Consider the following 65,516-nt stretch of genomic DNA (forward strand, 5'->3'; position numbering starts at 1 on the left):
TAGAAGCTCACCAGACTTGATGAGCATATCCTTATTCTTGTCCATCATTGTTTACCATGGTTTCTCTTGTAAAGATAGCATTTGGCTTCTGTCTTGAGATAGAAAGGATGGAGATGGCGCGACGGCAGAGATGGGTCTCACTCTCCAGTGTCCCATAACTTTGGAGAGTTAAATCTCAATTTGACGCCTGAAATTTGGCCTAATGCTCAGAATGACTCCTACAATTTCATTGGCCCCAATTAGAACCCTCAAATTTACAATTGTGGCTCTAACATGCCCCTGCGATCATCTCTGTCACCGGAATGCTGATCTAGCGCAATTACATGACATGGTGGACACTACTTAAATGACGGCGCATTGGTTTCGCGCGCAAACCTTTTGGAAACCAACGTAATGTAAGGGTTTTCTTGATGTTTGGCAACTTATGATCGTCGTAGTGGAAAGAAAGAGGGTTTTAACCCACAAAAAACTGAAACGACGTAGTTTCCAAAGGGTTTGGGGCCGAAACCAATGCGCCGTCGTTTAAGTAGTATCCACCGTGTCATGCAATTGCATCAAATCAGCATTCTGGTGACGGAAATGATCGCAGGGGCAAGTTGGAGCCACAATAGCAAATTTGGGGGTTCTAATTGGGACCAACAAAATTATGAGGATCATTCTGAATATCGGGTTAAATTTCAGAAGCCAAATTGAGATTTAACTCAATTTTGGAGGTATAGAAAGTTGCTTAAATATTGTGTCGGAGACATCTCGTGTCTCTAATTCAAGAACTACAAAAATTATCTTAAAATTTGTCTTGGAAAAGAAACGTTTTGCCTCCAACATCTCTGTCCTCTCTTTGTCAAGACAACAACCAAATGACACCTGAAGTATTCAACTCTGGACAATGAAGGACTACGTTCCATCTTGTGTTTTATAGATGCGGGAACTAGGCCTTTTGCTATGTAACTTGGTCACTGGTTCCTGAAGGAATCGTAGTCTTCTTTGAGAGGATTACTAGGAGGAAGCGTATCTTTAGAGAGCCTAGGAATAATATGGAAGTTGAATCTGTTCTAAAGGAATATAAAGATGCCATTTGTGCATTATCTCAACTTAAGTGATGGAATGGGTCGGTGTGTCGTCATGGTTGGACTGCAATATGCTAGTTCAATAAAATGGTTAAAGAAACGATTTGATTATTCAAAGAAGTAAATCAGTTTAAGCAAATAAATAGATCTCTATATACATGCCGATGAGTATCAACTACTAGACAAACATCCACATTGTACAAAATTAGAGTCCCCCAAAAGCATGTAACACGATCATGTTTCCCCACAAAAGCAAATAACTAACCACAAGGAGGGCTTAGTATGGCACATATATAAACCCTAATTAGTAATCAGGGAACAAAAATTCCCTGTTCTTTACTGCTATGAATGTTTCCTTTCCCACTTTCCTTCACGTCTGTTATCCCTTTCTCTTCGTTCACCAAGTTGCCTTGACTTGCTTCCCCTTGAACCATGCCTTTGGGAACCATATGCACTAGATTGGCCATCAAAAGCTGACACTAGTTCTGGATCTCCAATGCTGCCGGTATCCCCTGAATCCCGGCTTCCATCAGCATTTTCTTCGTATAAGCTACTGCTGTCATCCTGGCTATCACGAGATCGTAAGATGGTAGGCTGGATGGGAAATGACCGGGACCCGGAAACAACAATTGATGGTGAGCCTCCTATTGATGAACTCGTGGAGGGAATTTCCGGCTGTAAGCTCCCAGATCCAGCTCTGGTGCTGCCTTCGATAGCAGACCTTCCGTTTTCCCTCTCACGAAATCTTTCCCGGGGTCTACTGCAAGATCAAGACAAAACAAAATTTGAACCAATTTACCATGCAAATCCCAAAACAACAAAGATAATATCACTGGAGTGAAGATTGTGCTCTACTATGGACACCATCAACTTTGAACATACGAGAAACTATTTCAGGCAACAATTTTAGCACACAATTGAACTAAGATTTTGCCTCTACATGGTTTCCATTCTCTCCCTATCTCTTACATCCTTTTTCTCTCTAAAGCTTTTCCAAACCTAGATCTTTTCTTCCATCCACAACAATCAAACTCGAGCTTATGGGGACTAGGCGCTAAATCACTCAGAGCCAACAAGCATTGGCATGGACCTTCCTCTTTTATCTGTTTATTTATTTATCTATTTATTTATTTTTTACTCTTTTTTCCTTATGAGAATTAATTGTCTACCTCAAGTTTTGCAGTCTTTCATTTTTCATCATAATTTCCTTTTTTCCGCCAAGTATTCATGTGTGTGTATGCGCACGCATGTGTATCACTTAAAATATGAAAACCTAATGAACCTCAAGTATGACCATCCAAGGTAACATCAACATAAAAAAAAAAAAAAGTAAAAAGGACTACTGGAAAAATTGATCAATCAAATTTTAATGAGAAGTCCAGAAACCACATTGACCTCTAAACACTGTAGATCAGAACTTTATCCAAATTTGATCAATGTAAATATAAGAAAGAGGAGTAGAATCAGTCCTTAATGGTTAGACATACAACATTGTACCTATGCAACACAAAATAACGATTAACAAACCTTGAGCCACTAACTGCAACCAATTACATGGATTAAATGTTGTAGCATCGTATTACTTATTTATTTTTTCAATAAAAAGAAGAATATCATTAAGAAGGAAACAAGAATGATACAAGAAATTGGGAGCATAAGTGATCCACCTTTAGAAGAGCCAAAGGCAAACAAAAGAAAAGCCATCTATAAGTATTTAGCGCCATATTGTAACTTACATATAAAGATAGAGAAATCACTACTGAGTAACTTTCTTAGCGGGAAGCCTATAGTTTTCTTGGATTCCCTATTCCCTATTCAATTTATTGAACTATCGTCCATTTGATCTACTCTCTCGTTAACTATCTAATGTGTTCATTCCTACGACACAATATTCTGGATATTAAGCTTATTCTTGTTGGCTTTCATCATCCATTAATTTCCATATGATGTCTTTTCTGATTTTTTTTATTCTGTAAGAAAACCTAAAAAGAATGTAACTTGATATAATAGCTTACCTGCTGTGAGTGGAGGAAGGATAGTCCCGTCGAGATGTTCGAAGTCCTGATTCGGCTTGCTCTATTTCACGCTGGAGTTCTCTCTGCATACAATCGGAAGGTATTATTATTTTGAGGACCTGAACCAAACCACCATAACGATATTCTCGAAGCCTCAATCAAGAAAGTCTGACAAATGGACATGTCAATAAAATATAAAATAATGCATCCTCCTGGGAAATAGTTAGCAACAAGACAATACAACAAAGTCAAAATGGCACTGCAGGTGTAGGATACCAGCTTAAATTACACAAACAGAACCCGTCATGATTACTGAACTGATAACCCGGAAGTAAAATTATGAAGAAAATAATTCCTCAGAAGAAAATTGCTCCAACAAATGTATCACACACAAGAAGCACTGTAAAAATAGGTGTGCTTGATATCTGGAAGGCCTCTTCATCCATCAAAAAATCATAATTCCATAGTAATTTACAGGATAAACATGATCTCATGGCTAAGGCAGTTGCTAAGGAGCTGAACATTTGTTGAATTACCACATTTAAGCAAAAATGTGATAAACATGCAATTGTATATATGTCCTATATATAGTCTTCCATGATAGGTCCAACCACACAGATTGTCAGTTACTTTGTGAAGGAGAAGATTCAGTTTGTAGAATAGGTTGCTACAACTTTAGTGTTCTAATGACATATTGGAAAATATGTCTACTAAGATAGCATTTGGTAAGTGTTTTGAGACAGAGGAGCTAGAGACCTTGGGGACAAAAACTATTTTGAGAAGGGGCAGAACAAAAACTTAAAAATATCCATGTCTATGGACAAATTTCAAAAAGTAATTTATGTGCTTCTAAAATAGAGACACACAAAAGACATGTCTCCAGGAGGATTTTTAAACCAACTTATACCTTTGAAGAATGGACACGGTAGATGGTATCTATTGTCCCACTGTTTCTGCCCTTTTTGTCTCAAAACAGAAAACAAAGACTACCTAACTGCCTTAGAGATCAAAACCTGGATTACATACATGATTACACCTAAACTTAAGCATTACAAGGGGTAATGCTTGACTAACAGATTTAGTAAGACTTAATGGACAGGGCTAGTACATGAAGTAATGCTAACATAATTCAGGACGGAAAATCATGTTGATAAAGTGAAATTACTTGTGTGTTCCTCTCCTTCTCCATATCAAGATTGTGACGCAGTTCCCTTGTTTTAGCACGCTCTATTTCCAGCAACCTCTGTCTCTCTAGCTCTTTTTCCATTTCAGCTGCTCTCTCCCTGTTGAACATTTTCAAAAAGATCAGATTTCACTACCATCAAGAGCCAAAAGCAGTATAATTCTCAATAATGGGTAAGAACCTATCAAGTTCTTGAAGAAGTTCTGCCTCCCGTAGAGTTGCTTCTTCTAAATACTTTTGGCGGGCATGTCTTATAAGTAGTTTCTTTTGCCTACGAGCTAGAATATCTTCTTTGAGCTTGGACTTTTCTCTGGTAAAATCATAAGAATAGGTTTCCAAACACTTAGCCACAGAACTCACTAGCAAACACAGCCAAAGGAAGTAAATGCTGTTTTATTAACACGGTTTCTCCCATTTGCATTCTCTTTCTAGTGGAGTCCTATCATTGCTTCAGAAAAGAAACATATGATCACTATGGTAAAAAAATAAAGAATCTTATAATCACTTACAGGGAACGAATGCACTCTCTGATTTGCTGAAGCCGTGAAACATCCTTTTCCAAGGCTGTAAAATGATTAAATTTTGCAAAATCGACAACAGTAGCCGCAATGACAAAAAGTTACAGGGGAAGTTTAGTTTTGGTTACATGAACCTTTATACGCTGGAGTTAAAAGTACTTACCGGGTAGACTTTGAATCTGATTACCATCTTTGGCATCCTTAGTCTGTTTTGGTAGTGTATTTTCCTTCTGTATAATGTCTAGTTCAAGCTCCGCCTCCTCTACCTCCTAGAAAATGGTCAATTACATGTAACAGGTTGAAATTTTTAAAATAATAAATGGATTCAATTGACCATGCTTACCATATCATCTTGGTCAATTTTATTTGAAAATATATCAAAGTATGAGTGAACGGCTGTTAGGTTGGAAAGGACCTGTTCAAGTCAGCAAAGTTTAGAAGGTAACCATGGATCAGAAGTGAAAGTACGCAATGATATGCAAAATCTAACCATGTATCTAAATGACCATCCTTTAAAACTGTTGCCTAATGTAAGCAGTCATAAATTGCAATTTGCTAAATATTGCAAGGGCATGTGGGATTAGGACAGAATGATGCTGGTTTGACTTTAGCAACTTACCCTACTAAATAACTTAAAGTGACAGAATTTTTACTGATACCAACCACTAAATTAAAACTATCTGATATAGATTTTGAATGCAAACACTTCATGTGTCAATGAATACAAACGTGAACAAATAACTTATTTGTATAGATTTTGAATATATTATGCAAACGTAGATTTCAGTTTATTAAAAACATTACATTAAATTATTTTAAGATAGTTGCCAGAATTTGACTGAATTGCTTGAGAAAAGTCATTATCAGCACTAATAGTTTATACAGACAATGTACAAGGAGAATCCCTGTAAGACCCCATTATTAATCGAAAGAATAAACACAAAAGATAAAAAGGAATGTCTGGGAAAAGTTAGTAACCCCCAACAATATACCATCCAGTTTGTCAAAAGCAATTGTCATAAGGCAACACTCTAGGTCCATGCAGTACCCCAAAGTTTTGTTACTCAATATTGGCATCAGTCATGAAACAGACACATCAAACATATGGTGTATCTATAAAAGGAATGAATCTGGTTAAAATTTAGATTTTCATCAAAAGGATGACATGATGATTAATTGTTAACCTGGAGAATAGATTCACGGGTGTTCGCAAATTCTGGATCACAATACTTTGGAGAACTTGACGAAATTACTTCTTTCAGGGCCTAACATAAGGATAATTATGAAAATCAGCATGGGGTAAGAAAAACGTAAATATAAAATTTCTGCATTGATCAAGATACCATTTTGGCCTCATCTCCCTCGTCTCTAAATCTACACAGAACCTGACAAGTCCTTTTCTCTATGTCCCCAAGCTTGCCATCTAGAAAAAAATATAGGGCATAGAACTTATGGTTATAAGCAAGCATAAATTATCCAAATTACAATATGCCAATTCCACATGGTAAAGATTATTTAGCATAATAGAAAGGCTAAAGATCCATACCATGTTTTGTTGAGCCTAACTCCTCAATACTTCTCCATACATTTTCAGGAATTAAAGAAATATCTTCAACTGGTGAGTACAAGCAAGCACAAGCAATAAGTGCCAATGAAAGTTGTAGGACAGGACCATCATGCACTTGTTGCGTGTTATGCAAACAACAAATAGTATCTGCTGCCATAAGAAAAGATTGAAGCTTTTGACGCTCAGCAAATGGAATGTAATTTGAAAGAAGTGCCATTGCATGAACCCTTATTTGTAATGAGGAATCAGATGATGCCAGCACAACGACCTCATCCCATGTATTGGAAACCAGATGAGAGAGAACATGATCTGGAACAGATACAGAAACCTTATTTGGAACCAAGTCACTGCAAATTTTAGAATATATAACTGCTCTTTCTCCATTGGTGTACTGGCCAACAAGTTTTCCCAAATGTTTAATAGCTATAATTCGTTGCTCAGGCTCAGCATGGCCCAGCAATATACAGAATAGTTCTTTTAGAGGAAGTTCAGTTTCTTGACTGTAATAGATACCTCTCGCAATCAAAGAAGATAGCCATTTATCACTCTGCAATCGCCATGAGATTTTCGGGGCACTATAACACACTTTCTTGATTGCAGAGCAAATTGTGCCTATCACATTATCCAGGCAAAAGCCACTGGGAATTCCAAGTAGACAATCAACTATCAAGGAAGAAACTTCCCAGCAATGGTTTTCTTGGAGCATTAAGATCAATTCAGAAAGGCCTTCAAGACCTGTTGTCCAATGATGTGTGGACAGTTCAGATGATTTAACAGGGGAAGAATTTTCATAATCTTCAGTACTCTTAAACTTTTGAGAAACTGATGTCAAAGATTTTAAATAGACAACACACTCCGCTGCACTTATTGTCAGTTTTCTGGTTAGCTGATGATGAAGATTCCAGCAGCGCTCAATAGCTGGATTAAGCTCATTAATGAGACCCTCTATGTCTTTGGAAAAGCTCTCTAGATCATCAGAATGCAAATGGCACTGATCAACATCATCAATAGCATTATTCATTTCAATCTTATGAGCATCATTCTCAATTATAGTGTTACAGACATCACTAAGAAACCATGACTTTGGCTTTGAGTTATCATCAGAAATGTCCCCATCATTCGCATGGTGGAAAGGAGGCAGCTGAGGAGGAATAAGACCAAAGGCTTTTAATGTATTCACTAACAGGACTTTGCAGTTATCCATAACACATTGAAATGCACTTAGATAATCATAGAAAGAAGTGGTTGGCTCGATATCAGGAAAGTTTGCCCAATTTAATAAACACTGCAAAAAGTCTCTCTTGTAATGAATAGATAAGTCAGGAAAAATTGATGCCAAAATAAATATAGCCAGTGCTACATTGTACCCATTATCATCAGAATTTCCTTCTATCTCATTCTTCTGCTTAATTTTATCAAATAGAACATTGAAGCATAATTCCTCAAAGTTAAGACAGGAATCACCATCCGACAACCTTTCATCATGTGAGATCTTGGACAAAGAATATGAAATGATAGGCCTCAATATACGCAATACAGATTCAAGAAATGAAACGTCACAGTATGTAGAACTTGAGAGTGAAACCAACACTTGCACCAATTTAGGTGTCTCGGGAACCATGGCTTCCATGTGCTCAACTATAATAGACTCAAGTATATAGAGGATTATAGCTCTTGCATTCTTTGCATTATAGCCCTTTAAATTTTCATTACCAATTGAAGAAGCAAATGAAAATGGCCACGAGCACAACTCAGAAAACCAACACAGAACATCAGGCACAAGAGCAGAAGAAACAGATCTCAGTTGCAAACCAACAGCTTCCAAAATAGCTTCCCCAAAAGTTTCAAATTGCTTTTTCACACTAGGAAAGAACTTCCAGAGCTCAGGATAGATTGCGCGGAAAGAGTTGTCCTTACGGTTTTGATTACACTGTTCAAACTCTCTTTTAGCTGAAGAATCATGTTCACCCCTGGAATCTTCAAGTTTAACATCTTTATACTTTCCATCGACAACACTATCGACGACAGCAAGATCATCAGCAAAAATCGAAAGTAAGTGTGATAGCTGAGACAGATCTGATGCAAGGAACATTCTGTCCTTCATATACTGTTTTGCATTGCGAGATACTGCCATCCAACCCAAAAATCGAACCAAAGGGTATGGTGAACAAGAGAACTGAGAAATTCTCTGCATCCATGCAGAAAAGGGAATTAAGTTTCCAGACAGGCAATTATTCTGGATTTTTGTTATTAATTTTTCCTTGTCATCTCCACCACTTGAAGCAATTACAAGTTGTTGCAGCAGCAACCAACGTCGCTCTACCCCTTGTGTTCTTTCTTGTGCCAAATGCAAACTGCCTTCCTTTAGCTGCTGATGGAAACATGACACCATCTTGTTCAGGTCTTCAGCATATTTTAAAATGATATCTATCACATGCTCTGGAGGACAATATAGTTTGGTGCCAGAGTGCAAAAAATACAAAAGACTCTGCAGAAGAATCTCATGCATAGAGATTTGATCTCGCCGCAGTCGTTGGATTAGGAAGCTACATAGCAAAGCTTGGTTTTGTCGAACCAATGTAAGAGCATCAGCATATTGTATATCATGTGGAGACAGCTTGATAACCTGCTCATCAAATCCCTCAGTAAAATAAGGACAATCTTCACCATCAGATTTTGTTGAATGATATTTTCTATCTAATTCAGCAGCCTCAAGCAGTATTTGAAAAACAAGTTTATCTCTTTTTCCTTCTAAATTTGCTACTGTTTCCAAATTAGCTTTATTCGTTCCAGAAGCCTTATTTAACTGCTTAATATTGTGAAACTGCAATGTTTTCCTTGCATTGATGTTGAAAAGGTCCACAAGTTTCGAAGAGGCTCCTATAGACAACATGAAATAAGGATTTACATAGCATTCTGCAGCCAATAACAATGCATCAATTGCAGCATCATGGCTTTCAATAGTAATATCACTTCGAGAATGAAAATCTAAAGCCAAGCGTTTAAACTCAGAAGCACGAAGCTCACAATCATGGTAGTTCAAAAGTTGAAAATAATCTGCTTGCAAGTTTAAATAGTCAAAACCCCGACCATCATTCAAGAGAACATCAGTGGAGTGTTTTTCAACCATTTGACTTGATTCGGCGCTCATATCCCCAAAGTTTGCGACAGAATTATTTTGACTAGGAATGCTAGAAAACTTGGTCAAGGCAATATTCTGCAATTCTGGTGGGGCAAAAAGTAGATTGCGGTCTTCAATGGAATCAGATTTTCCTGCTGTTTCTGAAACATCTGATTTTCCATCAGATTCATCTTGCCCATTTGGCTTAGAGAAACCACTACTACCATTAAAAACAGATGAGAGTGGTGACAATACAGTTTCTGGTTCTGCTGGTTTGGAGGCAGACTTACAGAGGTCAACATCAGGTGGCAATGGCATGTGCGGTTCCAATATGGAGAGAAGCACACTACAAAAGGAAGTAAAAGAGTAACATAATATCAGAATTAATAGATCCTAACAAGTTTCTTCATCTTAAAATAAAAGTTTTATTCACCCCTAAACATTAACAACAATAGCCACACACAAAGTCAACTGCATTTTATGTGGCTGCCAAAGAATTTTGCTAAAATATAATTCATTCACAACGTGGTTGTTAGAACGGGAAGATCAACAACATACAATATGATTATATGAACAGAAAAACACCGCATTGAAAGAGTTGATAAATCCCTAAGCTACAGCACAAGAAAACCATGCATTACCTAGGAGCCACAGATCCGTGCCTCCACTCTGATTCCAAAGAAGGTAGTACAGCTGGCTTTCGTACTGCAATATGGATGATATTTAGAGCAATCATGCAGTTGTGTTCCTGTTTTTCTTGAAAGGAAGCTGGAAGATTCCCAAAAGCTATTTTGCTTTTCGATACAGCAATGGCAGGATCAAGAAAAGGCTCCAGCATCTCCACAAGAAAGAGGATTCTGTGTTTAACTTCCTGGAATTGGCACATGTAGGAGTAAATATTAACAAACCTCATCCACCTTCTTCAAACATCATTCTTGACAAAAAATATCATCACTCCAAATAAAAACCTAGAACTAGTAAATATTACCTCATAAAATATCAATTCCAACTTTTTTTTTTTCGAAAAAAAAAGAAAGAAAGAATAAAAACAGAAAAGAGATACATTGACAAAGGGAAAGAACAATGGAGAGGGTGAGAGAGGTGGCGGCAGCGGTGACAGCAAGGAGGAGGCGGCAACAAATCGATATGGACCAAAACTAACTGCCTGGATGAGCTATAAACAACAAGTGAGCTGACACATGATTATATGTCCAGGTTACCAGTGAGTTATTTCAGCTCGCTCTAACATCCTCCCTGAACGTTAGGGATCTCACATTGAATTCTGGGAGTCCTATGCATAGAAATTCGCTTTATCTGAACCTCAGCATGTCTGTAATGCATTTCTTCTTAGAATAGTTATATTTTTTTACTTCTTAGCATAGTTCTAATTTTGTGTGTCCAAGAATCCCTTTTTTTTTTCCCTCGATGGAGTTATCACTATAAACATATAGAATATTCAAACATACAGAATATTCTGATTTTGGATCCCATCACAGCCACCTTGACACAGTTTATATGGATTCCCTTGATTTTGTCACTTAGCAGAGTACTTTTGAGAAATATTTGTATAGATTTTAAACTTGAGTTACTCTTCTTTCACATGATAGTACTTTTCCTAGATAAACCATTGTGAAAATCCAAGGTATTTATTTGAATATAGGTGCTTAACTAATGCCAATGACATTTTTTAGTGGTCAGGCCAATTAAGGCACTTTATCCTGATGTGTCCAATGTACCATGCTTGCACATATTGTGTACTTCACTTGTTATTACATAATTGTCCAAATAGTCGTTCCAAATAGTCGTTTCTATACAACACTCCCTCTGTGTGTGAAATGTCTTGAGCACAGTGCAACAACTTCATCACTATTCATAGGCCTCCAAGTTCTAGCTTAAACTTCAAGGTTAGTTAGTATGGCACTGAAACGTCTTGATACAATGTACCAACAATAATGGAAAGGGAAGCAACAATTTTAATTCTCATTTATAGTGAAGTACCTTATACTTCCCCAAAATGTCATCCATGTGCCCGGACAGAGCAAGCAAGATATACTTCAAGGCAGCACGAGCACGAACAAGTGAATTGTGGGCATCCTGAAAAACATGCTAATCTTAGCTAGAGACCATAACATTAAGCTTAGCAAAGAACAGTTATCACCAGAAAAAATGGGAGTATGGAACGAACTTTCAGGCACAGCAACTTAATTCATTCAACAAATGCATTGCACAAGATGCCAAAGCAAAACTACCTAAAGGTAGTTTGAATGTCATAATGCAAGAAATAACGATCAGCACCCAAGAAGAACATGATGTATTGAAGATTGACAAACAAACCTGTATTACACCCAAAAGATCCTCCATCAGCTCCAAAGCAAGATCAACCTATGCAAAGCAATCCCATAGATAAGGAAACAAACAATATTTAATACCAACACTTAAATCTTGGCATATGTCCATAACACAGAATACAAAATCGAACATTTACTCCACAAGAATTTCCTACATATATTTATATATACTATTAAGTTAGAAATTCATTCAAATAGCAGAAAATTCCTTTTAAAAAAAATCTAATATGTATATATATGCTAATGCTAAGGGGTGAGACTAGCATTCCCCAAACATATAAGTCCATCTTTTTAACAATAACTGGTACCCCAACTACTTCCACTAACACATTGGTTCCAATTGTCCAATTCATCCTCATCATTGCAACGTTAAGCTTCCTTGTTTATCTTTATCATCCGGCATCCAGTCTCATACAACTAGGTAATAAAAAACTAAAAATTCAAAAATCAGTGTTGACCTTTGACTTTAACACACCCTCCTCTTTTATCCAGAATCAGTACCGGTTGTGTAAGGGAGCATGTGAAGTTACAAAGCCTACATCATAAAATCACTTTTCTTTGTTTAAAAAGAAAGGGAAAAAGAAATGCAAGCATCACCCTCACCGGAGGAGGAAGTGAAGACGGAGAGATGGAGAACTAGAAGAAGATGAGGATGAGGCAATGGCGGTGGAAATTGGAGCTGTAATGGTGGTGGGTTTGTGGGTAAGGGGAAAATGATGATGATGGCCACAACAGTAAGGGGTGACAGTGGTGGAGTGGGGTTAAGGTTTGTGGTGTTGTTGATAACGATGATAATGATGGTGATGATATTGGTGGTGGTCAGTGAGGGGTGATGGTAGTGGGTGGGGAGGGGCAATGGCAGGGTGAAATGGTGGCAGTGAGAGTGAGTGAAGAGCAATGGCAATGGGGTGGTGGCAGTGGGATGGGTTGAGGCAAATGGTGGTGAGGTGGGGGTGATGGCAATGATAATAGAGAGAGAAAGTGAGGGTAGATTAGTAATTTCATAAAAAAGCTAACAGTTAACTGAGTAAGTTAACCCTTGACTAAACATTTGATAATTTTGACAGAATATATCTTTTAGGGTCCTTTTGTCAAACTTGAATCTTTTAGGGATCAAAATAGCTATTTACTATTTAGGTAATATAAAGCCTATATGAAAATCAGCAATTAAGTGAAAGAAACCAACCCTAAAACTCAATCAAAGAGTAGCATAGATAGCGCAATACAATAAAATCCCAACCTCCTAACTCCCTAACTCCAAACAAAAGCATTAGATAAAACATAGAAATTTGAACATGATACGGAGCGAGCATAGATAAAACATAAAACCAGGTTTGGTATTTATGGGTGGCGGTGACTGGTGAACTTTTAATAAGATGAGGATGATTATGATAACAAATAATGATAATGACAAGTACATATAAAAACAAAACAAGGAACATAACATCCCTAGAGTATTTCTTAAATCATATGGAATCAGGTTGAACCTACCTTCGCAATCACCTGAGTCATCCATGGTGCTAGCACACCAGAGCACAAATCAATCAGCACACATGCAGCCCTAGCCTACAAAATAGTTTATTTGAAGTAAGTGGCTAACCCAGAAGAGAGTAGGTGTACAATTTATTACAGAATACTTCTATTCTATCTACTTTATAATTAATTATAGCAAACTATAGTAAATGAGGATTAAACTTTAGACCACTTGGTCATAGATGCAACGTATACGATATAATGAACTATCAAAATAATCAAAATAAATGAATAAAATAATAAAATAGATGACTTGTCTCCTGAAAGTTTAAACTGTTGGAAAGAAATACACGACTCATTCAATATATAAGAACATTATTAATGTATTTATTCTTTTAATAATAGAAACATCAATCCAACCTCTGATAAACTTTCTACACCAGCCTAGAGGAAAATAATAGCAAGAATGACAGAAGATGTGATCCACATAGCTAGAGTGACTGAAGATGTGATCCAATCAAGCAGAAGACCACAGAATATAGATGATTCAAGAACAAAATTAACCATTAAGAAATAGCAGTTGACGTACATGAGATGGTGAATATGAAGAGAGATAACCAGCACATGCATGAAGAAGTGGTCGATATGCATCTGATGTTGCTGTAGCAACAATCTGCATACATGGCCCACATCAGGAGAACAAAGTCTAAGAAAATCATCAAAAATAGATTTTAAAAAGAACATGTATAAAACATCCAGAAAATAGAATCAATAAAAAGGGATGGAATCCTCTCAATTTTTTTTCACTTGATAGGATAAAGTGTGATCTCTCACCATTAATTTTATAAGTGGGACCAAGAGAAAACATGAAAGAGAAATCATTGAAGGGTTAGAGATCACACTTTACTCTCTCAATTGAAAAAAAAATTGAGAAGATCCATTCCCCAATAAAAAAGCTTTTTAAGCATAACCTGGGATAAGGCCTGTTGTACAATAGGCTGCTTCCATAGCGAAAAAGTCTCATCAACAATTTCAAAAGGATTGCTCACCAATGGGCGCAGAGCTATCAAGGAGAAATAAAATGATGAGAAATTAGCACATCATTTTTTACTAGGGTAGCATTCCATTTCAAAAGTCTTCGTTATTTCAATGACCCAAAATGGCTTCATTATGCTGTAAACCTGATTTTAACCACAACATCAACTCATTATTAACACTCAACCTGGAAGCAGAGCTTGTACAAGTGGCAGCACAGCCCAAAAGTCTGAAGCTCTCTCTGCCAGCTTGCTGCAAAGGACAGGCTGCAAACAACAATGTATCAAACAGGGTGCAAAATAAAAAGAAATTTGAGAAAAAGATAGGCTCAAGGAATGATATATCATTTTACTGTAACAAACCTGTGACGCACAAGAAAATAAAACATTTAAGATTCCTTCTTCCAGTGCTGCAATATCCAATATATTAAGATAACTGCAATCCCAAGGCTCATCTGGCATCCGGAACTCCTCACCGAAGAGGCTTGAATAGTCAAATAAGGTGAAAGAACTCGACAGTTCAAGTTTTGATTTTTCTTCCGAAATAGATAATATATCATTTTGAGGGTTAGATACATTTTGATCGGTATCAGGGTTTATGAACTTCTGCATAATTCTAGCTGCCTGAAACAAGAGAAATAATATACCCAGAAATAAAAATGAAAATGAACATTTGGAATGGATTGAGCAGGGGAAAAAAAGGAGGATAAATTCACAAGTCAATGTAAAACAAGAATTTATTCAGGCAAGTACATGACTAATACCGTTCTACAAACACATCCAAGATCAGAATCTTTATATGCCTTCCTCAGTAGCACAAAAATTGCATCTGGCCTAAAAACTATGGCTCGATGCGCAGACAAGATAAGAGGTGATGTACTTCGTGATCTCCTAGGCTGCATTGAAAAAAAACAGTAGAGGAGTGAGAAACGTCATACAAGTGTAACCCTCAATAATTAAGAATAAGTAGATGGAGGGAAAATAATATAAAGGTTTTGCTCATGATTATCCTTGAGAAAAGTAGAATGTTTTATATAAAAGGAAATGTTTTAAGTTTCAAATCCATTGAATACATCAAACACTTCAAAAATTTTCCACTTTTGTCTCCTTAACAAATGCCCTTAGGAACTCACTAGCAAATCCCATAATTAAAGAGGCCATTTTGTAATGAAGTTTTCAATTGTTTTTCTCTTTTAAGCTCTACTTTTGGTTAAGGAGATTTCCTTATCTTCTTTTTTGGATTAAAAAAATATTATTTTAATCAAAGAATTATTTTGGTTGAGGTCTTGAGGTGAATTACTTTTTTGGTTGCATTATTCAAAACCATGGAAAAAAAGATGATGTAAAACCATATGATTCAAGTTGGTTGGTCAAAATGGAGGAGTGTTTTGAGCTACAAATAAAATACCTTTAAAACACACCGCCATTAGACCAGCTATGTTGTTTGGAACAGAATGTTGGATGGTAAATGGAGAACATGAACATAAGCTTGGTGTGGCCGAAATGAGGATACTTAGATGAATGAATGACTATATAGGAATAGATAGAATTAGGAAAGAGGACGTGCGAGAAAGTCAGAGTGGCACCTATGTTGAAAAGATGATGGAATCCTGTCTCATGTGGTTTGAACATGTTGAGAGAAGACTACCAGAGCATGTAACGAGGGTAGATTAGAGTGAAGATACACCAAAGGTTAGAAGCAGAGGGAAAAGTAAGACTTTGAATGAGAAGATCTAGAGACATCTAACCATACATCATACCTTACAAGACCGAATAGCATCATTGATCCGTGTAGCCAACCCCACCTAGTGGGATAAGGCTCTGTTGTTCTTGTTAATTAAAAAATAAATATTGGGAGAAAGCATGTTACAAGAGATTGTGAAACTTCTTCACAAAGATAAAAATAAAAGACAGTGAAAACCTAATGGACTAGATCCTGTAATAAATAATGAGAAATTGAGAATCTCATTAAATGTCAACTAAAGTAACATTCTGTGTTGTTATTTGGTGGAAAAAAAGAGGCACTGTTTTTTCTATTTCCTCTTCGTTTATTGGTGTTGAATCCTAAAGAAGAATATCTTATCTAATGCTCCAAACACATTGTTTCACTTCTCTAATGAAGATGTCTTTTCTTATTAAGAAAATAAATAAAGAAATATTGAACCCTGGATCGTAGTGAGATTAAGGGATCAGGCAGTATATTCATGAATATGAATTTTAAAGTTGAAACAGACAAACTCATCCCATGAAAGCCAAGAACAGCGCATACAGAGTGGCAGAAAAAGACAAAAATACAATTGAAAAGCAAAAGTTTGCTAATAAAGGCAAGTGGACAAGATATCAGACAAATGATTCTAGAAGCTACCTCAAAGTTAGAGGAAACAGTTAAAGCCGTCGAGGGTTGACTACTTTTGGAGATATCAAGATCTGTGATATTTCCTGAAGGCTTTGAAGAAGTCCTGCAATTACAGAATAATCAATATGGATACAGATGCATTTGAGATTTATACTTCAGGAGATACAGTTTTAGAAGTGATAGAGTGTATATTAGTACAGATTAGGTATGTACAATAAAACCACATCAAAATTCTTACAAATTGAGTGCATGTTAATTTAAGCCAGAAGCACCAAAATGAGCAAAATAGCTGGCATTTTCCCAGCAGGTAGGGTGGGCTATACAACAATTTGTACCATTGGATTCTCTATAAGACTAACATATAACAACACTTCGTTTCCAAAATTTCGAATATGACATTAGTCAAGAAAACCCAACCAAGACAAGGAACTATAAACAAATAAAACCAGTACCAAACAAAACTTGCACTGGCAACAAACAAGAAAAAGCAATCTAACCGTTCATTCACCACATGAAGAATGGGATAAAGAGGACCCGCAAGCATGGATATAAAGCGTAGGCTAGACTCTGGACTATCTGGAAAGGTTGTAAGGTCTGCCTGAAGTTCATAAACATTGCACAATCAATACTTAAGAAGGATAGGGAAAAAATGGAATTGTGATAAAATCATGAAAGAAGAATCCCGAATTTCACCTCTAGTTGTGGAAGAAATACAAGTAACCGACTCGTCAAGTCTCGCAATAACTACAAAACTATGAAGCATCAGAAATAGAAACAAATAATAATAATAATAATAATAATAATAATAATAATAATAGACAAAATAAATTACACAATAACCATATTTATGGAACCAAAAATTCAATCAACCTGGAGATGCATGTCATGAGGATCCTGTTTGTGTGATATAATATGTGGTAACAAGTAATTAACAACTGGTTGAAACTCGGGCTCAAGACCAACCACAGAAACTCCAATCAGCTGCAAGAGATAGATTGTTAAAAACAAGTTTAGTAACGCCAAATGACAATCATTTGAAATTTAAACCTTCTTTTTTATAGAAAAGCATTTCGTTAAGATGAGAAGAAGGATGATACAAATTGGGGATAAGGGTTCCCCTATACAAAACAAAAGGTTTATCTATAAACATAGCTTTTTTTTTCCAATCTCTCAACATGTCTGAGAGGGAAAGTCCCCTATAGAGATAAGCTTACAAACACTTATAATATAATAAGTGTAAGAATACGAACCTAAAATGCTTAATAAATCATTAATTCGCCTCAGAAGCTCAAAAAGTAACTGAAGAAACAATTTGTGTGTTTGAAAAAAGGAAAGAGTCTAAAACTTAGTCTAGATGTATTGTATAACAAGGGCTGAGCTTTGCATTACTTTTCTATGAATCATTTTCTTTTTCCCAAAAAGATAAGGTACTTTCATATATGCAATAAGGAAGTACACAAGGTCATAAAAGACCAACAGTAACAAAGAAGTGGGCATTCCCAATACATTAGAAACAAGGAACAAATAAAGATTTCTAGAGAGATTGCTGAAAAAAAAAAAAAAGATAAGTTAGTAGAACTTTAGAGCTCCTTCTCTGCCTCGTTAATTTTATGTGAATCTGCTTGCATTTTAGTTTATCTTCCTGATATAACACATTATGCCTTGTACTGTGCGTTACCCTCTTTCAAAAATATAGAGGAAGGGGAAGGTTCAATTAACATCTGCATAATGCATTGACATATTTCCACCACCTTATAATTTTCATCGATATAACAACTGACTCAAAGTTATCTAACGTCTTGATCATTTATGTTAGCATTTCGATAAATTGAACAAAAATATGCAATAAAGAAGCTCTTTGAGGCCAAATGTCTCTTATTTATTTATGTCTGTCTAAAATCCCCATATAGCTTCACTTTCTCTCCCTTTTCAGAACAATGGAGAAATTTATGCAGAACTTTCTTTTGTGAAAGGTACATAGTTGTAGAAGAGACCACCTTGTTAGTTGGGAGGTATTTGTGAACCATGAAAGCAAAGGGACTTGGGCTTTGCTGATTTGGAGTCCACGAACAAAGCATTGACAACTAAGGGCTTTAGCATTTTCTCCACAACCTACACCGTAATGTCATCAAGTCAACTGGGCTTGCATCTGAATGGGTGGAACACCAATTGTGCAAGTTAATCATATTAGTGCCTTGAAATTTATTTATCAGGATTTATTGTCGTTCCGTTCTATATTCTCCTCACATTTGAGAAGGGTTCCCACATTACGTTTTCGGAAGATATTTGAATTGGTATTATTTTGTTTTGAGGCAGTTCCACAGCTTTTTTCCTATCCTCTATAAATAATGCCACCTATTTAATGCATTTCTTTCCCTCTACCCTTCACTTTCAATTTTACCAACTCAAGAACCTGAACTTTTGATTCCTTAGTGTTTTTTGTTGTAAATCTTGTTTTTCATTTATTGACTTCGCCTCCAAATAGACAAAAACTTCCAATTGCATAACTCCCTCCACCATTATCTCTGATTTTGTTAAGGAAATAATGATAATATGAAGCTTAGGTTACCAACAAAAGTGGCATAGAGAAATCAACTGCACCACGCAAACAAGATATCCTCACATATCGACATGGAATATAGTTTGTAGGGTAGATCATGTCACGTCTAGGTGCTTCACAACGTGGTCGAACTTTCTGAAACGTCTCTGGCTGGCAAGCAAATATAATCAGTAATATAATCAGTAAGGATTACATAATGACACTTTTCATCTTGGAAAACAATAGTTAAATCATAAGTCACATAGGTAATTCAAATATTGAACAAACACAAGTGCATCTCTCTCCAAATGAGGGTAAGTTTCCAATTATCATTGTCTAAGAATTTTCCACTAACCTTGTAACGCAATCCAACTGCAATTTCCCACTCAAGTACAGACTTGTTGTAAATCCGTATGTGTGACAATAGGCAAGGCTCCTGCAACATGAGCATACAAATACCACTTAGAGATGTGAAGAGATGCACAATGATAAATTTGTACAACAACTTTAATCCCACACGAAAAGATTTATCTAGCATTTTGACACCAATTCGAAAGGAATCAACACGAAACATCCTATTCACAACACTCGATCTTTAAATTGATTAATGCTCAAACCATGCTACATGACCAGAATTTCTCCTGCCAGAAGAAGTTGGCAATCTTTTGCGGTTGGAGGAAATCATGGGTTAACAAATCTAAAGAGTTCAAATCATAGTCTGCCACATAATTCTGGCAAATTTTAAACCTAACAAGTATTTTTTTTCCTATTTTTGAAGCATGAAAACCTCAATACAAGGCCAAACCCAAGTACTTGTTCATCACCAATTTATCATTCTTGAAACAAAACTACCAATCACAAAACCAACAAGAGGGTAAACTAAGCTGAGCGATGTTACACTTAAAGAAATCCAAACCTAAGTACTAAGTAGTGACTAAGCATCCATGAAGACTTAAAAATAAAAACCCTGGAAATAGAAGGAAGAAGAGAATGAAATGTACGGACATCGAGTTCGAGAAGAATCCACTCCTTGGTGTTGGTGGCGGTGGACCAGTGAGTGCGGAGGTCGGTGTCGAGAACGTGAAGTGCCTTCTGAGAAGGGGACTCCCTGGACATGGCTTTCACCTTGTACGGAAGAGCCTTCACTCGAGGCTCCAACTCCACCTCCATCTCTCTAATCTCTTTCTTTCTTCTTCCTTCTTCCTTCCTAGCTAGTAACTACCAACCTAATACCTCATCCATCTCAACCAAGCTTCATTCAACTTTTTACTCACCTGATTTAGGGATGGGCAATTTGGTTATTTCATGTAAAACATTTACTTCATTCTTAAAATTGCCCAACTATGTTGGCTAATTTTTTTTGTTATGGAAGTAGAAGTGGTGATATAGTTTAACATTGTAATTTTTTGTGTTTTTTAAATTTGTAGAAGTATACAAATCGGAGGTCGATTCTGTATCTCAAAATTTTTAATTTTTTTAAACACAAATCAGATGGTCCAATTTGTGTATCTCTCACAAATCGAACGGTCCGATTTTTGTACCTCTACAAATCGGAAAGTCCGATTTGTGTACTCCAAATTTTTTTAATTTTTTCAACACAAATCAGACGGTCGAGTACATAAATCGAACGGTCTGATTTGTATACTTTAAAAATCGGTCGGTCCGATTTATATTCCGTGTATTAAATCATTTCACATTTTAGAAAAATATCACAGTTGATCACAATTTAGAAAAATACCATTGTTAATCCAATATTAAAAATAAAAAGTGAATTATGTTTCCCCACCCATCCATGATTATTTTTAAAAAAACACTATCGATTTGATTAAATTTTAATTTTGTTCTGACTTTTGTTAAAAAATTTTAGACAATTTATTCCATTCTATATTTAGGATTTATTTGGGTGATCTTTTAAAAAAATATATTTTTTAAGTTATCTTTCTTAAGAGATTTTATATAAAAAAAAATAAAAGTAATTTCTTGTTTGAATATTTCATGCAAAATGATCTTTTTATTTATTAATTATGTTTTTGTATAATTATATAAAAGTACTTTTTGTTTATTTATTACGTAAAAAATATCTTTTTAAAAGAAAAAAAATCTTTTAAAAAAAGATATAAATTATAATTTTTCAAAAAAAGATATTTTTATTTTTCTAATGCTTTTACTTTTACTACTAAAAATTTACCAAACACGATAAAAAAATAAAAAAAGATATTTTTTATTGAAAAAAAATCTTTTTTTATCAACTTAATGACGTCAAAACAAATATTTATTCTATTAGTTATTTTATAAAATTAGTAATCTACTTACCTCCAGCTATTGTTAATCATCTTTAATTCTATTTAGAACTTTTAATTCTTGAACCACCAATTGAGATAGAGTTAGAGTGTTTTGTTATGATGCTTTGAATTGGGGACCAAATTAAGAGAATGATTTCTCCCACTTTTCACATCATGCTCTAAAAATTTTGTTTTTTTAGATTTAACTATTTTACATGAGTGAGGGAGACAATAAAATATATAACCCTTAGACTTTTCTGCATAATCTATAAAATAAGCACTTATTTTTCTTGGGTCCAACTTTCTTTTTTGTGGATTATAAACCAAACTTCAGAAGGACAATCTCAAATGCGTATATGATTTAAACTAGGTTTTCAACATTTTCATAGTTTTAATGGCATTTTAGTAACTGTCTTAGTTGGAAACTCCATTTAATATATACACGGTTGTCTTAAAAGCTTCACTCCACAAAAATAAAAGAAGATTGGAGTTGTTAAATATACTCCTCACCATATCCAGCAAAGTCTAATTCTTCTTTTATCTACATCATTTTGATCTAGTGTGTCAAGTATGGTGTATTATGCCACAATACCATACTTTTGAAGATACTTTACAAATGGACTAAATGTTTATCCATATCCAGTATCTTTTGTAGAATTCTCCACCTCTATCTAATCTCACAATCTTAATTTGCTTTTTATATTACTTCTCTACTTCAGCTTTAGAGTTTGTTTGGATGAGCTTTTAAAAAAAAGATTTTTTTTCGAGTTATCTTTTTTTAAAAAAATCTTATAAAAAAGTAAAAGTAATTTTATATTTGGGTATTTCATGCAAAAAGATCTTTTTATCTATCAATTATATTTGGGTATAACGATATAAAAGTACTTTTTTATTTATTTATTACATGAAAAACATCTTTTTTAAGGAAAAAAAGATCTTTAAAAAAAAGAAGTAAATAGAGATACATAAAGATCTTCAAAGTCTTATTTATTATAAAGCATATAGAGATACATTTATCTTGAATAATCATTAATAAAAAAGATAAAATATTTCTGAGAGAAAAAAACAAATAGGTCCCTAACCTTTTGTCCCGCAGACATTTTCGTCCCTGAACATTTGAAAATACTTTTAAATCCCTGACCTTCACAAATCTTGGACGGATTAGTCCCTCTGTCCATAACCTCCGTCAGACCCAACGGAATAGTCTGACGTGGCTGCCGTTCTGATGACATGGCATGACGGGTTGACACGTGGACTACTGACTGGAAGGGTACTTTCAAAAATTGGACAAATAAGTTATGTACCTAAAAACAACGTAGTTTTTAGAACCTGGAGCCTTGCTTATTCCTTTCTTCTTCATCTGTCATCTGATTGAAAAGCCTACAACCTTCGTTGATCAAGCCAGAATGGTAGCAAGCTGTGAAAATGGTAAAAAATATGACCTCACTAGACCTCGTGCCAGATTCAATCAACTCTGCAAATTATTTCAATGCTTCTTGACTTCTTGTCCATGTCCATTTATTGCATTCTGCACCATCTCTATACATCTCATCTGATTTGGCTTCCATCAATGTATTCATGGACCCATCTGCAATAATCAAGAAGCACAAGACTGACATCGTGTTCAAAACCTGATGCCTGCATTTCATAAAACATGTCAAGTGATTCATTCAGATTTCGAAAATTGGCATTGCACCAATCCACCTATCATACTAGTATAAGAAACAATGTCCTTCTTAGACATTTCATCAAACACTTGCCTTGCATCATCAACAGACTCACATTTCATATACATATCCATCACACCGACCCAGTTTCACACAAGCCCCGAGTATGCTAACAATAGTTGCCATATTAGGCTCAACATTCATTCTCAAAAACAATGCAATGGCTTCTTCAAACAACCCATCCTTTACATACCCAAATATCAAACCAGTCTAACTGTTTAAGACACCACATCTCTCATAGGCATTTTATCAAACGCCTTGCAAGCACTATACTTTTTTCAAGTTGCTTCAAGCTCCAATCAAATTACTTTAAGTAATTGCAAGGGTAATGAACCTCAGTGACACCATTACTGATAGATAAGTCACTGGAAACAAGGGCAGAGATCAATAATTGTGCATGGATTTACTTAAAGGATCTCAAATAAAATTTGATCATATATTTTTAGGTACAGGAATTTATTTGTCCAATTTTTTAAAGTATCTTTTCAGTCAGCAGTCCACGTGTCAACCCATCATGTCACGTCATCAGAATGACAGCCACGTAAGACTATTCCGTTGGGTTTGACGGAGGCAATTGGACGGAGGGACTCATCCGTCCAAAATTTGTGAAGGTTGGAAATTTAAAAGTATTTTCAAATGTTCAGGGACGAAAATGTTCTCGAAGCAAAAAGTCAGGGACCTATTTGTCATTTTCTCTATTTCTGACCACTTGAGGACATATTCGAACAACATATGTCATTGTGAATTATTTTTAATATGCCAAAACTTCTTTTAGCACATTTTTAAGACTTTTTTGTTTGTTTTTTCTTAATGCAATCCACACAATTATCAAAATCAGTAAAATTTATAAATTCAAGAACCACATCACTTACTAATTTTTTCATTCTCTCAATAGAGATGTGTCCCAACCTATGGTACCATAACATAAAAGATTTTTTATTCATAACACTACCATGTACAATCATTAAACTTGATGAAATATTTTTAATTAAATAAACTTTGAATAAACCACCAACTAAATTATTACGTCCAATAATATTTGAATTTTTAATAATATCAACAGCATCATCATAAAAATTTATAGATAATATTTGTTTTACAAGTTTAGATAAAAAAAAAGGTCAAATTTTTAAAAAAAAATTGAAATATAAAAAATCCTTTCCAAATATAAAATACAATAGTATTTAATATAAGCCTAAATGTTCTAACAGCTTCCACACGTGAATGCATCCAATTGCCCACATAAATGCTCAAATCACTTTTTGTCGATTTTCTTCTTATGAAATTCTGCATAATATTTGAAATATGAATTTTAGGACCAAAATCAATCCACCAAGTGTTATAACACATTTCAACAAAATTAAATTCAAAACACACTGAAAGAATGAGATCATAAAGATTAGTACCTTTCTTATCAAGTCAAACTATAAATTTTGGATACTCTTTTTTTATATGTCTTTTTCTTTTTTCTTTTTTTTTGAAAAAGATACGCCATGCATCTTCTTTTTTCATAGAATGAGATGTAATACTCTTTCCTTTCTTTTTATGAGCTTGCTTTTTACTAGCCGCATTTGTCACCATAAAATACAGGATTTACCAAGTTCTTGAACTAGTTTTTCTTCCTCTTGCATATACACCCTCAATAATTCATTAATAAATCACTTTTGTTTATGTGTATTATAAGAAATCTTGAATGGTTCGTATTGAATAGGAAGAGAATTCAGAATAAGATGCACGAAAAATGAGTCAGAGATATCAACCTCTAAAATTTTCAGTTGTGCTGTTATGTCTCTCAATCTCATGATATGCTCACGCACACTGCTTACACCGGTAAATCTCGTGGATGACAATTTTTTCATTAGAGTGCTTACAAGTGCCTTACTAAAAGACTCAAATTGTTCATCAATAGTCTTCATATAATCATTGACATTCTCGTATTTAGGAATTGAACCACGAATACTAGTTGAGATAGAGACTTAATGAACATCATATTAAACCTTATCTTTTTACTCTTTATAGTTGCCACCACTTAACAAATGAACTTTAAATACAGTTTCAGATATTGTTACTATTGTAACTAATAAATTATACTAACATTACTCAACTTTAAATAGGCATATTAAAATAAATATAAATCATAGTATCATTAAAATCTACTTATGGACAAAAATTTTAATACATATAATATTCACTATATTGACTAAAGTGTTAAAACTAAAAATTAAAATATTACTTCTTAATATTTGTAGGCTAATTAAGAACTAAAATATTTTTTATTTTAACCTAATTATATGTTAATAATATAATAAATTCTTATGGATAAGTTCATTATATTATTCACAATAATTACAAATATATCATATTAATATTTATGTACTTTTTTAAATATAATTATTATAAAAATATTTTGACTATTCTTCAATAAATTATGTATTAATCATAATATGATATGTAACGAAAAAATTTATATTACGTACAAATATAATTATCATAATCAAATAAATAAATTTAGTGATATGCAAAATAATAAAATTGAACAAGATTTGATGGTTGAAACTTTTAGATAAGAAGACTTAGTCTTTTCATACTCAATTAAAAGATTGCGGGTTGAGTCTCCTATTTTTAGTAAAAAAAAAAGTATTTAATATTATATAACAAACAAACATTCATTGAAACCAATCTTCTGTTCCACGCATCTTTCTTTTTTTTAATAATAAAAAAACTTATGAAAATTATGAAAAATCATGTCATTATAAAAAACAACTGTCACACAAATTCGGAAAATTTTTTTAAAGAGTATTATTCGTTATTTCCTCTTCTTAGTTCTTATATTAATTTCAATAATTTTTTTATTCTATAAATTTACAAAAATTGTTTCTAATTTTAAAATTCATACTACACATTTTTTTTTTGAAAACAGTAGATCAAAATAATTGCATAGTGATTGGATTTTGAAATGATAAGGTAAATATAATTTTTATTCTAATACTACATGTTAGTTATTTTATAAAATTAGTAATTTATGTATGTTCAGCTATTGCCAATAATCTTTAATTTTATTTAAAATTTTCAATTCTTGAACCACCAATCCAAATAGATTCAGAGTGTTTTGTTATGATGATTTAAATTGGGAACCTAAATTATATATTTTGAATAGTCGTGTTTTTTTATTAAAGAATAAACCAACTACCAATACAATTAATTAAGAGTAAAGTATTATTTTTGTTTCAACATTTGGGGTAAATCCTATTTGTATCCCTAACGTTTAAATCGTCCTATTTATATTTCTAACGTTTGTAAAAGTGATTCGATGTTATCCTACCGTCAATTATCATGAGCGCTTTAGTCTGAGTTTTGAAAAAATCTCTTCTTGAAGTTAGAATACAAATGTCTGGGATAGAATCGATAATCTACTCTGAAAAATAGTTCATCAAAAACATAATTCACTCTTATAGAGACATAATTGAATCTAAACACAAATAGTTGGTATAATATTAAAATCGAACACATCCAAGTGAGACCTAATTGAGAATGAATACATCAAAATAAAAATAATTAAAAAATATAATATGATTTGTTAGTATAATTGATAGTAGGATAATATTAAATCACTCTTATAAATGTTAAGGATACAAATAAGACGATTTAAATATTAGGGACACAAATAGGACTTATCCCAATGTTGGAGACAAAAACGATACTTTACTCATTAATTAATAAAAATTTTTTAATAATCATAATATTATCTAGACTAATTTCTATATTAACAAATTGGACTACAAATAGAATAAAATTCTAACATACTCTTCTATTAATATTAATTTTTTCTTTCAAAATTTTTATTATTATTATTAGTGTTATTAATATTATTATCTTCTTTTTATTATTTTCACTCTCAAATCACTATAATTACTATTATAATCATTGGATTTTTTATTTAAATAAAAAATTCATTATTTACATATTTAAATAAAAATACATAAATTTATCCGTTTGTGCATTCAGTCTCATTTCGCAGTTAGAGACTGAGAAAAAAATATTTGTAAAATTTTTTTATAGTTGTACCAGTAAAAATAAAAAAGATTTTTCTTCTCCATTTTTGTAGATAAAGACAGCGAAAATGAACCAGAAAAAGAAGTAAACTATTATTGTTTTCCTAAGCAGCAAAAATGAAGAAGAATGTTTTAATTTTCTTAAATACACTCTAAATATGTTGAACAATAGAGGAAGTGATATCACAACATAAAAAAAAAAAATCCTGTCAAAATCTATTTTTTTATTTTATATTTTTTTGTTGATCAAGTTCTCTGTAGACATAATACATGACAGAGTACAATGACATCGTTTGATTCATGTAGCCGATCTCATTTAGTGGGACAAAACTTTGTTGTTATTGTTGATCAAGTTCTAAAAAAAAAGGTATTGGATAAATACAAATTAATATTTTTTGTAATTATGAATTATAATTTCAACTTTGTATATGGTATATAGAATACTATAATCACGAATCTTATAATTGTTGAAAACCCAAATAGTTCATACATTTAGTTTCAATAAGAGTAATTTTACATAATTTACACAAATGAATATCTCTCCACCAAAAAACATAAATTGTGCTACGTGTACACTAAAATCAGTCACCAGTATAAAATACATGCAGAAATACAAATATATATTGAAAATAAAGTAAATCACATATGTATTTATACACAAATATATTGATGACTAATTTTAGTATACAAATAGTATTTTTGAAAATAAATAATAATAATTTCTTCGCTGCTTGTATCACTTCACTCTATTTTATACTTCAAATGTACACCAGAGAATCAACTTCTATTTCAATACCCTCTTTGCTATATACTCTTTGCTATATAAGTATACGAAACATTTCAAGTGCACCCGGTAGCACCGGTGCACCAGTTATTTTAACCGATTATTTCAATTAATATATATTATATATATTTTTTATAATTTAGATCAACGGTTAAAACAATTAGTGCATTAATCTTGAAATGTTTCCATAAGTATATATGCCTCAAGAAAAGCTATTTGAACCTTCTTCTTTTTTGTGACACTAGTTTTCATCTCATCACATTTGAGAAATTGGTAGCAATATTCTTCATATATATAAAAAATCTGATTATGTATCAACCCAAAATACTTTAATTTTCTTATTCAATTTGTATTTCTTCCAAAATTGTCATAATAAGCATGCCTAGTCCTAAAGTATAGCACAAAACTTGAAACCAATCCTACAATGGAGATGCAACCCCACCATAAAAATGTCTCAAGGTAGCACTTCCTCCCCAAACACATTGTCATCTCGCGCAGCCACATTGTGTCGCGGCTTGCGCCGTCTGCGTTCGAGTCGTAAACCAGAGCTGCTAGAAGGCCATAAAGACATGACCCTATTGGAATGTTGGTGATTAGTATGTTGTGGTTCACTGCAACACTGTTTGGACCAAATAACTCTGATGTAATGGAAACTGCTGCCGCGAAAACAAACCCGGAACTTAGGCCGATTAAGGCCGTGCTCATGCGCAATGCTTCGATGCTGCCGGTTATGGCGAGCAAAATGAATGCTATAGTCATTGGCACTACTGCTGCTGCAAACCATCCTGTTCTTGCAAAGTGTATCTTCCTGCATTGTCAAAACAACAATATTAGTGGATTCATTATAATGTAAAGGGAATAAAGATTAATTTGTGTCCAAAAAATTACTATTTCAATCAATAGAATTGCAAAGAAAGTGAGAAATCATGCTTGCAATTCTTGAATGAATGATTATCTTTCTAATTGAGTTTATCTAATAACAATTACTCTTGAAACTATTAAAATTAAATTAAATACATGGCTATTTCTTTTTCTTATGTGGGCACTACTTTACTTTGTGTTGATTTTAATGCATCAACATGAGTACTAAGATCTAATAGGAATGTACATTAACTTTAGCAGTCCATTTTCACTTAGTGATGCATTAAAATATCAATGTACATGAAACTATACATTGATTTTCTAAAATAATACTGTTCAATTTGACAGTTATTTTAAAACGAAGATACTGTTCCTTCCGTTTCCGTTTCAAAATAAGTGTCTCTTTTACTTTTGGGTTATTTTAAAGGTAAAAACTCAGCTGCAGTTAATTTCATGTGAAGTTGATAGTTGAGAGTCGTTAAATAATTTGAATAATTTGTCTAAATTTTCATCTAACGGCTCTCAATTACCAACTTCACATGAAGTTAACTGCACCTGAGTTTCCACCTATTTTAAAACCCTATTGTTTTTTTGTCTAGATACGTTAATTTTTTCAATGAAACCAAAAAGTGAAAGAGACTTATTTTGAAACAAAGGGAGTACTTAAGAAAGACTTAAACTCGTACCTGTTCAAGAAGTCAGGTGCGGCGGCGAGTAGGCGACCGAAGAAAGAACACGTGGAGTAAAGTGTGACAAGAGTTTTTGTCTGAGAATTGTGTCCCAATGATTGAGAAATTTGACCCAAGTTGTTACTATAAACCAATCCCATTGTTCCTCCACATAAATAAGCCATGTAATAAATCCAAAAGTCCCATCTATGCATAAGCATTTTAGTTGAATGCTCTTCTCCAAGAACCTTAAGTTGATCTTTCAACAACACAGTATCAAAACAACACTTCTCTCTTACAATTACACTACTTCTATTTCTTGAATAATTGTCCTCATTCTCAATGAGTTCTTTATGAAGATCATCATCATAATCATCATCATCACCGCCACCACCATCAAGGTTAATGAGATTGAACCTCGAATTCAAAAGCGGATAACAAGCAGGGCTAGTAAGGCAAGACCATTCTCTAGAATTCACAATCACAGGCAAGAACAAGAGAAGCACTAATAGAAATCCGGCGCCAACGAGAATGACACGCGCAATGGTTGTGTTGGAAGAGAGGGAATACAGGAACAAGAGGTAGAGGCCGGTCACTAGTGCAAGGATGTTGAGGCAGAGGAAAACTAAGGAGTCACGCCGGATCATGTCGGCCGAATTCGGCTGAGGCTGAGGCTGTTGGAGGATTGGGACTAGTACCACCGCGGAAATAAGTAAAGGGACAATAGCATTGAGCAAAAGGTAGAGTGTGTCATCACTTGAGGTTATTGCATTGGCAATGAGAGTGTACAAAGCTGCACTTACCCCATTGAAGCTTATGCTTAAGGAAAGCGCGAGCGATCGGTTAGAAGGGAAATGCTTGATGCATAAGACATAGCAGATTGTGTTGAACCAACAGATGCTACATCCTGCAACCAAGCATAGGAGAAACACCTGTGTCCATTCCAATATTGCTAATTCTGTTAGTAATAATCTTGCACAGTTTTGTGGTCTCATGAAAAATTTGACCAAAGTTCTTATTGTCTCTAACCATCACACAAGTATAGGATCCTAGTTAGGTAGTGAAATTGATGAATTTTTCATGGTGAAAATACCAGCTCCTCTCTAGAATTATCCCTCAATGAATTTGAGAAAACCATTAAGAATGTCTTAAGACTACTTGTTAAGAAAACAAAAGGTTTATTATTTTCAAGAGCTTAGTTTTGATATATTCAAAATGTAGTTTTACACGGTCATCTAATCAAATTTATATGCTTAGATGGCTTTTTAAGTTAAGTTTGAAATTTGTTACTTTTAATAATGTCAATATACGATTAGATTTTTAAAGAGAATGTGCATTCCACATAATGTCTTTATTTTATTTTTTCTCTATTGTAAAAGTAGTAATATTCACTCTTCACCATGGCATCACCCTATCAATAAACCTAGGGTCAATTTGGTCTTGATCTTAATTCACCATGTACTCAAACATTCAAAGTCGCACAATTGACATAACCATCTATCCATAAATGATGAAGAGTGGTGGGTGAACTAACAGTACCAGAATAGTGATGAATTTCAAAGAATGCTTTGAAAGCACACATAATTTTAAAGCTTAAATATCCTTGTACCAAATGTTCAGATTCCTACTCAACTTTCTACCATGACAACAACTTCTAAACCAACATTCTTGACACAAAATTGAAAATTCCAATTAAAGTAATAACCTAAATTCAAGTTCACCAATTATTGAGAAGTTATATGCTTCTAGTTTTTACCCTTCCTTTTATGGGTTTATGTTAGGTGAATTCCCAAATGGATCTATATAGTAGGAGTGTAAGTTACCAAACCAAACCGAAATTTACCGCTAAACCGAACCGAAATTTACAATAACCGAATAAAAACCGAAAAAAATCGGTTTTTTGTTTTTTTTTCGAAGTAAATCGATCGGTTCGGTTCGATTTTCGGTTGGCTCAGTAGAAACTGAATCAAACCGAACCGAACTGCAGAAGTGGTTTAGTAATACATTGAAATGGAAATTTTAGACTTAACAAATGTGTTTGTTTTATGTTTAGTTGTTGGAATGAGTTGAAATTGTGTTGAATTTGAATGTAATGTAATATTATTTCAGTTTATTGATTGTTTTGAACATCATTTTACTAAGATTAATTTTCTATTAGTTAGGATTTAAAAACTGAAAAAACTGACCAAACCAAATCGCTTTTGGTCCGATTCGGTTCGGTTCGGTTGTTACACATATAACAAACCAATTGGTTGGTATTATGTAAAAACCGAACAAATCGATTCGGTTAATTTTTGGTATAAAATCGAACCAAATCGAACCGATAACACTCCTACTATATAGTATATACCTCGTTCATTTCTTAATAATAATACTTTTTGAAAACTTAAATATTAATGTTTTTTGTGTCTAAATCCATTTTTTTTTATCAATGCTGCCATCCTCCTAAAAACTTTGTGAATTAGATTGACTTTAATTTTGACATAGTCATAGTGTACACAGACATCCAATTCAATGTGTATTGTTATAATCCATCAATGTGTTTTCTTAATAGATTAATAGTCAAATTAGTCTCTAAAAGATTGGGCATTTTTCAAATTCGTCCTTAAAACATTTTTTTTTAAATCAAATTGGTCCTTCAAAGATTACGAATTAATCATATTTGTCTTTCAGTGACTCTATTAACAATGCTTGTCAACGATTGATGACGTAAAATATTAACTGATAGCATATATGATATCTAGCATGTTCAATTGGACGCTGACCAAATATGTTTATGAAAATCTATCAATTTAGTCGCTAGATTATATAGGGAATATAGTTTATGAAATTGGAAAAAATGGACTAAATTAATAGATTTTGATGTATACCTAGTAAACATCCAATTATACATGTCAAATATTATGTATGTTATCAATTAACATTTTATATCATTAATTATTGATGAAAATTATTAATGGAGACACTGAAGGACAAATATGATTAATTCGTTATCTTTGAATGACCAATTTGATTAGAAAAAAATTGTAGAAATGAGTTTGAAAAATGACCCATCTTTCAGGACTAATTTGATTATTAACTCTTCCTTTAATATAATTTAAAATTAACCCCACTTAGTTTCCATTTATTTCCAAATCATTCCCTTTATTTACAACCTTTTCATAATTGCCAACAAAATTGGAAACCCCTATCCTCCAACGTCCATTTTTTTTCTAATTTATTTGAGGAAATTAAATGAGATAAATTTCAAATTACATAAAAGAATAAATTGTCCAATTGTAACATACACCATTTTTTAATGCATCTAAGAAAGGAAAAAGTGACTAACATTAAGAAAAGGAGATAATAATTGTCTTTTTAGTGTATAGGTTTTGCAAAAGGAAATAATACAAGGCAGAGAAGAAAATGTGCAATGCATTGATGATGAAGTTATGTGTTCAATTAATAAAAGATAAGGAAAGAGACTTGAAGCCAATTGTCCAAACAAATTCTCATTATTTTCCACATAAAAAAAATAGTGAATACCTCATCCGGCCCTGATAATTATCTCAAAAGGACAACGAGACTCCCAAGAAAAAAAAAACACCCAATCCAGTCTCTGATTTTTTTTTTTGGACTGATTAACCCCTGATTTTTTTTTGCACAAGGATTAATTAGTTCCATAAAAGTAAATCTCAGGAGGCGAATTGATATTTATTTTTATCAAAGACTTTGTTGTCTTTTGAGTCAGGAATTATTTTGGGTTTTTCTAAAAAAAAGGGATAAAATCTTAATTTCTGAATTGCATTTCATATTTAATTGATAGGGACAACATAAGGATAAGAATATATTTAAGTCTGGCTTCCACACTGGTCAATTGGTATTAAATCAAGCAGAAACATACATTTACACTTTAATGAAATTGGTATTAATAATTATTATTTTAATTTATCAAAATACCAGTAGACAATTATTTGAATATAAATAATTTCTTCAAAGAAAATTTAATAGTAAATAAGATAGGATGATGCACAGGTACGGAAACGTATGGTCCTTTTTAGTGCAGCTTGGCTCATTTTGTACAATAACATAATCTCCAATGAAAATATTAAAAAATAATTGAATAATAGTGATTGTTATGATTCCCTAAAAGTATATGTCTAATTTATAAAAAAAAATAAAAATTAATATTTAATTTTAAAAATATAAAAATAAATAATTATTAAATATTTAAATTTGTCATAAAAAAATAAGTTAAACAAAATTTAGACACAAAATTATACACACCATAAAATTTACTTTGAATAATATCGGTAATGCTAAGAAAATAAAAAAAATTTGTCCAAACTTATCTTATCAATGAATGAATATTAAATAAAATAAATTTTAGCTAAGTTTACCTAAATTTTTGTTGTTATCAAATATTGTTAGAACAATATAATACAATAATAATACATCAATGAAGGAGTTGATGTCACGTGAAGCAATAAGTGCTTTGTTGCTAGATGGTAGCCATGGGATCTTAGCAAAATTAGTTGTTAAACTTAGCAAAAAAGGATTTTTTTTATAAACTTTATAAAATAATCATAATCTCAAAAAAAAAAATGTTTTATAAAAAGCTAAACAAAGTACTGCTGTTTAAATAGGTTTTGCAATTTTTTTCTGATTATATAAAAAAGGTAAAGTACTAAATTGGTCTTCTATATTTAAACGTAATTTTGTTTTGATCTTTAAAGTTTAAAGTGTCCTATTTGCATTCAAAAAAGTTTCATTTAGCATCAATTTAGTCCCACCGTGAGGTTAAAATTAAATAATTAATAGAATGTCCTACATAACAACCGTAGAAAACAAAATCGATAATCTGGAGAACAAGTATCAGCTCTAAAAGCACAAAATCAATCGTTGATGCATCAGTACATTTATTTATCATTCTCTTTAGTTTTATAGAAAATATTTTATTTATATTATAAAAAAATAATAAATAAATGTATTGATGTATCAACGGTTAATTTTATGCCTTTGGAACTTGTACTTGTTCTCCAGATTATCGATTTTATTTTTGTACATAACATAAAATATTCCGTTAATTATTTAACTTTGACTTCACTGTGGAACTAAATTGATGCTAAATGAAATTTTTTTGGATTCAAATAGGATACTTTAGATCTTAAAAACTAAAACAGAATTACACCCTATAAAAAATAATTTGTAAAATCTTTTTTTATTTTCTAAACAATCCAAAACAAACAAACCTAGTGTAGTAGGTAGGTAGATGGTAGTGGGCATGCTACCAACACCTCTAATTTTGCTTTGAAGTTTGTTGGCACCATCATAATGTTGGAGCATATGAGCAAAATTGAGCACTAGATTGCATTGGAGATTATAATTTTGTCAGATTAAAAAACAAATGATTCTAATTTTGTGAAATTTTTGTGCGGTCAACAAGTTTGATATTAGTGGTTTAAAACTTGGTGTGCCTCTCATCCTACTTTTTAATTTTTTCCAGAAAACTATGGAAATAATATTAATGCTTCAAACCCTTGACCGAACAATTACCTTATTATAATAAATAATAATAAAAAAATATAGATAATTAATTTTTAGTTAGTTAATATTAGTTAATTTTAAAATTTATATTATTTAAGATTTAAAAAATAAGATAAATAAAATAATTTTAAAAAAATAATTAATATTAACTAAAAAATAATTAACATTAATTAGCCTCCAAATTATAACTCAATGAGTGAATGACATAATCTCGCAATACTAACTTAGTCACTCATAACTTAAAAAAAATAATATTACCAATTAAATTGCCCTCAACATAACCCAAAAAGAAAAAAAAATGCAAATAGAAATGAGATATTAATTAATAGAATATTATTACTGACCAGAAAATAAGGCAAGGAAATGAGCTGCTTGATAAGAAGGCACTGGAAGCCATAACCAAGAAGACCCAAGAAAGTAGCCATGAACAGAACAACCCACAAAGGAAAGTAAAAGAGAGACACACCACAACACCACCCAAAAACTTTTCCCATGTCAGATGCAACTGAGAGATAATTCAGCTGAAGCTGAGTGATTTGGAGCACAGATTTCAACTCTGATGAGTATGATGAGAAGTCAAAGTTTGTTCCTGTAAATGCTTGTATCCATATTGTTGCTACCAATACCACCCATTTTCTTGATCCCACAAACATTTTTTTCTTCAACAAGTTTTCACCTTTCTGGGTTAATCACTACCAAGAATGCATAAGAAAAAATGGGAAGCTTTTTTTCTCTTTTGGGTCTCCAATTTTTGAGTGGTGGTTGTGTTTGTTTGTTGTATGAATCTTTTTCCTTTTCAGTTACATGTTGGGAGAGGAGAGAGGAGTGAAGGCATTTCTAGACAAACTCATGTTGCAAATGCAAGCCACTGAAGCCTGTCTCACTTTGCTAATTTGCTTTACCTAATATGAAAAAGAAAAACAAAAAGATAAGGGGAAAAATAAAGGGAAATTAGCGGAAATTTAATTTGAATAAGGAAGCAAAGGAAGTGTTGGAGTCGCGTATGGAGAGGATGAGTGCTTCACCTCGTTGTGGAATCAGAGGAAATAGAACTCGGACCATGCTAGTTATATCTCTCAAAATGTAAAAAAAAAATTACCCAAAATAAGAAAAACGGAGGATTCGAATTCCACGTTTTAGATTTTAAATTCCATCAGCTGCAAATCGGACCATGCGATTTGTGAAGAAAAATTTTATCACCAAAGAACTCGCATGGTCCAAGTTGTATACTCTGAATTTTTTCAAATTTTTAACACAAATCAGAGGGTCCGATTTGTGTACTCTGAATTTTTTTTAACTTTTTAAACATAGATCGGATGGTCCGATTTGTGTACTCCCATAATTTTAAAAAACACAAAAAATTATCATATTAAAGTATATCACTCATTTTGTTTCTATATCAAAATTTTGTAGCTGAAATTAGCACACTTTATATATATAAAAGAAAATTATCCCATCCTTTTTTTCCTTGTAATTCAACACAAAATAAAAAAAAAATTAAAAGAGATGACTTGATTGAATTTAGTAAAAACATTTGTTTATATATTTTTTCTCTCATTTTTTAGTTTTGGGATTTTGTGTTGAGATTGAAATAAGAATTTGTTGTATTGATTGCTTTCTTTTTCTTATGATGGTTAAATAATTTTTTAACTATAAAAGCATGTTTAAATTTATGAGAGTAGTGATATATTTTTTTTGAAAAGATATTTTTTAATAAATTATAAAAATAAATAAAATATTACTACAAAAATAAAATTTTTATTTTTTTTGGTATTTTACTTTTATAGAAAGATGAATTATCATTTTTTATTCATTATTTGAAGGTTCTCATTCCATGAAAAATTGAAAAGTAGACTGGTGGTTTCTATTAAATAAATTAGAAAAGATAAAGTGCGCAAATAATGTCTTCCTAATGAATATTGAATACATGCTTTTATTCTCCTTTTTCAATTTATTTACTTTTAAAATTTGTTCGTTCCAAGTGGTGCCACATATGCATGTTGTAAACGTGTATTTTGTTGGATGTATGAGTAACCGGCTGCATGTTTTTTCAATAATTGCATTTAGAAGAACACAATTTCGGTATTTAGGTTTTAGAACATATTCAGGCTGTGTTTAGAAAGGAATTAGGACTAAAAAAAAATTAAAAATTGAGATAGAGACCGAAAAATTGATATTAAATTAAGTTTTATATTATATTTAATTTTACTAAAAAGACTAAAATTTTAAATCTCAAAATTAAAATTTAGTTTCAATCACTCTAAAAATAAATATTAATTTTACATTCTATCTATCTATCTATTTGACCCCAAACAAAAAAAGACAAACTCTATTATGCCCATATATTATGAATTAAAAATATTATTACACATACAAGTTTTTTTAGCTTACAAGCTATATAAGTTGGCCCATCCAAAAAAAAAAAAACCATGCGCACTCACTCTTTAGAATGGAGCGTCAAACGCACACGCCTCACACAACGGTTGTGTTTTCCAAAACACGCTCATTATGACACACTCTTCCTCCTCTTCCTCAAACAAAACGCAAACCGTCAAGTTTCAAACCACATTCGAAAGAGATTACGATTCTGAAGAAATGTTCCAACTCCTCGCAAAGAGTAGAAGAAATCAAGAACAAAAGATACAAATTTCCATAAAAAATCAGCAGAAAAAAGGAAAAAATATTATTCAAGGTAACGTACTGTTTTACTATTCTTCAAGGTTTTTCACATTTATGTTTCTGATTTCCAAATCGAACCACTATATCGTCAATATTTCTCGCTCTGTTTCTTCTAGGTTTTACTGTTATTCTTGTTTTAGATCTCATATTACTGTTCTGATGAAACTGTTCTTCGTTTACGCTATCTTACATACTTCTAGTGAATACTTTAACGTGTGTTTTGATCTGTTTGGTACATATTTTGTGTATGTTTACATGATTTTTAAATAGGTTTGTGCATGTTTACATGCAAGACTCTTTCTCTTCTAACTGATTTTTGGGTGTATATGACGATTTTTTGGGTGTATATGACCTATTGTCGGGTGTATATCTCGGACTTGGCGTCCGACTGTTGCTTCTAGTGGCATTTTGAACTTAAATATATTTCTGAACTCATATAATGTCATATAATCCAAAAAATGTAGAGGTGTTTAGGACTGATATATATATTAGGAGTTTTGAAGTCTAACTGGTACTGTTCTAATTGGTTTGGCTGAATTGAATATGATTTTGAACTAATTTAATTTCGTTTAATTAAAAAAAAAACAAAATGGATATGGCTGATATTGGAGTGTATCTGACTGATCTATGGGTGTATGTCTTTGATTTTTTGGTGTATTTTTTATTTATTGACAGCATCTCATTTTCATTGCAGTATGGAGTGTGTCTGACTGATCTATGGGTGTATGTCTCTGATTATTTTGTATATTTTTTATCTGTTGACAACATCTCTTTTTCATTGTAGTAAAAATGGCAAGCAAAAATCAAGGTGAAAAAATACAATGTAAGCACAAATATATGTCTTAGAACAAGTCAATTTTTCCTAATACAAATATATCTTATTCTAATGACTCTAATTTACTTTGTTTACAAAAAACCAAAGACTTGAAATGTGCAACCCATTTGTTGAGTGAAAAATTTGGAAATATGAGTGAGGAAAGAAAGCAACCTAGAATTGGATTTTTCCAGTATTCTCATACTAGGCTAGGCTTGGGCTAGGCTTTTGCCCCTTCATTGCTAGCTTCCTTGCCGATTGAGAGAAGGCACCGAAGCCCTACTCGAAGGCCTTGAATGCTAGTCTTACTTTAAGCTATAAGGAAAGGAGAAGTCCGGCTAACTTACGGCCCAAGCTGAGTAGGAAAGAAAGCCCCTCGATACAAAGGAATTGTCCTCGGGCTGCAGGTAATAGGAAAATTTCTCAAAGGCTTCTCACGATCGGGAATGGAGCTCCCCTGCAACCTAATTTCTTCCCTCTCACCTGAGTCTGAATCTCAAAGAAAGGGAATTGGCCCTGATACGGCTTCGAAGGCTGTTAGACATTCGGGATTTAGGTTTTGGTGGACTGATGCACATCCCGCCACTAAAGGTGCATCACAAACTATTAAGGGGCTGCGCTTGGAAAGAACGCATCAGGTAACTAATTACAGAAAACCTCTATACTTCCATTCTTCGTAATATATTATTCTGCTATCATATAATCAAGAAACAAACATAGGTGTATATGAGTGATATTGGGGTGTATATGAGTGATGTTGGGGTGTATATGATTGATATTGGGGTGTATATTGGTGATGTTTGGGTGTATTTCAAGTGATTTTTCTTGTAAGTTATTTTCTTTTTTGTAGGAGATCTATTTCCTCAGAAAATCAGTTATAAGAAACTTTCTGAAGAGAACAAACAGATTTTTAGAAGATTCCAAGGGAAGACTCTAAAAAGTCTGACAGATGAGATGATGAGTATTGGTGTTGGCAATGAATAGGATCGCCTCATGTTCAAGAGGATTTTCATCCTCTATATACAGATGGCGTTCCTGTTGCCAACCACAATTAACAAAATATCTCTTGTGCACCTAGCTCCTATTTTCAAGATGGACAAAATAAAGGAGGGCAACTGGAGAGCCCATGTTCTGAATTTCATCATCAAGGGCATCACTAATTACAATCTGAAAAAGAAAAAATCAATTGACGGCTGCTTGTTTGTCCTGATGATAGTCTATTTCCATCTGTCAACAAACAAAGAGAAGAAAGGAGAAGAAAGAGCTGCACAACCATAGATTGCAAACTGGAATAGAGAGCAGTTGGTTGAAAGGATGAGAACTGAAATGGATGAACATATGGTAAGTGAACAGAATACCTTGGGTGTATTTTATTTATGTGAATGTTGTTAACTAACATTTCTATTGTTTCAGAAAATTGTAAAGATGGCAGAAACAAAGGAGAAATTGAAACAAATGAAGAAAAAGAAAAAAAAAAGAAAAAAAGAAAGGCAAGTTCATCATCATCTGAGAGTGAAACAACTGAAACTGAAGTCTATTCTACCTTTGAGTCTAAGGCTGAAGAAGACTCGAGGAACCAAAAAGGAAACAACCCACCCGAACAGCCAAAAAGATAGTAACATATTTGGGTGTGTTTTGTCACTTTTAGGATATTTTTTAATAATGATTGTTTGCCTTCCAGAATGGAATCCAAAAAAGGAAGAAGATTCAGGAGGATTCCGATTCAGAAACTGAATCGAATGATGAGTAATGTTCTGAAATTATCATTGCTTTCCTTTATGTTTATTCTCAAAATTTCATGTATTAACAGAGCGTCTCTTATTAACTTTCAGAAGCAAAGAATCATCACCAGTAAAAAAGCAAAAAACAAAAAAAAAGACTCAGAGAACACCCCAAAAGTAAGCACTGCTTTGGATAGTATTTTCTGCTCAATTTTATTTTGTATTTCTGATTCATACTTGTTTTTTTTCCCAGGACACAATCCAAAAAGAAAAAGCTCATTGTTGAGGATTCATCTCCTGAACAAACTCAATCCTATCATGGGTAGGGTACTTTGAAAACTATATTACCGTTTATCATCAAAATTATATTTGTTAATATGTTCTTTTATGCATGTACTGTTAGATCTGAAATTCGAACTGAAGAATTAGAAGAAGAAAAACAATGAAAAATCTGCTGCACATGGGTATGTTATAGTATCAGTATATGCATCTTTTTACATCAGAGACCTACTTTTACAATGATGTGCCTCATTTCAATGTTGTTCTGAATACTTTTGTTACTTATAACCTCATCAGAATGTTACCCAAAAGGGGGAACACAAACACCACAATGAAGAAAGCAAAAAAATCCTCTAAGAGCATATCTAAAAACCCAAAGGACAACACCCTCAAGGTATAATATTTGCGGCCAAATAGTAATTCCAAGTTCCAGAAAAGATAAGAGACACAGCCAAACTTACTGAGAATCTGAAAGTACACTAGGGGTCATGTGGAGATGCATACACGACTTTTCTACCTAGGTACCACAAGTGTTTCTGTACTTACCAAATACAACCAAAGTGCTCTTAACTTGCTTGAACATGTATAAAATGCTAAACTTATATTTACATTGGATACTTACGTCATTTATGTCTTCTTTTTAGTGTTATACTCAGGGTTGTTTTGGGTCTAAAGGGAATACAAGCACATAAACCTGATCAGTTTCTGATATAAAATTTTATGCTTTGGAGGGGTAACTTATCATTCTAAGTGTTATTCAACTAATTTTCCTCTTTAATCTTCTAGGATATATATAGAACGCTATAAATTTCATACAAGACAGCAGTTTGGAAGAGAATATGAAACTCCAAATTATAAATAACATGAAAAATCTTGCTTAGAATTTAACAAACTTTTAACATTTTTTAACAATTAAAATACCTCATAATCTGCAATAAAGATGAACCAACTGAAATGGTCAATAACACCATCAATTCTAATTTCTAAAAGAATTTGACTTTGGAATTGCAATGATGTGAATTAACTAAAACTTTTCCATCTAAACGATGAAAATGCATTAAATAAACTGTGTCCCATGCACATTGCATTCTACACGTTCCATTCAATCAACAATGCAAGATCACTAGAAACAAGCAATCAGAAAATTTTGAGAACATTACATATTTACATACCCTACTCTTGTTTGCAATTAGCGATTGCCTTCGCCGTTTATTCTTTACTGACCGGGCAGCGTGAGCAAGGTCCTGGCAAACATTAGCATGATTGTGTGAATGTCACAACTAGTTCGTCTAGACTCTAACAACATTCCTTTGTCACTAAATTTCATCAACTCCTTTATGTTTTTCCTGCCGACACATTCACTGCCTCTAGTTAAACACATGGGAATGAATCCATCAGGAAAATCAATATTGAGCTTAGTCCAACTGGACTCCACCTTGTATTCTTTGAGCACCCATAGCTCATTCCTCCAAGTTTGCCATTCCGTGTAACATATCCCAAGGTATCCTCCCAACAGATTTAAAGTCGGGGTGCCACCACCTTGTAGATCGGGAAGCGAAATTATCGATAGATTCTTTTCCTCCAAACCAAAGGCAACAACTACCCTAGCACTATCACCGACAGTGCGAACCGCCAACCAATGAATAGCACCGTTACAAAACACTCCAGAATTGCAGCTAATCAAATGGTTACTATGAAAGTCCCCTGTCTCAATTTCTTTCCATGAATGGTTTCTAACAGAGAAAAACTCCCAACGGTGTCTTAAATTATAAGTTTTTTCAAATCGATCACGCCACCCAGCAACTACTAAATAATCATCACTAGATTTGTCATAACCAACACCAGCCCAAAGTGGATAAGAAAGACCACTTGGATATGAAACTCTTGTGTGAAAACCAGTTGTTGGATTCCACATAACAAAATGCGTACCGTTAACGCAATTGAGCAACAATATGAAGCCCCTGCAAGAACCCCTAACCCTAAGGGCATAATGTTCATAAGTTACAGGAATGCGAACCGCATAATCACGGTGAATCGATTCTTCTACATCCACACAACGAGCCACGGAATTCACGGGCGAAAAATAGATAAGCATATCGTTGGTGGTGGTAGTTGCGAGATCGAAATGCGATTTTGTGAAATGAGAATCGGAAATCATAGAGAACCATTGCTTAGAGACGCACCTGAATCGAAGAAGGGATTTCAATGGTAAAAGTAACAGAATTTTCTCTAGCAGTTCTTGAGGGAGAGCCACAACCTCGTGATTCCTCGTCTTCCTCTTCTTGTTCTCAATCTCCATTGCCCTAATTTTCCAACCTTATTTCTATTTGACGAACAAAACCAGACCAAAGAGTAAGAAAAATTTTGACAATTGTGTAATGGGTTGGTTATTTAGTTTAATAGGGATAAATAATAAAAATTACTTCATATATTATTTAAATTTAAAATTTTTTATTTAATTATTTTATATTAAATTTAAAATTTAAAATTTTTAATTTTAAATTTTTTAAAAATTCAGTTAGTTATTTCAAAAAAATAATTATTCGAAAATTTAATTTACTAAAATATTTCACTCTAATACTCTTTTTTTTTAATCGGTGGCTACTCCCACCTTCGTCAATAATCATCTCACTTCACCATTAATAAAAATAACCATCAACTTAAAGAATAAAAATAATCATCCGCATACCTAATGAATTGAACATCCAACATATTTTAATTATATATAACTAAATCCAATCCAATTAAAATAATCATCTACATAAAAATTAAAATAATCATCTGCATACCTACTAAAATGATTATCTTAAATTGATCATTAAAATAGAAAAAGAAGGAGATGGATAAACATAAGAAGCAACTATGATCATCCAACAATTTAATTTTTATTAAAAAAAGAAAATGTATAATTTGACACATGAGTCTTGTGATTTGATGTAACCATGAAATTGGAGAAACAAAAAATGAAAAAAAAAAAACTTAAATAAAGAAAGAGACATGAGTGAAAATCAAAAGTAAGCAATTGAGTATTTGATTTGATATTACCAAACTGGTTGTGAAAGAACCATAAAAAAATCGCAAAAGCAGACCACTTTTTTCCACACTACTGTCACCAATAAGAAGGAGCTTGATTAGGTAATCGTAATTTTAGGTAATCGTAATCTGCATGAACCCTAGTTGGTGGTGCCGCCGTCAATGCTTAACACTAAACTTTGAAGGCAAAAAATGAGAGAAGGGTTATGGTATATCCAAGAGGGAGAGAGATCAGATGGGAAGAGAGGGAAGAGGAGGTGTCGGAAATGGTTATCTATAAGGAACCATCTGGTCGAGTGTCGAGAGAGTGGCGTGAAAACAACGGCAGAGGGCGAGGCGCGTTGGGCTGACTGACGAAAGTAGAGGTGGTGTCGGTGGAAGATTGCAGTGGCGTCGGTATAGCCGGCGAGAAGTGCAGCAGCGTGATGTGAGGACCAGAGAAGATGACGACAAGTTTTAGACGTGTGTATCGAAAGTTATGGTGAGATTAGAAATAACCGTACGTAGTGTGAATGAGTTTAAATACTAATTCTAATTTTTCAAAATTTAAAATTTGAAATTGAATAATTAATTATCTAATTTTTTATTTTAATTTTATCTTTTTTTTTTAATCCTATTGTACACATTGTATACTAAAATCATTGTCTCCCCATATTTTCTCTAAAAATAATTATCTTTCATATGGATAAATACATGTTTTTTTTATATTATTATTTAGAGTGTTTTGCAGAAATATACTTCCAAATTTAAAAAATATCATCAACTTACTATATGATCTTATCAAAATATACTAATAAAATTAAAATTAAACATAGAATTACAAGTTATTATCTAGATTTTTAATAATACAAAAAATTAAACAATTCTTATTCCAATGAATCGAAATAGAAATTGAAACTTTATATTGACTAACCTATGCCTCATAACCCGCTGAAATTTGATAATGAAAGAATGAATATTGGCTACTCTTACAACTTATTCAATCTCAACTTGGACAACATCGGATGTTCCTAAGAGTATGTTTTCTCTAATTGTTGTCGCAAACAAAGTCGGTTCTTGGCTCACTAGTCCTATTTGCTGCCTCAACCATTTTAGCGTCAAACTCTTAACATCATTCTTACCTAGCAAAACTTATCCTACACATAATTTCTTCAATTAATTAATGTCACATAACATACCATCCCATATTATATGGCCTTTAATTAATATGCATAACTTCAGTTCCAAATTTTTTAACAAACAAGTACACTACATACTAAACAAAAATGATATTTAGTAGAGAAAGAACTTCTTAAATTTTAGCAGAAAGTTTGGCCAAAGTGGTTGTGTGAATGGCTCCAATGACAACTATCAAAGGGACTTCAACAAGAGTAACTAATGCTAATTGTCACAAAGCACCGAATCCCATAGCAAACCCAAAAATAAATGTGCCAAAGTAGTGAAAAAATTATCCATATCTTACTAATAATGAGAATAGAAAAACTCAATTTCTTAAACTTAATACTTACATTAGTTATTCAACTAAATAATTGCATCGCAGTTATCATAAATTGATTTCAAAACCTAGAAGTAGAGTAAAATTAAAAACATAAAACATATAATAAATTAAAAGATCGTCAATTACAAATATTTTAATAAAAATAAAAGTTAAGAACAATAAAAAATGAAAAAGAATTCAACCATTTTCAACCCAGTTTTAACAGTATGCATCTTACATGTTGAATTTGTAGTGTCAAATAGAAGAATAGCACAACACGCATCCTGTTGGAAGGGTAGAGATTCTTTGCATGATTCCGAGACACCTTTACAGTGATTCATCTCCACGTGTTGTGCTGCACGTAACACATATACTGTGTTAGAGGTTCTAAGACACATTTAACCAGGAATCCTTGTCACGTGTCTAGCAACGGACAACATGTACCATGTGTGTTGACCATTTTTTTAGTTGGTCTCTATGCACCTAATAGACATGCTCTGGAAACTGCTATATATTGCCAGGTCGGTGTCTTTAAAGGGGGAGGGAGGAACTCATTTTGACTTTGTTGAGGCTTAGTTTCATTTCACATTTCATCGTTTACATTTTACAGAAGGTTACTCTGAGAAATTGAGAGTGGAAGAAGGTGACTGACGAAGGAGAATTTTGATGAAAGTGAAACTAAGTAGTGAGTTTAATAATTATGGTATGTGATCTATATTGGTACAACAGAATACGTTATTAATTATTTGGGACAACTTAATTATATAAATTTATTATTTTTATAAATTTAAAGCTTAGTATTTAGAATGCATTATTTTTAGTATGATTATTTTCGTTGATATTATTATTAGCCGTTACAGTAAATTAAATTATTTGAATATTTTTTGTTTTGTGTGTGTGATAATATTAATAATTTATTTATTTTCTCGTATTAGTTTTTTTCAAATAATATTATTTTAATTTAATCAGTTATTCTGTAGTTATTAAAATTAATAAAGAATACAAATATTGACAATTTTTTTTAGAACTTTCGTTATTATATTTGTATTTTTTATGTTAAAAATTATTTTTATTAAAATCAGTAAAAAAGATAATGTAATTTGTATTTTATTAATTTTAATAAATAATATTAATACTAATACAAATTATTTGTAATTATTATTGTATTATTTTTTTGAATTTTATGTAGTTATTTTTATTTTATTTTTTGGATTTAATTTTTATTTCAAATTTTGGAGATTATAAAATTATTTTCTATTTTCTGCTTTCGGTTGTCCTGTACTAGACTAACAGAATTTTTTTGCTTTCACAGTAATGTTTGTATGCCACCGGCAGCGGTGGTGCCATCAGCAAGGTCGATGCCAGTGACGCGCATCTGGGCCTGGTACACCTCCATCTGAGTCTCCATACGTTGCATCCACTCCAATGACCCCTTCCACTCCAGCCTGAGCTCATTCGTAAACGTCACGCGGGTGAAGATCTCCTGATACCTCTTCCGACAATCGTTAAGCTTTTGAGCCTGCTGCTGAAAGCTGCGTTAGAGCACCTGCACCTGTAGGCTCAAATCCACACCTTTCTTGGGCTCGACGGCTCGACTGGTGACGGAGCCTGACGACGGCCTCAACATAGAGGTTCAGAGGCTTTTGCGAAGAACGACTCCATCTCGTATACGCGGTTCTTGTACGGCGCTGAGGCGGTTTCACGCCAAATCGAATCGGGATCAACGACTAAAGTTGCAGAGCCATTGGTGGCATCTTCGTCACTTTGCTGAGATTGTTGAGTTGTGACCTCTAGTCTTTGTGTGTAGAAATCTTGTGATTGGTACGACAAATATACAATCAATCTCTAATAATTTTATAGCAGAAGATAATCAGATGTATGTTTACTCACATAATGGTCATGAAACCGCTAATAATAAGCAAATGTCTCTTTGTTCTCCTTCAGCGTGTGGGTGTACTTGAACGTCTTTGCCAATGTCGCCTCGTGATCCAACGAATTCGACTACACATGTTGCATTAAAACAATATACTTAGGATGCCTAATAATGATATGCAGAAGAATATAACTAAGTTATTAGAAAAATTAAAGTAACTTTACATACCGTCCTAACCTTAGTCTTCATGAAGGCCGCTAAGCCGCCAGTATACTTGGACGACTTAGCCGAGGCCCTGTTAGCTCTATTGGTGAGACGCCAATGTCGGAACCCCTCATCAATCTTCCAATGAACAAACAGAGCCTTCTTTATATCCGGTAGGAGCCAGGTTGTCCGGTGGTCCCGCCCCCTGATGAATATTATCCAGCATCTGCTGGAGCCGTCGACCCATTCTATGGTCGAATATCTTCCTGATGGTAAGGCCATTCTCAGCGTCCCACCTAAAATGCAGCTGCAACAAATAAACTTTAAAATTAGTTAAACAAGATAGATGATATAAACTAAGTTAAAAATGTTTGAAACTAAAAAAAAAGTAATTTTTGCCCATTTCTGATAGCATCGATTCCTGGTCTAAGCGGGAATCTTTGTGTAGCTAGGCCAAGGATGGTTGTACAATAGCTTGATGACGTTGGTCATCTCTTGAATACATGCGTTGTTGTTCGGCGCAAACTTAACAACCCACAAATAAGAATCAACCTAAATCCACTAAACAGGAATCATAATCATAAAAATTTAAAACAATAACCAGGAAACCAAATCAACCTAAATCCACTAAATAGGAATCAATTTTTAAGAACTTTCAGCAATAAAGTTAATCATAAGCATTAAAACAGGAAAACATTAACCAAGCAACCAAATCAACCTAAATCCACTAAACAAGAATCAATTTTCAGGAACTTTCAACAACAATCATAATAATTGAAATAGGAAATACTAATCAGGTAAACAAATCAACCTAAATCCACTAGATAGAAATCAATTTTCAAGAACTTTCAGCAACAAAGTTAATCATAATCATTAAAACTTAAAAAACACTAACATCATTCAAACATAAATCCGCTAAACTAGAATAAATTTTCAGGCACTTTCAGCGATAACCATAAACAAAAAATACATGAGACTTAACGTGATGCTTACCCCATGCTGCTATCATGCCAAATCTTCAACAATATGATGGGAGGTGGTGGAGGGACATTAGTTGTTGCTCCACTTCCGTGGCTGGACTCCGGGGTCGTGGCATCTGTCGCTGAAGACGGCATCGACATGGATGCGATCTGCTGAGCAGTAGGAGGCGGTGTTGTCGCCGTAGATGGAGGCACGTAATTGGAGTTAGGGACCATGATGAACGGCTGGTCCGCTAAACCAGCAACCTGTGGCGTCACCGGGGTGGTCGGAGTAGAGGGAGAGGATTCAGAAGTCCCGGGGATACTGGAAGTAACCCTCTCTCTACCTTGACCACGGCTACGCCACGACCAGCAGCCTGATCCGCAACATCTCTACCTGTCGACATGTCTACAAAAATCAAATTATCAAACAATCTCATCAATAATTTCTCAGCCAAACAGTCATCAATGCAACAATTAACACAATTAGATAATTTCAAACACTTCAACAATTCAAAACCTAATGTATTGAATCTAACCTAACTTAATCAACCTAAATCTACTAAGATTAGAAAACTAAAATGAACTAACTTTGAAATTGATTCAAAATTAAAATCAAAATTCTAATCAAACCTAAACTAAATTAAACTAAAATTAAAGGAATTGAAAAAGAGTTGCTTAAGAACTTGTAATAAAGAACAGAGCGAAAAATAAGGGAAGAGGTAGATGTTGCAGTCTTGGTTGCCAAAGTTGCGATGGTGGCAGATGATTGTGACAACAGATGGTGGTGATGGCAAAGGAGAGAGAGAGGGGGGAGGAGAAGAATGAGGCGTCGGCATAAAGGATTGATGGCGACAAAGAAGGGTGGCGACGACGGTGGTCTTGGCGGCGGCGATAGATGATGGTGACGGCAGTTGGAATGCCAGAAAGAGAGAGAGGGATGGTGGTGATAGTGGTGAGGGTTCAAATGAGGGAGAAGAGGTTCATGATTTGAATTTATGCCCCTTTTATCATCGAATTTACTGTCGGAAAATTCTAATGGTAAACCATTGCGCGTCACCAAAAATGCATCGTTTCACTAAATTGAGTTATCGTCGGATTTTTCGGACGGTAAACCCGATGGTAAAGGACATGCCAATTTAATTTATTTTTTCTCCAAATATTACCAACGGATTTACTACCGGAAAATACAATCCGCCGGTAATTACTTAACCGTATGAATTTGACGTGGTTACGATCGATAAATCTGACGGTAAATCCATTTCTATTCTGCGACAATAAATCTAACGGTACTCAATATTTTTCTTGTAGTGTGCCAAAGAATATGTCAAAAGATCTGAGAAGAATAAAGAAACAATTAACTTGAATGATGATGATAGTTTCTTAAATATAGAGGAGGGGTGGAATGATGAGCCAATTACTTCCCCATTCAACTTGTTATACAATGGGTTATCATTCTGAAATTGGTTTGTCTAATGAGTCAACTGGCTCTCATGGAATATCATCAAGAGGTATTAAACGTAAATTAACCATTAGTGATAAATTAGAATTAGAAATAGAAAGAATGAGTCAGGACATTCAAGAATTGATTAAAATGATGAAGAATGGGAATCGTTTCTATAAGAGATTAATTGACATTGCTGAAAAACAAGTGTTAACAGCTAAAGAACAAGTGCTGATAGCTAAAGAGTAAGTTCAAGTAGTTAAACAAGTGCAAATAGCTTAAAAGGGGCTTGTGATTCTTGAGTAAAGTAGGTCTCGAATTTACTCTGAAAATGATGTATGGACTAAGTTAAATAATTTAGGTATAATGCCAAATTGCGCATGAGATGTTACTGCTTTTTATGCAAAGAAGATAGAGTTAAGAGATAATTTTTTGGTATTCCAGCGGACGTACATCTTGCCACAATATATGAGTTGATGAAAGAAGCTTATGCACTTTAAAAACAATAATCCTAATAACGTGACTAATATTTTGAGATTGGTATAAATATAACTTTAGGATCGAAAAATATACTAGTATCTTCATATTTTGTAAGTAACATATCTATGACTTTATAAAAGAATATGATAATAATACATCATGCCTTTGTATTTTGTGATTTTCATAACTAAAATTATTGTTTCCCGCAATTTGTACTTGAATTCCTTTTATCTCCGCCTGTTGAGTTAATTCAATAGCTTTTTTCATTGCGACCGGAAGGGACACCAAAGGCCTCTGCCCTTCCACCCCTTGGATAGATAGAGGGGGGCAGAGCTTTTGGTTTTTTCATGTTGTCAAAGAGTAAATTTTTTCAAAAATTTTTTAAAGATAAAGATTCAAATTCCATATTTTCGTCTTTTTTTTCTTTCTTTTTTATATTATGCTATTAATAATGATTTGGTCAAAGAGGTCTATGTAATTAGTAATGACTTAATCAAAAGAGGTTCCAAGTAATAATGTTAGCTTTGTTAGTTCTATTGATATTGTGATTTTTGTTTTTAGCCGACCTTAACTTATTATTATGTAAGAGCTCTTTAATGTGTATTTTTTTTTTTGGTGACGTCTTTAATGTGTATTAGTTAATACAATATAAGACGTAATATATTAATTAGATAATATAACGTAATTTATTAATATATTTAGAGTTATAAACATTTAACTATTGATTTATGTATGTTTTTTTCTTAAAGTTGTCTCCAATTTATGTGTTGATATGAGTAGTAGACCAAAATAGAATTTATATCTAAATAGATCACTTCAATTTTTTTATAATTTTTTTATGTTATTATTATTATTATTATTATTATTATTATTATTATTATTATTATGAAATNTATAAAAGACAAAATTATCATTATATATTTTATTTACTTAATTTTTTTCTTTCATTTTTTTAAACAAACACCGTAAATTAATTATTCTTCAATATTTTTTATTTTATTTTTTTCATCCAAACATATCAATAAAAATTAAATTTCACCTCAATTTTTTATTTCTTTTCTCTTAATTTTATTCTTTTCTGTTTTTTTTTTCTTCCACCAAACAAAGCCTAAAAACAAAAGGCATATTTTATATTTTTATCCAATTTTTTTAATCCATTGTACATAATAAATTTAGTGCCTAAAAATTATACATATTAATTAATTTCTACTATGAAACCGCTTATATTGACTTATCTCTAGAAAAGTATAATTAAAGAGGATGAAACATTTATTATTCAAATAGTGCATACTGACAATTAAAACATAAAGGATAAATACAAGTGGATATAAAATTGTGAGGTATAGTTTTAAGTTTTAATATTACTTTTTTTTTTAAATTTATCATATGTTGATTTTTGTTTTGTAATAAAAATTAAATTATAAACTTTTTTCTCATAAAAATTTTAAAACTACTTATTTAAAACTCTTAAATAGATAAAAAAGACACAAAATAATTATATCTTTATTAAATTTGCCACTAATTTTAATTTCTTGGGTATAAAATAATTGTGTCAATCATCAAACTCAATAAACTAGATAATGATTCAACAAAACATTATTATTAGTAGAAAATCAAAATAATTAGAGAAAAGGAGGAAAATACAACATGGTACTTCTTCTATATTATTAGATTCTGCTTATCTAGCTAATCATTATTGCTTCTATATTTTTCTCTAATTTTCTAAGATGAGAAACAAGCGCTAGGTTGAACAAAACCAGAAGTGATTCCTTGGGCATGAATGCATGAAGCTTGAGCTTGTTTGTTGGTTTGAAATGTAAGTTTGACATCTTCCAAGGTGATTTCATTGCACGGATTCCTTGGACTGCAATTGAATCTAACCGCAACTTCAGTTGCTGATGTCCCATGAATATCTTGGTACATTACATTGCTAATTTTGACCCCGGAATTCTGCTTGTATGTCCCAAAAAACAAGACATGTATTCAGTTAGCCTAATACGACATTTTTATATATAAGCAAAACAAAAAAAAAATGTATTATATAAAAGGGGAGTCTAGAATGTTTATGCCTATCACAACATACACTTATAAAGTATTACTAAAATTACAACTATCTTTTTTATATTTTGATAATATTTTTTATTTTTTAAATTAAAAAATATTATTTTAATACTTGCTCAAAGATAATTATTTATTATTAAAAGAGTAAAATGTTTATTATATTGACTAATATAATATATTTATAATCATTACACATATTGACTTAAGAAAGAAAGTAAGTATAGAGAATTAATTTTTAATTAATTAACTTTGGGTAATATTTTTATTGTATAATTATTTTTTAACCTTCATTTTCAGAAAGTTTAGGATTTATAGTTAAAATTATAGTTTAATATTTAAAGTTTAAAATTAAAAAATTTATAACTTAGAGTATAAAAATAATATTAAAAAAAGAGCTAATATTGATTATCTGGTTGAACTCAAAAAGAAAATTTTGATTTTATTATTAGAAAAGTGATAAAATGATCAATATTTTTATCATCATCCTATTTTATTTACCTTATGTTATTTTTAATTTTTTTATTAAATATTTTGCACAATAAATAAAATGAAAATTATAAGATAATTATGAATATTCAACTAAGGAATCATTTTATCATCGTCCTATTTTTTTAAGGTTAACATTTTGGTTTGGTACTCAGAAAAGTAAAATTGGACAACATAATATTTAGAGTGAATATTTCATCCGACCCCTGACAATTATCTTAAAAGGACAACAAGGCCTCAAAAAAAAAAAAACACCCAATTTGGTCTCAGATATTTTTTTGGGACTGATTAGCCCCTATGCAAAAAAAAAATAACCTGAATTTTTTTTAGCACAGGAGCCTCGTTGTCTTTTCGAAGTAATTATCAAGAGTCGGATTGGTTTTTTTTTTTGTTAACGAGTCTCATTGTCTTTCGAGATAATTGTCAGAGCTATTTTGAGTTTTATTCTAATATTTACTAATTGTCGTTTTTTTTTTAAAATGAGTTTAATTAATATGTTCTTGAAAATTTACCTGACCGGGGCAACCCTTCTCATTAGGGCAATAATTTTGGTCAATGACTATGGGGTTTTGGACATTAATCATAGTAAGATGTTGGAAAATGATGTTCCTTGCGAAGCCATTGCTTGGTCTCCCCCAAGACTTGATTCTCACACCATTCTCAGTTCCTGTAAATGTAACTGTTTTAACTGTCACATTTTCCACACCAGCCTCTTCTAATTCTTTCCCCAAACTTCCAACACTGTCAAGTAAAAAGGGTTAATAGTCAAATTAGTCGATAAAAAATAAAGAATCAATATATATAATTTTTTTTAGTTTTTCACGGTATTTCTCAACTCGGCAGGTCAAGGACTAATCCATCGCGGTACTGAGCTTCATTTAAGGGTTTGCCGCTGGCCAATGGGTTGCTGCATGCACAAGATGGGATTCGAACCCCCGACACTTGTTTAAGCGGACTAGTGAGCTAACTATTAGACCAACCCAACTTGGTTAATTAATATATAATTAAGTACCTGATTCCATGACCAGGTCCACAAGCTATGTTTTGTATCCACAAATTGGTTGTTCCTGGACCAATTGAGATGCAATCATCACCAGTGGCAATGTTGGATGCAATGATTGTTACAAATGATGAGAGTTGAACATGAATGCCATCAGTGTTGGGACTGTTTCCTGAAGCAGAAACCCTAACACCTTCTACTTTCACATTCTTGCTTCTGTCTATTACTATGTGGTACATTTCGCTGTTAAGTGAGGTCACACCGTTTATTACAATGTTGTTGGAATTTGTGAAGCCTAAATTCTGTAAAAAATATATACAAGAAAAAATAAAATTATGAGAGAAATATTTATATTATAAAAAAAATTTAAATATATTTATAAATTAGTGTATTCTATTAATTTTAACCGTTAATTTTAATTAATATATTATATATTTTTTATAATTGAGATCAACGATTAAATTTATTGAAACATCATTTTTCAGATATATTTAAAATTCTATATATGCACTAATAGTGAGGACAATCAAGTGCAATAGTACTATTTAATTAGGTAGGATGATGATTATTATGTTAGTTTGGCATTAGCTAGATAAATGAAATAATTTCAACAACACTTATTTAGTAAAATTATCTTATACAAAAAAAAAGTTTGATGACCACAAATGCAATTATATATTCCAACTTTCTTTTGAAAAAATTTTTGGAATCATATATTACATTGAAAAAGAAAGTCATCAAGTGGTGATGTCTTATTAGAGGATCGTCAGCACCTATAACCTTGTGGAGAACGAGTTAAATACCAGTAGGACTATATTAGATAATTAAAAAAAATTCTTATCAGACAGATTTTTAAACTCGCTCGTTATAAAATTCTGTCAAAACATAATAAATGAATGAGTATACCTTATTAGACAAAGTTAATATGTATGTGAACCCCATTTTTATTATTATAGTAAATGTTTCTACATACATATATAACGGTGTTGGACTACTATTTTCTTTTAAAGATAAAGAGACTTATATCTGTGACTTTTAGGTGATAATATAAAAACTATGTTATTTGAGTTATAATTTGTTGGCTGTTAAACTACTATTACGCAACAAATATTTTATATATTGAATTAATTTAATTTAATTTAAAATTAATAAATTACTAGTGTTGAAATAAGTAAAATTATTATGTCCATTGAATTTTCTAGAGTATTTTAAAGACTCAATTATGCAATTAATTAATTAAAGCAATATAATGAAATTTAATAATATATTTACCGTAGCACCCATTGGGCAATTTCTCTTGCCAAATCTCTTGCATGCCCAAAGACCATTGCCTTGTCCATCAAGAACTCCACCAATAATTGAAACTCCATTAACATCATCAAACAACAACCAATTCCCATCATTTCCAATATCATCATAATTGGAAGGTGCAACAAGTGCACCATCAATTTTCATTGTGATTCCATTGCTCTTGCAATACTCATGACTACCCTTAAACACTACTTTTCCAATTAAGAACCTTCCTTGTGGGACATAAATTGTTGATGGTGTTATTGTGTTGCATGCACTTTCCCATGCATCTAGAAATGCTCTTGAGGAATCAATTTCACCACCTGGTTTGACACCAAAATCTATTACATTTAGGGTTTGATCATCATAAGAAGCTATGGTTGTTTTTAATGTGAAGAGAAAATAATGTACTAGTGCTTTTATAACTAGAAGTGGAATAGTGTTATGTTTTGGCCTTAGATGTGCCATAATAAAGGAAGCAAAAGAAGGTTTGAAGAAGAAATTGGGTTGGGGTGTGTTGTGATGCATGCTTAGAGGTTGTGCCATATTTATAGGTATGAAAATGAGAATGACACAATTTTAAGAATAATTTAAGAAAAATATTGTATATTTTTTTAAGAACTATTATATTATGTGAATATAAAAAATCAATTATTTGTATAAAATATATATTAAGATTATATAAAATATTATAATAACTGATTTAATAAATTTTTTATATAGAAATAATATTTTTTTATTTTTAGTATTGATAAAATATAGAAAGAATGTAGATTAGTTATCACTACAACAAAAGATATTTTTAGTTGTAAATTTAAAAATTACAAAAAAACTTTTTGAATTTTCCATAAAAATTGATTACGCTAGCTAATGAATAAGTTTTCAATGCTGTCTAAAAATCTTTCATTTTTCAAAGAAGTTTTGGATTTTTTTTTGGATCTCAAGGTGCGTTTTTTTTTAACTACCATGCAACTAATATAGTATTTTTATTGCTATAAATCACATAAAAGACATATCTTCTGTTCTGGAAAATAAATAGTTAATGGTCATTATATATGTCATTTAACTTATGTTTTTGTGATAGTTATATATTTGTCGTTATTAAAATATATTATAATAATAATAATTTTTTTTTGGTCATTAAAAAAAGTTTTTACTAGTAATTATATAATTGTTGTTAAAAATTTTTAGCATAGAATAAATACGACTAATATTTAATTGTTAATAAATATATTAATGTTTATTTTTATTATTGCTAAAAATAAAATAAATAGCTACTAATTTTTTTTTTTTTGGTAGCTTACGAAAACATACATGCTGTGTCTACTAGTAAAGCAAACATTGAAGAATGGACATTATTAATGTCAGTATGGTGTAAACGTAAGACAAACTACAGCATGTTGCTACTTGATTACCTTTTATTCATTTAGTTATTTATTTATTTATTATTGACGTAGGATGCTACTTGATAATTTGAAAGAACTCAAGTGTACGCATTTGGCCCTAAGATAGTGAGATGAAGGGGTAGATCTACAGGGACCGATAGTGGCCACTGGCCACGGCAGAACAATTAAACAAGAGGTTTTTTTTTTTTTAGTTAACAAAAATCGAACTTTAAATTTTTAGATCATAGAAATTTGGATACTATATTATAAAATTATTTGATATAATATAACAATCATATCAAGTTTATTCTTGTGAAAATTTTTACCAATAAAGTAAGAAAATGAAACTGAGTTACATACGCTATAAGAAAATCACAATTTTGTTACGTTTTTAAAACGTGGTAAAAAAATTGAAAAAAGCCTAACAACAGCTTTTCACCACGTTTTTTGAGCTAGCGACATGCTTTTAGAAAGGTTACATCTGTTAGTATGGCAATAGCTCTATTCCCTCGATTTTGTCGATTTATCATCACATTTTATTTTTTACCACGCTTTTATCAATTGTCACGTTTAAAAACGTGACTGTATGTGTAACTCTATAGCCACTCTTTTAAAGCATGCTCTCTGGTAGACATGTAGCCATCCTTTTAAAGCACAACCACGCTTGAAAAGCGTGCCATTAGTTAATCTATCGCCACACTCTTTGTAATCGTGCCTAAAGTTAATCTATCGCCACGCTTTAAAAGCGGGGGGCCTATTTCTATATCAAATGAAAAAAAGAATCCTGATATATATGTGCATTCATGTATACTTAAATCTGCTCCAAAAACAATAAAAAAAAACTATAAGACAATAACTTAAAAAACATCAAGTTATTACAAAATATTACAAATAGCATTTTAATGGTTCATCATTTGATACTTCACACAAGTGCTCTGAAAAAATCTTTTTTAGCTTGGTGTTGGACCTACAGAAACAACCAAAAATTGGGAACAATCCAATATAAGTTTCAGAATAAATCAAAATATATTTTGCAGTAATACATTAAGTTGGATCTTACAAAATGTTTTATCTATGCCAATTTACTCATTACATCTTAAAAATAATATTAATCAGCAAAAGAATCCAGCCAGTAATAAGAACGGAAAATAAGTAAATATATCTTACCTCACGGAAGTTGCTGCTTATCTGTCCCTTTCCGAGATTGTCTTGGTATTTAGATAGTCCCCATCACTCCCGCCACTTTCTTCACCAAAATCTGAAGAGATACTACATCAATGTGAAATTGGATAGAAATTCAATAGTCACGAATAGGTTTCTGGTGCTTAGACTATTCAATAGTCCTAGCAATCTGAGCTCATGAAAATCTCACAAAGTCGGAATCGGAGAAAACATAATTGCATATCACTTCATTATAATTTTATATTGTGTGCATCAACATAAACATGGTCATATAAGATATTCTTTAGATAACTACACTAAAGACTGGTCACCGTCAAAATATTCCATTGATCTATGATATCAGCTCTTTGCAAACCGCAATATATGTAATGGATTGAATCAGCATGGCAAGAAAATTAAAGTATACAACAAAGGTTCACAAAAGAAAAGAGGGTTACTGAGGTTAAACAAGTGGCCAGAACCATCTAAAAGAGGCTCCGCCTTCAAATTTTTTGACTTTACCTTCATCACTGCACAATATAAATTTTCAGTCTTTTTTTATTACCAAACCTATAAATATAGTATGGAATTTTTATTACAAGACAAATCAAATAGTAATTAGTGACATATATAATATGTTAATCTAATTACAAATTCACATTTTATAATGATTAGAATTCAGAAAAGTATAGCATAGAAGTACCTTTTGCCTTTTATACGATCATGGAAGAATTTGCAAGACTCCCTTGCGCCAAGAATCACAGTTCCCATTTCACCCATTGATAATGAGAATACCTACAATCAAGCAAACAGGACCAGACATTGAAAACTACAAGAGTAACTCATTAAGTCAATAAAATAATCTATTTTAGTTTCTAAAGAAAGAAAGGTACATTGAGTTATGAATGTGCCGAATTTTGAAGTGATAGATAAACAGACTCAGCATGTCATTATCCTCAAATTATAGAATAGGCGAACTTACCTGCTTGCTAGTCCAATCATACTAGCGCGAATGAAGCAATTGTGGGTGCAAACTGAAGCAGAACATAACCTTCCATAGATATTTTGAATGCCCTTAATTGCAAAATTTCACCAAATTTTTTCTAAGTTAAAACCATTATAGTCCACAAGAATTAGAACACATCCAATGATATAACCACCACCAAAACCAAAATGAAGTAATATACATCGAAATGCAAAATGCAGAATAATATGTTGGTCTAGAGGAAATTGTGTGATTGTAGCCTAGAGCCACTTGAATTAATTATTGTAGAAAGGGTACATCTAATTCGATTACTAGCTATATGATTGGAGGCACCTGAATCAATTATAAAAGATTTTGGATTATAAGTAGAATGAGGTTCAAATTATAAGTCGTCCATGAGAGAAATAGAGGTGATATGGATATGAGTTTTCTTGGCTGATTTTTATTAAAGATACTCCAAAAACTCAACACATGATAAGACCATGGACAGACTTAGGCAAAGAACTCTTGCAACAAAAAGCAATAAACAACAAAAGGTAAAATTTGAATCACTGGCCACTTGAAAAGAACCAGGAAGCAGCTAAAAAAGGTTTGGTAAGTGGCACATGAGCTAAACATGTTGACAAGATATTCTAGAAAAAAAGCATCAATGATGATAACTCAAACAATGGCACTTGAAACATTAGCAGATCTGGATAGTCTAAACAAGGTTCTAGCTCACTTGTACAGATGGGGGAGCTTCGACTAGGAATCTAACATAACAGGAGCAGTTGCTTGTTAGGCTAGATGAATCTGAACCTTACCTTAAACATCAATTCATTGCAGAATAGACAATGAATTGTGCCGAATCAATTACGGAGAAAACTCCCAGAATTTGAAACTCATACATTGATTGTGTAATTACAACCTCCAATAGAAGAAGGAAGCAATACTATGATAAAACAAGAGAAGATTCGTAAATGATTTTTATATTTTTCTAATTGATATCATAAATTTAGAAAACAATTTGAAATTTCTTCAAATCTCAATCTCCAACATAATCTTAGATAAAACAAAGAAAATGAACCATAATATAGTTTTGCTAAGAAAATGGTAAACATCATAAACTAGCATAACAGAATTTTCTTTTGTTTGTTTTTATGCCTAAAATGCAAAATGTAGAATCATAATGAAGAAAAATGCAAAATCAATAAACCCTAACAAAGAAGGATACAAAATCATAAGCAAATTGCAATAATAAAAAAGAAAACAGTGAACCCTAATGAAAAAATAGAATAATAAAATTCCTAAATTCAGAATACCCAACCTTCCACCCAAAACTACACAGAACCAGATAAAAAATCCTTTTCTATTTGGTGCTATTGGAGTACTATCTTAGTTCGCCATCGCCATTTTCATCGCCAGCTTGTCATCCTTCTTCGTTCTTCAAAACTAAAAAGAGACCTCGTCATTTTCATTGAGTCGTTTCTGAAACCAACTAATGTTCAAGATCTGCACACAAAAAAAATAACAACAAAAAAGTAGTTAGAATATGGACACCATAAATATAGATAACGACAAAAAAGTAGTTTGTCATAAAAAAAAGATAAACAACCATTTATCAAATTTGAAGGCACAGATATCTCACCAAAAGATATCCAAAAATTAGTCATGTTCCTATAATCAGATTAGTCCTGATCCGATGGAGAAAAAAATCCCTGAACAGAAATCACCTAAAGTCAAGGACGCGGAATAAAGGCAGACTATAGATATGCAGAGTAGAGGGAGAATACTAACTCACCTGAAGTAGAGGCAGAAGTTGAGTTAGGGAGTTTCAGCACAGCCACACGCAGGAGAAGACAGAGACCGACGATCCAGGAGGAGAAATAGACCGTTATGGGATTCAACGATGGAGGAAGGAGTGACGTTTGAGGGATTGTGAGAGAGTGAGCACGACGGAGGCTTTGAGACGAAGGGAGCGACGATGTAAGGAGCACCGAAGCAGGGGTTGGAAGCGTGATGAAGTTCTGGGGTTAGGGTTGGAGGCGCGATGAAGAATGATGAAAAACGTTTTAAGTGTATGTGTTAATAGTGAAGTGTTTTTTCTCAGTATATTAAACATACCCTATATATTGGCACGCTTTACAATTGTCACTGTATGGCTACTCATTGGCACGCTTTATAAGCGTGTCTGTTGCTCTCTATGACCACGCTTTCGAAGCGTGGCACAAAAAATATGATCAAATTTCTAATCAATTGCCACCCTCATAAAAGCATAGTCATTGACCATTTTGTACACGCTTTTGAAGTGTGATAAGAAAAAGCGCTGTCAAATCTCTAATCTATCGTCTCCTCATAAAAGTGTGGCCATTGACCCCCCTTTTAGCAACGCTTTTGAAGCGTAGTAAGGAAAAAATGTAGTGTCAGACCTTCTTTCTTATAATGTATAAGTGTAATATTTAAATTTAGATTACGAAAATAATGTCGCGTTCTTAACAAAAACCAATTTATAGAACTCTATACAATCATTATTATTGTATTTTTCACATTCCATAACCAAAGAACATGATGCTTTACTAGACTAGTCTTTAATTAGTAATTTTATTTTATATAAATAAATACCACATTTAGAATGCAGTCCTTTTTGTATTTTGTTGTTAAACTAACAATTATGATCTATCGAGGCAAAGGACATTGATATCCAATTCCAGTATTTTCGGAATTAAAGTCATGTGAGCATATATAGAATTAAAATGATTGATAATCACCATAAACAAATCCCACAAGGTCTCTATATATCTTCAATACCTAATTTGCGTGTCTAAACTTTTGTTTTGGACTTGAAGAACAAGGAAGAAAATATTGTCTCCACTGTACTTCTTAATCTTTCCTGATGTCAATTTTTACCGTGACTAAGATTTTAAAACTTGAAAAATATAAGTCTATTGGCACTAAAAATAAATCAAAGCTCATAAAAAATACTAAAAAGAAAACATAAATACATGAAACAAAAGAAGACATTAGAAACAAAATATAACCTGCATTGCTTTTCACATCTTTGATCCAAAGATGTTCTTATCAAACAATAAGTAACAAAATAAAACATTAGAAATCAATTTTCTCAAAGTGATTCATACAAGAGTATAGTCAATAAATAAACCACCATATTACAAGTAATGTTTCACTCATTCAACATATAATCAGGCAAAATACAGGAGAGCATAGAGCGGCAAGTAAGATTGCACTGGCAGAGACAAAGAATGAAACTATTACATAGGTGGAGAAGATGAACAAGTCCAGAAAAAAAGACGACAAGTTGCGACTCTCACAACGGAGACGAGATTAGACGACGCGACACTTTCGGCGGAAAAGAGAGAAGATGACACGACACCAACGGAGAATGGGGAAGATGACGCAACTGATGCTGCAAGGAATGGATGAAGGAAGTGACGAACTGCGATGGCCGAGCAAAAATCAGATACACCAAAAATTCAAAACAATAAAAAACAATCAAAATCAAAACCCTAAAAACTCAAAACAACCAAAATCAAAAGAATAAAAACCCCTAAACTCTTGGGGCATCTCCATTCTAGATGCAGAGATTCAAAGAGGATACAGAGTGAGACGAAGGTGACGATGGTGAGTGATGATGTGTGAAAATGAAAGACAATCCTTCTGCGCGCGGGTACGTGTATTCGTGAAAACAAAAATAATTTTTTCACTAGGTTTGGACGCGTTTGATAGTAGAAGACGTTTGTAAAATGCACCCAAAACACAAATATTAGATGACTCTTGAAAAAAAGTTATTTTCTATAAGAAAAGTGTATGTATTAGTATTGAGATAAGACTATGTTTTATAAGTGATACTTTTATAATTTAAGAAAACACTTTTGAAGTGTTGTCATAATGTGTTTTCTATTTTACTTTAAAAGAAAACACAATAAAAGCCTATTATGTGAATAAAAAAATTATTACTAAATAGATAATTTTTTTGTAGAACATATCGATTTCTTTTCAACTACAATCTACAAGTGACAGATTTTTGAAACATCATATTCTTGGAGTTTTTTAAAAATTATTTATTATTGTAATCAAATTTTTTTTTCTTTATGTTGGTGAATCAGCCATTTTTTAAATTATCATAATAAATTCTATAACAATTTAGGGGCATGCACGCATGCTTATTTTCCGTCCCTTGCTTTAGGGCTTAGGCGCAACTAAGAACATACAAAGACGCCTCCTTATCCTCATTTCCCACCTCATTCCCATCCATCTTTATATTTCTATGTTATCCTAAGCACAAAAAATCAAAATTTTGAGTTATTAGAGCTTCATTATATAGAAATAAAAAAATAATCAGAGCACATTTATATTCAATTAGGATAATTTTTTCAGTTTTCTCGTAACTTGCGATTCTTTTATCCACGTCATGCTTAATGAGAATTAGGGCAATAATTCGCACGGATGCATGCATGTTATAGGCATGGTAATGCGGTAGATAAGGGCCCTGTTTCACTCTCCAATAGTTTGTATAGAATCATCTCGCTTCTTATATCCTAACTTGTTTCGTGAGTATTCGTGTCCGTTCTTATTAATTATTAAAATTTAATAAATAAAAATAATTTAATATATATACCAGGATAAATAAGGATAAATATTTCCTAAATCCGATTTCATTTCGCTTTGTTCAAGATCTTGTTCTACAAAAAAATTACCCCAAATGAGTAGGAATTGAGCAAATATTCGCATATTTAGGTATTATTGTCACTCCTATTGTTAAGGAAGTGATGTTTATGTCTTTTTTATTTCCTATTATTTCATAATAAAATAAACAAAAATATTATTTGAGTAAAAGATATTTTTGTTTTTGATTTTTTTTTGCGGACATTTTTGTTCTCAAGGAATGGAAAATACATTCAAGTCCTTCACCCCCAAAAAACGTGGACATTTCAATCATTCCGTCGAATTCAGGCATTTGGACGGGACGGAAAAGTCTGACTTAGCAAAGGTGGCGCTGAGGTGGCCGTAACGGAGGACAGGTGGCATGGAGCATTTCGTAACAGGACATATAAGTCCCTAGAGACGAAAACAACACCGTTTTTGTAACCTCTCCCAATCCTGTTTCGAATTTCTCTGCCTTTTCTTCTTCCTTCGTCCTTTTTCCCTTCCATTCTTCCTTGGTCCCTGCCTCCATCACCACTGCACAGCGGCACCTCCATCAGCCACCATCAACGTTGACGACCTCCTCCTTCCTCTCTTTTGAGTAGCTGTTGGCCCTGTGAGCGATCCTCAATCTCATACCCATTAATGGATGCTTCCTAATCAGGACAACCTTTCCGGATAATGGATCTTTGATGTTACAAACATCAAAATAATCAGGGTAATCGGCCAAAAGATTCTTCACATTATCATGAGGATGAGGAAGACCCAGATCCCATTTTAGCTTCTCAATTATATAAAGTGGCAATTTTTCCATACCAACAAGTATCAGAAGCCTTGCAATCTTATGAACAATGTCTACACGGTTAATGAATCAATTTCTTCTTTGTGTAGGCATAAAGCATGAGGTGTGAGCTTAACATGTGGAGGGAAGCCACGATCTGGGTGGAATTGTATGAAAATACAATGATATTTGTCTACAAATTTGTTGGTTGTCATGGAAAGGTTGAGGGGTGACAAACCCCATTTGTAGGGTTTATCTTGTATTGATTTTAGGGGATTTTATCACCTTTCACCCACATTTATTCAATAAAATAGCATGGTTTTGTATATTCTCCTTTAATTGTGCTTAAGAGTGAAAACATGCTTTTTAGGACTCAAAATAGATAAATTTAATTCACCTTGACTCTATTAGATGCCTTGATATGTTTGTTAAGTGATTTAAGGTTTAGGAGGCAAAGATTGGATCACGGGAAAGAAGAAAAAGCATGTAAAGTTGGAGAACTCATGAAGAAATGATGGAACCAAAAAGCTGTCAAGTCTGACCTCTTCGCACTTAATTGACCATAACTTGAGCTACAGAGGTTCAAATGATTCCGTTCTAGTTGGGTTAGAAAGCTAACATCCGGGGCTTCGAAACGATATAAGATTTGCCATAGTTGCATCACGCATAGGGGCGCGCACGCGCATGGTACGCGGACGCGCCGATGGTGGCACATGACCCACTTAATGCAACACGTGGCCAGCGAATTCTAAAGCCTTGTGGGCCCAACCCAACTCATTTCTAATGCTATTTAACCCAAGGACTGAAGGGGAAACACAAGTATTGAATATGTTAGTTACCATTAGTTTAGTTTTAGCTTAGTTTAGTAGTTAGAGTTAGTTTCTAGAGAGAGAAGCTCTCACTTCTCTCTAGGATTAGGATTAGGATTAGGTTTAGTTCTTAGATCTAGATTTTAATTCATCTTCTTCTACTTCTACCTTTCAATTCCTTGTTGTTACATTCATCTTCCTCTATTCTTTTGTTGTAATTTCCTTTATGTTGTTCTTGCATTTTGTTGTAGATCTACTTTTGTTCCTTCCTTTCTCTTTCAATTCAATTCAAGGTAAATCATAATAATTGTGTTCCTTTTGCTTTGTTAGTTGTTAATTCTTTGCAATAATTGTCGTTAGATTTTGTTCTTGTTATTGATTTACTATGCTTTCCTTTTATGCCTTCCAAGTGTTTGATGAAATGCTTGGTTGGATTTTAGAGTAGAATTTTATGTTCTTAGCTTGGAAAGGTAACTTAGGAATTCTTGAGTTACTAATGTCCAAGTATTTGATGATTGGGATCCATTGGCTCTAGTTCTCACTAATTGAATTAGTGGAGAGTTAGGACCTATGGACTAGGATTGATATAGCTCATTTAACTTTCCTTTACTACTAGTTAGAGGATGATTTAATGAGATTAATCCTTGCCAATTCTCATATTGTGGTTAGTGATTAGGATAGAGATCCTTGAACACCAACCCTTACCAAGACCTTTTTAGGCCTTAGTTTACTTTCTTGCCATTTATCTTTCATGCTTCTTATCAAAACCCCAAAAATTAACTCACAACCAATAACAAAACACTTCATTACAATTCCTAGGGAGAACGACCCGA

General features: G+C 32.7%; 5 protein-coding genes across 6 annotated transcripts; all 5 read right to left on the reverse strand.

Annotated features, from left to right (window-relative positions):
- Positions 1-1,145: 1,145 nt before the first annotated feature.
- LOC107472671 (uncharacterized) lies at positions 1,146-19,271 on the reverse strand. 2 transcript variants are annotated; one of them, XM_016092175.3, is made up of 24 exons: positions 18,680-19,271; positions 17,553-17,663; positions 17,376-17,426; positions 17,180-17,280; positions 16,692-16,785; positions 15,091-15,222; positions 14,690-14,950; positions 14,515-14,593; positions 14,264-14,355; positions 13,882-13,965; positions 13,311-13,385; positions 11,806-11,853; positions 11,470-11,565; positions 10,113-10,342; positions 6,330-9,817; positions 6,127-6,206; positions 5,968-6,048; positions 5,127-5,198; positions 4,947-5,052; positions 4,775-4,829; positions 4,447-4,575; positions 4,248-4,365; positions 3,083-3,165; positions 1,146-1,824 (listed from the first exon to the last, which is right to left on the reverse strand). In XM_016092175.3, the coding sequence occupies exons 1-24, from the start codon at positions 18,758-18,760 to the stop codon at positions 1,410-1,412; spliced, it is 6,162 nt and encodes a 2,053-aa protein (XP_015947661.1). In that variant the 5' UTR covers positions 18,761-19,271; the 3' UTR covers positions 1,146-1,409. The 2 variants fall into 2 exon arrangements, with proteins under 2 accessions (XP_015947661.1, XP_052112600.1); XM_052256640.1 differs by having other exon boundaries at positions 1,146-1,827; positions 18,680-19,269.
- Positions 19,243-20,475, reverse strand: LOC127744793 (uncharacterized). The gene is made up of 3 exons (XM_052257197.1): positions 20,227-20,475; positions 19,577-19,657; positions 19,243-19,392 (listed from the first exon to the last, which is right to left on the reverse strand). Exons 1-3 carry the CDS (start codon positions 20,389-20,391, stop codon positions 19,243-19,245), a joined length of 396 nt encoding a protein of 131 aa, XP_052113157.1. The 5' UTR covers positions 20,392-20,475.
- Positions 20,476-28,373: 7,898 nt separating this feature from the next.
- LOC107472672 (protein NUCLEAR FUSION DEFECTIVE 4-like) lies at positions 28,374-36,022 on the reverse strand. Its single transcript, XM_016092176.3, has 3 exons — positions 35,466-36,022; positions 29,614-30,527; positions 28,374-28,874 (listed from the first exon to the last, which is right to left on the reverse strand). Exons 1-3 carry the CDS (start codon positions 35,772-35,774, stop codon positions 28,409-28,411), a joined length of 1,689 nt encoding a protein of 562 aa, XP_015947662.1. The 5' UTR covers positions 35,775-36,022; the 3' UTR covers positions 28,374-28,408.
- Positions 36,023-41,466: 5,444 nt separating this feature from the next.
- LOC107472673 (F-box/kelch-repeat protein At3g23880) lies at positions 41,467-42,961 on the reverse strand. The gene has a single exon (XM_016092177.3). It carries the CDS (start codon positions 42,911-42,913, stop codon positions 41,831-41,833), a length of 1,083 nt encoding a protein of 360 aa, XP_015947663.1. The 5' UTR covers positions 42,914-42,961; the 3' UTR covers positions 41,467-41,830.
- Positions 42,962-51,806: 8,845 nt separating this feature from the next.
- LOC107472816 (polygalacturonase-like) lies at positions 51,807-55,389 on the reverse strand. The gene is made up of 4 exons (XM_016092344.3): positions 54,904-55,389; positions 53,644-53,933; positions 53,144-53,372; positions 51,807-52,034 (listed from the first exon to the last, which is right to left on the reverse strand). Exons 1-4 carry the CDS (start codon positions 55,387-55,389, stop codon positions 51,807-51,809), a joined length of 1,233 nt encoding a protein of 410 aa, XP_015947830.3.
- Between the last annotated feature and the right edge of the window lie 10,127 nt (positions 55,390-65,516).

The sequence above is a fragment of the Arachis duranensis genome, chromosome 2, assembly GCF_000817695.3.
Source record: "Arachis duranensis cultivar V14167 chromosome 2, aradu.V14167.gnm2.J7QH, whole genome shotgun sequence".
Classification (NCBI taxonomy): Eukaryota; Viridiplantae; Streptophyta; class Magnoliopsida; order Fabales; family Fabaceae; genus Arachis; species Arachis duranensis.

Coding starts and splice junctions, on each gene's coding strand:
- LOC107472671 (XM_052256640.1), bottom strand. CDS start 18,760: ATGCTTTGTTCGTGGACTCCAAATCAGCAAAGCCCAAGTCCCTTTGCT. Junction 6,207..6,329: donor GTTAGGCTCAACAAAACATG/GTATGGATCTTT, acceptor ATTTTTTTCTAG/ATGGCAAGCTTGGGGACATA. Junction 4,576..4,774: donor AGAGAGTGCATTCGTTCCCT/GTAAGTGATTAT, acceptor TGATTTTACCAG/AGAAAAGTCCAAGCTCAAAG.
- LOC127744793 (XM_052257197.1), bottom strand. CDS start 20,391: ATGGAGGTGGAGTTGGAGCCTCGAGTGAAGGCTCTTCCGTACAAGGTG. Junction 19,658..20,226: donor GGATTCTTCTCGAACTCGAT/GTCCGTACATTT, acceptor CTCATGTTGCAG/GAGCCTTGCCTATTGTCACA. Junction 19,393..19,576: donor CAGTTGGATTGCGTTACAAG/GTTAGTGGAAAA, acceptor TTTGCTTGCCAG/CCAGAGACGTTTCAGAAAGT.
- LOC107472672 (XM_016092176.3), bottom strand. CDS start 35,774: ATGTTTGTGGGATCAAGAAAATGGGTGGTATTGGTAGCAACAATATGG. Junction 30,528..35,465: donor TTTCCTTGCCTTATTTTCTG/GTCAGTAATAAT, acceptor GAATGGACACAG/GTGTTTCTCCTATGCTTGGT. Junction 28,875..29,613: donor GCACCTGACTTCTTGAACAG/GTACGAGTTTAA, acceptor TTGACAATGCAG/GAAGATACACTTTGCAAGAA.
- LOC107472673 (XM_016092177.3), bottom strand. CDS start 42,913: ATGGAGATTGAGAACAAGAAGAGGAAGACGAGGAATCACGAGGTTGTG.
- LOC107472816 (XM_016092344.3), bottom strand. CDS start 55,389: ATGGCACATCTAAGGCCAAAACATAACACTATTCCACTTCTAGTTATA. Junction 53,373..53,643: donor GGACCTGGTCATGGAATCAG/GTACTTAATTAT, acceptor TTTACTTGACAG/TGTTGGAAGTTTGGGGAAAG. Junction 52,035..53,143: donor AGAAGGGTTGCCCCGGTCAG/GTAAATTTTCAA, acceptor ACATACAAGCAG/AATTCCGGGGTCAAAATTAG.